Below are 72,089 nucleotides of genomic sequence, written 5' to 3' on the forward strand. Positions count from 1 at the left end.
ATTCTTCAAAGATGTCAGCTTATGAACACTTAATGACCTAAGATATCATGTGTTGTCCATTGAATATTGCCGCATCCTATCCCACATGCAAGTGTACATGGTCGGCCAAGTAGTAAAGTATCCTTTAAAAACCAAGTATCGATCCCATAGGTACTTGTTCTCAGCAATAATCTAATTCTAGCATTAGTACAAAAATTAAACAAATTCCAATTGATAAGCGTGAAATTACGAAAGCGGAAAAAAACACAAGTGAGGGGGAAACAAGGGGAAAATATTACAAACACACAAACAAAGAAAACACTATAGAAGGATAGATAGAAGGATAGATAGAAGGATGGATAGATGGATAGATGGATTGATGGATAGATGGATGGATGGATGGATGGATGGATGGATGGATAGATGGATGGATATATGGATGGATAGATGGATGGATAGATAGATAGAAGGATGGATAAAAGGATGGATGGAAGGATGGATGGATGGATGATGGATGGATGGATGGATGGATGGACGAAAGGAAGGAAAGAAGTATGGAAGGATGGAAGGATGGAAGTATAGAAGGATAGATGGATAGATGGATAGATGGATAGATAGATAGATGGATAGATGGACAGATGGATAAATGGATAGATGGACAGATGGATAAATGGATAGATAGATGGATCGATAGATGGATGGATACATGGATGGATATATGGATGGATAGATGGATGGATATATGGAAGGATAGAATGATGGATAGAAGGATGGATGAAAGAAAGGATGGATGGAAGTATGGATAGATGGATGGATGGATGGAAGAATGGATGGATGAAAGGATGGAAGGATGGAAGGATGGAAGGATAAAAGGATAGAAGGATAGAAGGATATATAGGGACAACCAAAATATGTATCAAATCAATGACCTTCCTTAATCTTACCACAAGCACCTAACTCCTACGTAAACCTCAAGGGAATTGGATCCTCCAGCAACCCACATTTCAAAACAAAGTATCAATACAAGATAATCCAAGCTTTCCTCATACTTTCAAAGGAGCATTCAATCATAATTCATCAATAAACTATCTACTAAATGAAAGAGAATTCCTATTTATAATCTAGGCTAAGTTATTACATCATATGGGCCAAAACGTGACCCATTTAGGAAAGACAAACACATAGAATCCCATTAGGCACATGGTAGAGCATATGGGAAGCATCTCGAGGGTATAGTGGGTTGTTTTGACCCACTCTAGAGGATCTAGAGTGGGTTGGGAGCACCTCCAAAGTGGATGGGGCATATTTCCTCTTTTGGGGGCTTTCTAGCCCCATTTTGTATTCCATTGGCCTCTCTAACGTCCCTTAAGTCTCCTTGATCATCATAATCATCCAATAGATGCCTTTTGATAGCCATAAAGAAGTATTCATGTGTCATTTGACCCATAAGCATCCTCTCTAGAATCTTGGAAGCCATTTGTATTGTATCATCCTCTTCTTCTTGAAGAAGATTCGTCCTTGAATCTACAACCTTTGAACACAAGACAAGAAAACACAACCAATATTTCCTCGTGGAATGATGGTTAGCACAAGGATTAAAATCAAAACATCCATGACAATGAGACACCTATTTCACATATAGCCAAACATCCTTCAAGACAATGGAAGAGAAGTCAACATTCAAGGTGCCAAGGAGTTGGTTATGACAAGCATCAAGAAATTCTCCTAAATTCGCTCCATTAACTTTGTTACCAAAAAAAATCTTCACATATTGGAAAAACTAACGGTAGAATAAAGGAGTCATTAGGGTCTAGATCACCCTTCCTTTTATAAGAAACCTTGTTTACACACAAGACATACTTAGCACCAACATGGTTATGCTCACGAACAAAGAAAATAGAATAATAAGAGTTATGATTACTTAAGGTGCTAGAAACAACAAGATCACATGAAGGAAAGAACAAGTAACTTAAGCACCTCACATTCCTTTTACTTAGACAACTCTCCAAGAAATGTCCAATGTGTCTATCCACATAAATATGACAAGGAACAAGGAACAAGAATTGTTTATCAAGTGGAAACCATAGATTCTTCTTAGAACAATAAATAGATTTGCCATTCGAAATGGGAAGGCCACACATTTTATGCACTTTCAAATAATTCCAAAAGACATCAACACCATCGAGGAAGGGTTTTAAATCAAATGTCTTTAAAACATTGTCTACTCTAGGGTAAATGTCCTTATGATTCCAAGAAAAGCAAGAAATAAGAGGGGGTAGGTACATACCTTTGGAGCAAAGACTTGAGCTTGCTCTCTTACCTTCTAAACTTGCACTATGTAGATTTATTATCTTATGCATCAACTTGGAAGTTGGCACAATGCTAGTGCCAAATGTAGTGAATAACAAGGGCTTGGGTTTGTCACTAATCTCTCCTTCTTGGTCCAAAATCTCCTCATCTTCACCGTTAATATCCCTCCTCATCATGAGATTAAGGTTAATGACCTCTCCTTCTTGGGGCCAAACATCTTCAATGGGAACTGTCGTCATCAATCCACAAGGTACACTAAAATCCCCTTCTACTTATGCTAACTCCCCTTCACTTCTAAGGTCTTAAGGGTTTTCCTCACCACCATTATTTTTGGTTACCTTATCCCCAACAAAGTAAGGATTAACCTCCACCAATACTATGTTTCTTAGGGTGGGACATTCACCAGCCTTATGACCCTAACCTTGACATTTAAAGCAAGTAATACCTTCAGAATTGGGACTAGAAGATAGATTACCTTTATTCCTTGGTGCATACCTTTGGATTGCCTTCTCAACGGGTTTATTCTCTAAGTACTTATCGAAATCCTTGTTATTGTTCCATACAGAGAAAGTAGAAGAATTGTAACCTTTATTGAAGGACTTATTGGAATTGTTGTTCCTTTCAACTTCAATGGCCGTTTCAACAAGATCTTTATTCAGTCAAACTTGTGGATAACTAGTTAAGAATAAACTTCATAATCTAACCCACCTTTGAATCGATCCATACATTGATTCGAGGGTTCAACAATCTTAAAATTAAGGATCAAGTTTTGAAACTACTCATAATAGTCCTTCACATGTTTACATCCTTGTCTCAAATTGCAGAGCTTTGTCAATTGTTCTTGCTTGAACCTTTTTGTCACATACCACTCTCTCATGAGTGCCTTCAATTCAACCCAATTCGGAAGGTCGGTGTTGCCATTTCTTTCTCTTTTCACCCTTTTAGTCTCCCACCAAGTAAAAGTATACCCTTTAAGTTGAGCAATTGTATGGGTGACTTTCTTGTGTGCGGTTAACTCATTGAGTTAGAAGATCCTATTGCATTGTATTTCCCAATCAAGATAGATTAATGGATCATTAGTTCCTTTAAAGGTAAGAAGATTGATCTTGATTGAGTTAATACTCGTGTCTCGACCCATGTTACCTCCTTGATCCCACTGATGATCTTTTGAAACTTGGGGATAGTTTCCCAAGTTTCCTCCTCCATGTCGAACCAGACCAAATCTTCCTCCTCGTTCTCTATGTCCCCCCACATGAGCTCCTCTTCTAGTTCGTACAAATTTCGTAAAGAGAGCCACTTCATCTAACTCTTCACCTCTTTCATAAGGTTCCTCACTTCCCTCATACATAATTTGGATTATTGATTGTGGTTAACTGGGATTTGAGGTGGTTGGTTTTGGTCTTGGGGAGATTAGGAACACACACTTCAATGTAGATGCTTGAAGGTGGATAAATATAGTGACTCAAAGAATTCATTCTTGCAATACACAGTTCGGTGCAGATGCTTGAAGGTACTCAATGGATTCATTCTTTGGGTAACACTTTTAATATGACATTCCCGCGGGCTTTCATGATGGCTTGCACTATGCGGGGGATTTAGCTGAATGTGGGGGAGTAGATTGTGCCGGAGTGGAAGGACTTTCACTAGGGTAGAAAAAAGGCTTCATACCTTCCTAGTCTGATTTTTGAGTTGTCCAGGCATGTACGGAAGCCTAGGGAGAATGTTGGCAGAGACCTAGAGTGTTATACACCTTTCCATCCCCTTAAGGTGAAGGGTCCACCCTAGAACAAGAAGAAAATAAAGATGGGAACCGAGAGGGAGAGCAGCAGAGGAGGAAAAAGATAACGATGTCCTTACCACATAGCCCCTAATATCTTATGAACATTTGGATATGACATGTCTTCCATAAGGATCTTCCTAGAGCATGCTCACTTGCCATCTCCGAATTTAGCCCCTTCCATCTCCATAGCCTCACTTAACACTACTTAGACTATCCTAAGCTTCAGAGAGAGTTAGAGATAAGAATAAAAAGTGCTCCCAGGATCACATGTTGTCCCGAATATGAAAGATTGTTAAGGTCATGTTTAAGTGTGTCATCCCTGATAAGCCACTTCACAAGTTAGAGAATGCGTCAGAGTTCTCCTTATTGAGTGACATGAATGGCGAGGGCTTTAGATCCTTGAACTATGGAGATAATGGGGCCTCCAGCTAGATCCTCAAGTTCATGTTATCTTACCTCCTCTACTATTATTTATTATTGATTCTGGATTTTGGTTGCTCCCTTTTTGGGGCATATAACAAATAATCTCTTTTATTTCCTCAAGTTGGATGCTATTTTTTATTAATCTAGTAATGAATGAACTACTATTATCTTATATCATTCATGTTACGCTAATCATCTAATAGATAGAAGCTTATAATTATGTTTGTATAAGTTGGGAATGAAATGCAAAAATAGTGGAAAACATGGCATGGATTCTTCCCAGGCCCATCCCGGTATAGCAGGTTGGTTGCCATTAAGAAGTGTGAAGAGCATGAAACCACAAATCTCTCGGCATTTGAAGAGTGTCACTAATCATATTTTTATATTTTTCATTTGAAGAAGAGTATGAAACCACAAATCTGAAAGAAGAGTGAAGAAAAAACTTTTTTTGAATTTTTTTAAATAAGATCACTGAACCCAAGAAGAGTTGCCTACATATCTTACCTGAGAGAGAAGAATCAAGTGTGTGTAGTTCATCCAGATTGGATAGTTAAGAACTATATGAATAAGTAGACTCCGACTTGAGAAAAACACACACATTTCTTGCAAAAATTAAAAAAAATGAAAATAAAATCTTCTTGTATTTTTTATTTAAAAATAAAATATTTTTTTGAATGTTCAATTAAAGAAAAAACATAAGGACACTAAAATAAAAATCTTTTTTGCATTTTCTCTATATAAAGATGTACAAAAGTTTCTACCGAATAAGAAAAACTTTTCTTTTTTTCTACTATAAATATGTACTCGTGGAAATAACGAAAAACTCTTTTGATTTTTTATTTTTTTATTTTTAAGAAATAAGTGCAAAAGGTTTTTAAAAAACCTTCTTTTTGATTTTTTTATTTGTGAAAACAAATTCCATTAAGAACTCCTAAAAAGTAAGAAAATCTTTTTGTTTTTTCAACTTTTTTTCACTCCTCTAGCATTTACACCTACTCTTTTTCCTCACTTGTACACATGCCTCAAATCAGTCCTCCAAATGATTCTTTTTCCCTCAAAGATGCAACAAGTAGCACATAAGGATTCTTTAGGATGAGTCTCCTACAAAGGACCAATCGAGTATCGCTAAGTCTGAACATGATGCAAATAAATATGACCTAAAGACCGACCTAGGTTTGGGGATCCGCTAACAAGATAAGGACATTTAGGGTGGTACGTGTCGATACTTCATGCTCCCACGCCACCCCTCCTAAATTTGAAAGACTCAACAAAGGGTTGTGCATGGTTGCAACTAGGGGTGTGCATCGATCAGTTCGATTCGATTTTACATATTATCAATTCGGTTTATCAGTTTTCAATTTTATAATATGCTAAAATAAAAACCAAACCAATAAGATATTTTTTATTGATTTTCGGTTTATCAATTTTTAGTTCTTAACGGTTCGATTTTTTGTTTAACCGATAAGAAAATACTCATAATATAGAAATAGTAGTAACTAACATGAAAAAAATTGAATCTCAGTTGCAAACAAAAATCCTACATAATTTGTTTTAATTTACAAAAATCTTCAAGTTTGAACTAAATGTTTTTAGGAGAAATTAAGAGTTTGTATAATTGAAATAATAGATTTGTTCATTAGTAGAGATTAAAGAGAAATTAAAAGAAATATATATATATATATATATATATATTCTTATTGGGTTATCGGTTTATCCAATAACCCAATAAGAAAAAAACAAACAGAACCAATACCCCAATAATTTTTTTTATAAAACCGTTAAAAAATCGTTAACCCAATAACAATAAACCAATAACATTTTTATCGATTCGGTTTATCAGTCGGTTCGATTTTTGCACACCCCTAATTGCAACATACTCTGTACTTATTTCAAAAGAATGATTCTAGATATTCATATGATAATAGGTATAAATCTATAATAGACAAGGAAAAATAGTAAGGAATTAGAATGTAGGAATCCCACAACATGAAAAAGAAATAAAACTATTATATTAACCTATACTGTTAACTAAGTTGATACAACTTAACATACAAATATTGAACTCTAGAATTCTCCAACAAAGTTGCCAGAGCTGTCACGCTATTTTTTTTCAACCAAAAAAGATAACGTAAAAATTTTAAGTTCAAAAGGATTTTCAAGTATTGAAAGCGACTAAACTGGTGTTTTAAAAAGGATTTGATTTAAATTAAGAGGTACCCCTTGACATTGGTTCAATATGCCCTATTAAAATATCCTTTTCAAAATAATTGACTCATCAAAACTTATCAATGAATAGAAATTTCAATTAATGAATTTATTGATCGGGGGGGTGTGAGGCACCCTTGATCCTGCAATTTTAGCATAGTTGTTTCATTGAATCATATCAGGTTAATAACATTATAAATGAATAAATTTCACATAAACACACAAGCAAAAAAACAAACAAAGGGGTCGAAACAAAATAATATGTAGTCTGATTATACAAGTCAAAATAAAAAGGTAAATACACAAAAATTAACCTATGCTACCTAAACTATCATATTTATGCCTCGCCTGACGTCTTGGGTATTGGGTCTTGTATCGAACGACCTCTATACATAGTACCTCGGGCCTTTCCCCAATGAATAAATACATCTGATTAAAAGCAAAAAATACGAGCACACAAGCAATCAACTTAAGTGCATCAACAATTATCAAATTAAAATTTTCTTACCCAATTCCCCTGTTATTATAAATTGTTGTGAATTACTCAATTTTGATCCCTTCCTGAATCACCAATTTTGCCTAAATAATGTTCAATGTTGACTAATCAATCCCATAATCAACTATCAAATTCAAGAACATCCCATAAGAACAAGCCCGTGAATTGTGAGAAGAATAGTCTAAGTACTACATGTATTTCATGATTTAAGTCCAAGCATAAAAGGAAGAAGATTGGGCTCATGTGGATTTTGATTAAATTTGAAAACTTTTTTTTATTTTCTTAGGGAAGAATTTTGGTATTATTTTTACATATTTTCCTAGTTTAAACTTTTCTAGTAAGATTTTATTTACTATTTTTATAAAAGTAGATCACAATCTCATGTTGTTTAGGATAGTTATTTCCGATAAATTGGGCCAAATTTGTTATTTTAAAGACGGCATTATGATTAATATTATTTGAGAGATTTTTTTTCTTAACACCTTTGTGTGTGGTGACTATAGATTTATCTTGCAATAAGAAACATCCTTTAGGAGGTAAGATTAGTACTTAACTTGATAGTTTTGGTATCTATTAAAGTAAATTAAAGAAAGTGAATAGTCTTATACTTATTGGTATCTCTAATTTCTTCGAAATAGGGATTTCAATAATTTTTTATCTGTGTTCTTGAATTGACTCTATTAGTGTCATAATTAATTTTTAAATATCTAATTTATGAATAATAAGATCAATTAGGGCTCTTGGCACTAATCTTGAAATTTGGAGATTCTATTGTTAAATTTCACAGATGTTTCAATTTCTTGTCTTTAAATCCTCATAGTTTTGCTTTCGCATTATTTTCATATTTAGTCAAGAAACCTGACTCATATCAAGTGGTGCCAGAATAGTTTTTATCAAGGTTTCTTTTTTGATAATTTAGAGAGTTTAGAAAAAAAAAAAGCAAAGAAAACAAAAAAGATTGTCATTGTGTAGTAGCTTAAACGTTATGCTATACAAAAAGAAAATCAAAAAAACACAAAACAATATTTTTAAAAGACGGAAAAAAGTTCAATTCTGGAGAATTAAAAATTTTTCAAGAAACTCCACATTTGTTTTTTATTCTTGGTTTCCTACGTCAAAGAAAAAAATGAAGAATAGGAGAAAATTAGAGTTTTTCTTGTTATACAAATCGGTCCTTTTCTTGTTTTCATCAATCTCAACTCATTTGGATGTTGGTAAATTCTTTTTTTCCAAACATCTTACTTCTAAAATATTGTTACTAGTAAGATTAATATATAAATTCTAAATGATTCAGCAAAAGGTAGTAATTTGAGTAGAAAAAAGACACGAGAAAGTGAGAACAATAGAGGAAAAAAATACAAAATTGAGAGATTTTTTTTCTTAGATATTTTCTTAAGATGTTTTAAACAGGTAAGAAGACTGAAGTTGGAACTCCAAACGACAATAACTTAGCCGAAGTGCTAAGAATGATTACTACCTGACTTGATGCTTTAGATGTCACCCTTTTTCAGCAAAGGTGGACAAATTGAATGAAGGTACAACTTGAGGAGGAAGAAGAGGGACTAGGTAGAGTTATTTTTCTATCATGGCCCAATTTACAAGTCATAATGGCACCTACTAAATCTCGATAGTAGGTAAGTTTAACCGTAACCCGGAGCAAAAAAAAATGGTTTAACTTGGTGAAAAATGCCCAACAAGGCGGAAATCAACAACTTATCTTGTATTTTAACAAGGCAATATAAATAGATAAGGGTAAATCAATAGTACAAAATCCATCCTACAACCTGGTAGAGTTAGAACAAGAGCATATATCAAGGTTTCGTTCTTGATAATTTAGAGAGTCTAGAAAAAAACAAAAAAAAAAGATTGTATAGTAGCATAAACATTACGCTATATAGAAAATAAATCCAAAACAAAATATTTAAAAAAAAAAGACAAGAAAAAATTCAATTCTTGAGAATTAAGGTGTTTTGCAGAAACTCTACATTTATTTTGATTCTTGTTTCCTACATCAAAGAGGAAAATAAAGAATAAGAGAAAGTTGGAGTTTTCTCGTTATACAAATCGGTCCTTTTCTTGTCTTCATCAATCCCAACTCGTTTGGACGTTGGTAAATTCTTTTTTTCCAAACACCTTACTTCTAAAATATTGTTACTAGTAGGATTTATATATAAATTCTAAATGATTCAACAAAAGGTAGTAATTAGAGTAGAAAATGACAAGAGAATGTGAGAACAATAAAAGACAAAAATACAAAATTGGGAGATTTTTTTTCTTTGATATTTTCTTAATATGTTTTGAACAAGAAAACTGAAGTTGGAACTCAAAACGTCAATAACTTAGCCAAAGTGCTTATAATGATTACGACCTGACTTAATGGTTTAGATGTCACCTTTGTTGAGCGAAGGAGGACAAATTAAATGAAGGTACAACTTAAGGAGGATGGAGAGGGCCTGGTAGAGTTATTTTTCTATCATGACCCGATTTACAATTCATGATGGCACCTACTAAATCCTGCCAGTAAGTAAGCCAAACCGTAACCTGGAGCAAAATGAAATGGGTTAACTTGGTGGGAAAATTTCCAACAAGGCGAAAATCAACAACATATCTCATATTTTAACAAGTAATATAAATAGATAAGGGCAAATCAACAGTACAGAAATCCATCCCACAACATGGTAGAGTTAGTACAAGAGTATCTAGTAATAATACAAACCGTCTTAAATGGGTGATGAGCAAGCCTTTTAAATGGGTGATGAGAAAGTCAATGCATTTGAAGCTTTGAAGGTTATGCTTAGCTCCGCCCCCTTGTTGTAATTACCCAATTTAGATAAAATATTTGAGATTGAATGTGATGCAAGTAAGGTAGGCATAAGTATCGTCTTAATGCAAGATCATAAACTTATTGCCTACTTTAGTGAAAATCTCAAGGGTGCAACTCTAAATTATTTCACTTATGATCTAGAGTTATACATCTTGATTAGAGCATCGCGTAATTGGCAACATTATATGTGGCACAAGGAGTTTGTGATCCGAACCAACCATGAATCATTAAAGCACCTTCGATTCCAAGATAAATTGAAGAAAATTCATGTCAAATGGATTGAGTTCCTAGAGACTTCCCCTTATGTAATTCAATAAAATAAGGCAAAGAAAAATATGGTAGCCGATGCTTTGTCTAGGAAGCATGTGTTAATCTCTACATTATCTTCTAAGTTGATGGGTTTTGAGTATCTAAAGGCAATGTATCCCAAGGACCCCACATTTGCTCCAATCTTTCAAGATTGTGAGGAATAGAGTATGGAAAGGTGAATAAGGGATAAGGCTTTTATACCCTTAGTCCAAGTTTGGTGGTTTCTTGTTCAAAGGAAAAAAGTTGTGTGTGCTCCCTAACTCTTAGAGAGAGTTAATTGTGGGATAGGCACACGATGGTGGTATGATGGGTCACTTTGGAATTGAAAATACCCTTCAAATCCTAGAGGAACAATTCTATTGGCCGAAGATGCATAATGATGTTGCTAGAATTTGTGGCCAATGCATGGATTGTGCAAGTGTCAAATCACGCATTCTCCCTCATGGATTGTATACCCCCACTACCTACTCTCCTACGCCCATGGCTTAACGTTTTTATGGATTTTTTTTTGGAATTACTTAGGATAAGGAGAGGTAGGGATAGCATCTTTGTTGTGATTGACCAGTTCTCAAAATGGCCTACTTCATCCCATGTCATAAGAGTGAGGATGCACCTAATGTAGAATCTTTGTTTGTTAAGCATGTTTTCAAATTTCATGGGATTCCTAGGACCATTGTTAGTGATAGAGACTCCAAGTTCCTTAGTCACTTTTGAAGGACATTGCGAGGTAGGCTTGGCACCAAATTTATTTTCTCAACATTGTGCCACCCACAAATCAATGGTCAAATGAAAGTGATAAATAGAATCTTGGGTTCTATGCTATGTTCTGTGGTTAAGGGTAAATGGCCTCTTGGGAAGATCATCTACCCTTAGTCGAATTTGCTTATAATCGTGTTATTCATTCGACTATTGGTATGATTCCCTTTGAATGTGTTTATGTTTTCAACCCTCTTTCCTCCTTAGATCTCACTCTTTTATCTAGTGATAATGTGATAAGCTTAGAACCAAAGGGCGGAAGCAATGAAGAAGCTACATGAGAAGGTGAGGCTTCACCTTGAAAAGAAGAATTAAGAAGTGGCAAGAAGAGTAAACAAAGGGCGAATAAAGCTTGTTCTTGAATCGGGTGATTGGGTGTGTGTACATCTTCGGAAGGATCGATTCCCAACCTAAAGAAAAGATAAGTTGATGCCTCGAGAAGCTGGCCCCTTCCAAGTGCTTAAAAGGATAAATGATAATGCTTACAAGATTGATCTTCCTCCAAAATATCAAGTGCACAACACCTTCAACATATGTGATCTTTCACCCCTTGATGTGCTAAAAGATTATGAACACGTGAATTTGAGGTTAAATTCTTCTCAAGATGGAGAGGATAATACAAGCCAAAGGCCCTCGAAACCATTCACTACGAGTCAAGGTAAAGAGCTATAAGGTTTGCAAGATATGTTCACCAAAAGGAGATGTTGGAGCTTGTTTTGATGCCTACCAAGGGATGCCATGTGTCAACGATTGAATTGGGAAGCCAAAATAATAAAAAATACATTAGGCTTCACTGTTTTGGAGCAACTAGAGGTGCAACGGCCCACCAACTTGGTGACTGGTCGTCCCTAGAGTCGTCCCAAGAAGCCCAAGACATAGCTCACTGGTTAAGGGTGACTGATGGTGGGACTGACTATCCCACCTTGACTAGCTGTCCCAGCTGGACAGAATAGCGATCTCGTGGGTTCTAATTTCTTTATTGTCAAGGTCACTTTTGGGGCTTTGTAGGAACTATAAACAAAAACTCCTAGGGTTATTTTCATTAGCTTTTCTTGAATATTGAATGAACTTTGTACTTGAGAGTGTAATTGGCGAACTTGTATTGAATGTTTGTTTAAAAATAAGGGTTTTGAGGGCGTTGAATCCCTCTGGGTCCACGTGAGAGACTTGGTGCTTGAATCTATTAGATTAAGGAGGTTTTTAGTTTGAAACACTCATTAGTTCTTAATTTCTTCTATTTTCATGTGTCAATCTATTTATCTTCTATCACTTGTTGATTATCCTTAGATTCCGTGGCTAGATTATTATTTCCGTAGCTAGATTCTTATCAATATCGGGGGGAAACTATCTCAAACAACATAGGATTAGGATCTACTTTTATGAAAATAACAAATAAAATCTAACTAGGAAACATTAAACTAGGAAAGCACGTAAAAATAATACCAAAATTCTCCCCTAAGGAAATAAGAAAGAATTTTCAAATTTAATCAAAATCCCCGTGAGCCCAATCTTCTTCCTTTTAGGCTTAGACTTAAACATGAAATACATGTAGTACTTACCCCATTCTTCTCACAATTCATGGACTCGTTCTTAGGCTCATTCTTGGATTCTTATTCCTCGATAAGAATCTTCTTGATTTTCTATTGAAACTCATCAATTTAATGGAGGTTTGTCACTATAGATTCTATCAGTGAGTATTGAAATTTTGTGTCAAATTGCCAACGTCCATGCTATGCTTATTGTCGAGAATCTCACCATCACTTTCATAATAGAATAAGCATTCATAATAGTGGGAAGTACCAGTCCCTTTTTAAGACAACTCATCAAACACCTTGTGTGCATCAACGTCGGTTTTGTATTTTGATTGCCCATTACATAGCTGCAAATGTAAGGTGGTTTTATTGCTCCCATGTGGATGAATATACGCAGGGCATGGTGAAAGTACAGCTGACTCACCGAAGCCGAACATAAAGCCTCCTAAAGACTTTGGTATTCAGACTTGTGTCTCCTTGAGAGCATTGAGAGCACGGTAAAGCTTTCGTTGAATCTTTATTTTGGAAATGTGGATTGCAAGGAGATTCAATCATCCTCGAAGTCTTCGTAAAAATAGAGTGCATATTGTAGGATTTATGGTTTGAGTATCATTGGTTTAATATACCTTTGATTTGCTTACTATTTCCTGTTTCGTGTCTTATTATCAATCTTTATTTTCTTTCCTTTATCTTTCACACTTCGACTCTATCGATTTCCTTTAGTTTCATACTTTATTTCTCTTTCCGGGTTTTGGCTTGTATCAAACTGTATTAGCAAAGCAGCCCAATATTCCATTAAATATTCCACAAGTGGTCGTGAAAGGGATCCACATTGGTGAAGCAATAAGATTTAGACAAATTGTGACTATGCTTTGGCAAACTCTGCACCGCTCATCTCCATTCTGAGTTCTGCTTCTCATCCTTCTTCTATGCTACATGTCCATTTTGACTTGAGGTATCAGTCGTCGGATTATTTGAGCATTTTGGTATAGGTAAGAAAAGTTCACTTATTTTTAAGTGATAAGAACAGTTTTGTGACAAGTTCAGCAGACTAATGACCGTTGGTGAAATCAACTCAGCAAGCACTCATTTTTTATTAGCTAGCCAGCGAGCGTATAGAATAGATAAATATTGGACAATCTTACCAAGGGGCATTTGGTTGAAACCTCTCCATTTCCCGATCCTAAAACTTTACATTCCATTTGCTTTCTTGATCCGTGGACCGGTGTGACACTGATCATAAGCAAACCAGGTCATTTGCACTTTTGCCCAGTCACTTTGCCCCCATAACAAACAATTTTGTCACATGATATAAAGTTCATATTTTCATATCATAATATCCCACAAGTTATATCCCGACGTGACTTCAATTTTTATAGAACTTATGCCCCAGTAAGCATATATTCAACCAGCAAATTTGAAGGCTAAAAAAACATGCAATTTTATACAAACATCGTTAAGTTGCAAATTGATCCTTACGTGATGTATAATCAAGTCACCAGTAGAAGACGACCAAAGATCCTGACTCGTGTTGAGTGCACGACTTCTTCCAAACAAGAAGCATTAAAAACCAAAGTTCTGTCGAAACATGAGAAAAAAGAACAAAAGAGGCAGAAGTACAAAGTGGGCCAACCTTGGCTTCAAGGCCGACCAAAATCTACATCACAGATTGCACTTTAGCCAGATTACCGCATAATTCCCAGTTCACATCAGCTGAGTAGAGCTTCTACAAGTAGAGAGTTGATCGATTATGCTAGCGGAGGACCTACATATATTTTGGACCAACTTGTTTGACTTGACTAATCAAATTGTTGGCGGAGATGCATTTCTGTCTCACTTTTCCATGTTGCATGGGATGATTGCCCCTTCATCCTCTTACTCTTCTCCTTGTCTTTGACGGTAGACCCCTTCTTCTTGACTGGTTCTTCGTCAGGGTTTACAGGGAGAACACCACATGCTGGGCACACCATCCCTCTCGTGTGAGTATATGTTTTGGGAATTCCACACCTCAAGCACATCCTAATACAAGATGCATTTAATCAAAAAGATTTGTAAATAAATTGCAATCCGTATCCTCTGTAAAAAGAACTAGCATACATAATGGCATTGTCACAAAAAGATGTTTAGACCTCACCACATCCTAATGGGAATGAAAAATAAAAGTTCATTCATCAGTCTCTAAAAAAGAACTAATATATACTAGGTGAGATTATCATAAAAAGAGGTATGGTTCTAACATGTGTGTGTGTATAATGAAATTCAAAACGTTGTCATGGCAAAAATCAAGCTAATGCATGATGGTCTACGCCCAAATTCATCACTACCAACCCCAAAAGGGTGAACCAGGTTATACACATTATGAGTTCACTTCTTGACATATATTGTACGTCATCTTTTGGTTTGGGAAGTGTTAGAATATGAGTAGGAATAGAAATAGCATATAGAATTCTACTTGGAAAGGAATTGTAATGTAGTGTCCTATTAGGAAAAGAATTGGAATGTAGTGTCTATAAATAGGAACTGAATGTAATAATGTAGTTACAATAATTCAATAATATTTTTCTCTTATTTAAGAAAAGATGGCAGTCGTATTTTCATAGGCTCTTAAATGATGAAGGGGATAGAGTAATTGTGTTAGGGGAGCTGGAGCAATCAGAGGAGTGTCGTGATTTTAGGTATTGTAGACGTTTTAAGGTGGAGGAGGTCAGAGAGGCCATTCGCAGGATGCGAAGGAGTAGCGCGATGGGGCCTGATGAGATTCCCGTGGATTTTTGGAAGTTCGCTGGTGAGGCTGATTTGAGGTGGTTGACTGATTTATTTAACGGCATTTTCAAGTCGGCGAAAATGCTCGATATGATACCTCTGTATAAGAATAAGGGTGACATTCAGAGTTGCAACAACTATAAGGGTATTAAGTTATTGAGTCACACTATGAAGATTTGGGAGAGACTGGTCGAGTTGAGGTTGAGGAGGATAGTGTCTATTTCGGAGAACCAATTTGAATTTATGCCCGGGCGCTCGACGACGGAGACAATTCACCTGGTGCGGAGACTGGTGGAACAGTACAGAGAAAGGAAGGACCTGCACATGGTGTTTATCGACTTGGAGAAAGCATACGACAAAGTCCCTAGGGAAGTCCTTTGGAGATGCTTGGAGGTGAGTGGGGTCCCGGTGACATATATCAGAGCAATCAAGGACATGTATGATGAAGCTAAGACCCAGGTGAGGATGACGGAAGGCGATTCAGAACATATCCCCGTCTTGACAGGGTTGCATCAGGGATCTACTCTTAGCCCGTTTTTGTTTGCTTTGGTGATGAATGTGTTGACGCGACGTATACAAGGAGAGGTGCCCTGGTGTATGCTTTTTGCAGATGATGTGGTTTTGATTGATGAGACTCGGGGGGGTGAATGATAAATTAGAGGTGTGGAGACAGACCCTTGAGTCTAAAGGGTTCAAGTTGAGTAAGAGCAAGACCGAATATTTGGAATGTAAGTTTAATGGCTCGAAGGAGGAAGACGAGGTGGTAGTAAGGTTGGATTCTCAGGCGGTTTGTAAGAGGGATAGTTTTAAGTATCTTGGATCTATGATTCACGGGAATGGCGAGATTGATGAGGATGTCTCTCACCGTATTGGGGCAGGATGGATAAAGTGGAAACTTGCCCCGGGAGTGTTGTGTAATAAGAAGGTGCCCCTAAAGTTTAAAGGCAAATTCTACAGGCTGGCAGTCCATCCGGCCATGCTGTATGGTACGGAGTGTTGGCCAGTAAAGAACTCTCACATCCAAAAAATGAAGGTGGCGGAAATGAGAATGTTGCGTTGGATGTGTGGACTTACTAGGGGTGATAGAGTTCAGAATGAGATTATTCGGGAGAAGGCGGGAGTGGCTTTGGTGGAGGATAAGATGCAGGAAGGAAGATTGAGATAGTTTGGGCATGTGATGAGGAGGGCCAATGCACCGATTCGTAGGTGTGAAAGGCTTGCTTTGGATGGCTTTAGGAAATGTAGAGGTAGGCCGAAGAAATACTGGAGAGAGGTGATTAGGCGGGACATGGAGCAGTTACAGCTTACTGAGGACAAGACCCTAGACAGGAAGATCTAAAGGACGCGTATTAGGTTAGAAGGCGCTCGCCAAGTTGGGTAGGTAGGGTAGGGCTTTACTTGGTGGGTATATTAAGCCTGTTTTGCTACCTTGTTGCATGCTGTATTACGATTGCTTACTCTTCTTTGTTTACTATTCCTCTGTTCACTGTTCTTTTGTAATTAGCGTATTTATGTATTGTCATCTTTTTGTTTGGAGTTGATTACTATTCCCTGTCTTGAGCCGGGGATCTATCGGAAACAGCCTTGCTACTTCTCTGGAGGTAGTGGTATGGACTGAGTACATCTTACCCTCCCCAAACCTCACTATGTGGGAATAAGTTAGGTTTGTTGTTGTATTTCTCACATGGCATCAGAGCCAAACCCATCCAATTCATTTGTTTCCGATGTTGGGCCCCCCATCTTATATTGTCCACGCTTTAAATGTCCAATCCTGGGCGTGCAGGGGGAGTTGGAGTCCCACATCAGTGGGTTAAAAGGTCTTTGGTCTCCTTATATGGTCTTGGGCAATCTCCCCTCATAAGCTAAGCTTTTGAGGTTGAGTTAGACCCAAGGTCTCTTTATATGGTGTTGGGCAATCTCCCCTCATAAGCTAAGCTTTTAAGGTTGAATAAGGCCCAAGGTCCATTTCTTTATCATGGTATCATGGTATCAGAGCCAAGTTTTGCCAATATGATCATTGGTCGGACGGACGGCATATATGGGTTATAGCCGCCCGCCGGCAGCAGAAGCTCTTTGATTCTCTACCAAGATTGTAGAGGCTCTGATACCATGATAAAGAAATGAACCTTGGGCCTAACTCAACCTCAAAAGCTTAGCTCATGAGGGGAGGATTGCCCAAGACCATATAAGGAAATCAAGGACCCTTTAACCCACCGATGTAGGACTCCAACATGAAGCATAAGCACCATAGTTAATATGGGACGCTTAAGCTCATGATGTTTTTGAGCGGCAGGTACCACATAAGAATAGACACTTAAATCACTAAAATATATTACCTATCTGTAAGTAAAGGATAGATAAGTGACAAAAAGGAAAAACAAATCTTCCAGTTATATTTTTTTTTCTTTATTTTAATCAAAGAAGGCGTTTTAAGCCTTTCTATTAAGATAATAAGCCTTTTTTTTCATGATAGGATATCTTAAGATATTATGAATCAAATGGTTTTGTATATATGTTTTCCTGAGCTCTATCTGTGTGCCAGCCATAGATAATCTTTATATACACCACAGGGGAAAACAAACAAAAACACTTCTTCCAAAATCAGTAGCTTCTGCTCTATGAGTTGTTCAACCAAAAATTTGGTTCCAATTTTATCTACTACAGAACTACATAAAGGAACTAAGCCTTGGTTTACTAGAGATTCAGCCCAACCATCAAGCTTGAACTTTGTTTTCCGTTTTCCTTGACTAATATCTTTTGGTGCTAAGAGTCCAAAGTGTAAACAGGAGCAGGACATTTCTAGCTTAAGAACAGAAAAATAAAATCTTATATCATCACCACTTCATAAGCTTTAAAAAATGTGGTGGTGGTGGTGGGGGGGGGGGTGAAGGGCACTAAAGCTCCCGCTTTGTGCGAGGTCCGGAGAAGGGCCGAACCACAAGGGTTTATTGTACGCAGTCTTGCCTTGCATTTCTGCAAGAGGTTGTTTCCATGGTTGAACCCGTGACTCCCAGGTCACATGGCAGCAACTTTACCTGTTACTCCAAGGTTCCCCTTCAATAAAAGCTGAACCGCTTAATAAGATAGAGATACATTAAAAGCTGAACTATGGAAAAACATTTAAAGTTGAGTGAGATTCACTTAAATTGATAACATAAACTGCATCATAAATGATACGAGTACGACCACGAGGATGGACGAGAACTAGTGCATATTGAATCCGTCCAAGAAAGTGCACAAGTGAAGTGTAAAAGAGGGCCTAAATGCACTAAAAACAGCCCCTATGTTACACTTGATGGGCACCTCACCCTTGAGGGGTATTTTGGTCATTTTGTATTTTATTTTTAATACACTATATATAGAACCTCTTAGGGTTTTTAGTCTGAGATGATTATTGATATTGAAAGTTGTAACACTTGAACAACATTTCTCTCTTGTGAGAAAGGCCTCTTGGCCAAAAAACATTGTAACTAGGATTTCCAACTTGAGTGTGGAATCATTCGTGTTGGATTCATGCTAGGAACGTTGGATGTTAGAGGAGGTTGAGGTCTCTCTTGTGCTGACCGAAGAGATAGGTATTTGTAGTGTGTAGTGTTAAGGGTCCAAGAGTGGAATAGGCTCTTGGGTTCTTAAGATTATACCTTCACTTTGTCTATCTATCTATCTTTACATTTCTTGTACTCTTTGTTGTTGTTCTAGTCAAAACCGTGTTGTTGTTTCCATTATGTTATTGTTCATCTTGTTCTTCATCTTGTTATCTTGATACTCTCTTTGTTAGTTTGTGCTGGCTGTTTTAGTGTCAAATACACCATTGTTATCTCATATTGTTGTTGTCGTAGTGAATCCGAGACTGGTCTCTAAAAAGGTCCACGGGTCCTTAAGATTAGTGGACTGATTTGGAGTGTGTTTCGTGTATTCCAAGTTTTTATCGTATCATTTGGTATCAAAGCATGGCTTGATCTTGTTCCTACAAGATCAAATCTTGGGCTAGCTCACTTGAAAAAAAAAAAAAAGTTGAAATCTGAAAATTCCAGAAAAAGAACAATCTGTCCATTTTGTGTTCTTTGCCAAAAATTGTGTTTTTGTTGTGTCTTGGCCCAGATTTTTACTTATCCTTGTTGTCTCTAAGTGTTAGTTTTGTTCCTCACTAACACATTGAGTCAATATCTAGATTTGAGCTTTAAAAATTGATGTTTTTGTTGTGAACAAGAAGTGACCGTGAGTTGAAGTTGTTGTTCTAACTTGACCATGTTGTGACCTTGTTGTTGGGCGTTGGTTGGTGTCGTTGCTGATCTTGGTGGTTGTTGTTGTGTACTTGTTGTTCATCACAACCTTCATCTAGTGTTAAAATCGAAAATCCAACACCAAAGAAACTTTGTCGTTTGTTGGTGGTTTTATTGTTGGTCTTGTTGTTGTGGAATTGGGCGTTGGAACATGTTGTTGTTCTTGGGAGAATGTTGTTGGTTGTTCTTGCTGTGGTTATTGTGTTCTTGAAGTTCTTCACCATATTCATCACCTTGTTAACATAAAGTGAATGATAGATCCTAAAAGGTAAAGGAAAGAGGTGTAAGTAATTGTTAGTCTTGAAAGACCCCCAACCACCAAAGACTTTACATCACTTGTCAACCACTTTCTCATGAAACAAGGGTCCATGTTTTAAGGAAAAGTACTACAAAAGTCAAGTCTTGAAATTTGAAACTTGAAAAAAGGCTCCAAGACTTATTCTTCCCTCCTTAAAACAAATTCCACCAATCCAAAGTAAAAATTGGTCAAGAGACTTTGAAAAATAAAAATTGTAGAAACCGCAACCAATACGTGGCTGCTACGTCATCAAAGTTACTGTTCACACATCCAATTTTCGAGCTTAAATTTCAGATTTTCTTAGTTTCTTTTTATTATTCCGTAGTTTCGTTTGTTGGTTCCACTACTAATTTGCAAACTAGTACCCATCTACTAGATTGTTAGTTAGTCTTTGTGTTCGTTCATTCGTGTTTAGCGTTTGTTGTGTGCTTTTTTTTCTCTTTTGTGAATTCGTTGTGTCTTGTTGGTTCAAGTCCGTAAACAAATTTTCTTTTGAGTCAACTCAAACGAAAACCTATTCCGGGCAAAGATAGACTCATCCCTCAATCACTCACGAAGTAATAGCCGGCGTTCAACACTTGTGAAACCAAGTGTGAGGTAAAACCAAGAGTGAGAGTGTGGTGAGGCATTTTGAGCTAACAAGTTTGTTTTGTTGTTTGTTGTTGTCCTTTGCTTTAGGTACCATGGCTGCCACTAATCTTGATGCCACGTTTGATTGCATCAACGATGATATTGAAGAAATGAAATGGCACGTGGAAAGGCTATGCCAATTGCTACCTATACTTATCCCACAAAATCCAACTTCCCTTGTCCAAACACCTTGTGCCGAGAGCTTCCCGAAGGAAGAGGTGGGCTGCCCCGACCCACACCAAGGTAAAGAGGAGATTGAAACATTTTTGGTACTTGATAGTGAACTTATAGAGAGTGAAGCACTTGCTAGTTCCAAATCTGTCTGTGAGATAGATCATGCTCTCTTTAGGTTTAATGCTTTGTTTGAAGATGATATAAACACTCCTAATGAACCTAGTGGTGAAAATGATGGTATTGCTTGCCTTGAAGGCTATCTATAGCCGATATGCTAACCCACTATGGTGTGACAAATTCCTCCTAAAGATGGAAATCTCTTCTTGGAAGATGATAGTACTCTTATGGGCAAGGAATGTGTAGTCTCAGAAATGAATACTCTTGGTAGTACTCTTGGTGTTCATGATGATCAATTTACTCTTAAATGTAGTTCACTACTTGAGCATGTGAATGAAGTGCTTAAAAATTCGCAAGTTAGTGATGGTGACTATAGAATTGATCTTGATAATGCGCATGACTCTTTGAACATCTTGTGTGGTAAAAGCATTACAATTAGTATTGTTCATAGAGATCATGTGTATGAAAATGGTTTTTGTGTGTGAATGTGGGAGTGACATTCTAAGGGAAGGAAGGGCTAGCTTCGGCTTAGGCCCTTGGCTAATTCTTCCATTTGATCCCGGTACCATCTTAGGGTAAGAAAGGATGACTCTCGGCCTATTTTCCTTTTGTCTTGATGCTTGTCCGAGTCACTTCCTTTGTAGCAATTGTACTAATCTTTTCATGATTAAAAAAAGGACCTGTGGCTATACTTCAAACTTTTCCCGCCTCAGCATGGCATGTTAATGTGTTATTTTTGCTAACCAACCCCTTATGTCATGAGGATGTGTACTCGTTTGTCTTCTCTCGATTTGCAAGGTACGGATTCGAGGTCGAATCCTTTTCAAGAAGGGGAGGATGATACGAGTACGACCACAAGGATGGACGAGAACGAGTGCATATTGAATCCGTCCAAGGAAGTGCACAAGTGAAGTGTAAAAGAAGGCCTAAATGCACTAAAAACAGCTCCTTAGTTACACTTGATGGGCACCTCGCCCTTGAGGGGTATTTTGGTCATTTTGTATTCTATTTTGTAATACACTATATATAGAACCTCTTAGGGTTTTAGTCTGAGATGATTATTGATATTGAAAGTTGTAACACTTGAACAACATTTCTCTGTTATGAGAAAGGCCTCTTGGCCGAAAAACATTGTAACTAGGATTTCCAACTTGAGTGTGGAATTATTCGTGTTGGATTCATGCTTGGAGCGTTGGGTGCTAGAGGAGGTTGAGGTTTCTTTTGTGCTCTCCGAAGAGATAGGTATTAGTAGTGAGTAGTGTTAAGGGTCCAAGAGTGGAATAGGCTCTTGGGTTCTTAAGATTATACCTTCACTCTGTCTATCTATCTATCTTTACATTTCTTGTACTCTTTGTTGTTGTTCTAGTCAAAACCGTGTGTTGTTGTTTCCATTGTGTTATTGTTCATCTTGTTCTTCATCTTGTTATCTTGATACTCTCTTTGGTAGTTTGTGGTGGTTGTTTTGGTGTCAAATACACCATTGTTATCTCGTATTGTTGTTGTCGTAGTGAATCCGAGAGTGGCCTCCAAAAAGGTCCTCGGATCCTTAAGATTAGTGGACTGATTTGGAGTGTGTTTCGTGTATTCCAAGTTTTTATCATATCAATATATCAGTCTTATAACACAGGTAAAGCATTAAAACGGAAAGTGCACTTGGTACAACTGACGGGGGAAATGAAAAACTTGAGTGAAGTAATTATTCAAGATAGCAAGAAATTATATAGACTTAACAGCTTGAATCAATCCATCTCTCTCCCCTCCATGCCCCTTTTTCTGGGCAGGTGGGTTGCCCGCAGAAAAAATACAGGTGAGAGTTCTTAATAGCTAGATAGACACAACTGAGATTCTTCTTTGTGTTCGTTTTTTTTTTTTTGGTTTTCTGCAATGGGTTGGCAAAAATATAAAAGAGAACAATACTCAACAGTTCTGCTACAACAAGCTATACATGCAAATGCTTCAGGCAGTTTACATGGATGCTATAGATTTTGGTGGTTAGTGATTTTTTATGTTCATCCTTCTCAAACTGTTGACTAATAAAAGGTGAAGTTCTCTAAATCTTCACCTTTCTGTCATGTTCAACATCTTATGTCTCATCTCAAAATCTTACAGCAACCAACCAACCAAACCAAATTATGCTCCTCGCTGGATCCAACAGCTGCGCCCTAGTAAATGGCACCTTCAACTTGCTCGCTGATCCAGATGGATAAAGCAGCTGTAGTTCTGGTTCTATGCGGCAGGGTTGCTCATCTTATTAGTAAACCCCCTTTAGGTCTTTTCAATTATGATCAGCACAAGCTTAATAATTTTGTTTCAAAACACACCGTCAATAATCGCATATAGAAGTATCAGATTACAGAGTGGACCTTGTTATAAAGTTAAAAAAGGAAACAGATGACATGGTAGTTCAACTAAGAGCATTAAATGGCTTAGATCTCGAAAAGGTGAAAGGTGTAAGAATTATCTAAACCTCTATTTGTATGCACACTTCAAGTATATATCACTAATATATAGAATAGCGCTGAAGCTGGTGAAGGTTGTCTTGCCAGCTTGCCGACCAAAGGGTATATTGTGTGGACTTCACCAGTAATTTACTGCTGCAGAAAATCTAAAATTGGATTGGAAATGTTCTTTGAGAAAGCTCTGCCGCCTTCTTTTGACCGTCTTGAATTTGAGGAAACAGTTACCAGTTTTACATTCTGCGATTACTGTTTCATTAGGTTCTACTCTTCTTTGCCAGCAGCATGGCCGGAACGAACCGGGTAGATAAGAATATGCTATTCTACAATGCAGGATTCAAGTCTCATGATACAATCAAATGTCAGGAGGGTAGTGATACTTGGTATGAATGGGTAGAGAACGTACTAGACATTTAATGAGAAGAGTTAAGGTCTTGGACTTTCTCCCTCTTTTCACATTACTCCGACTACCGGCCTTCGCTGGACTGCCTTCTCTCTCTCCTGCTGGTGACCTAACTCACCGGCGACCTTTAAAATTTCCATCTAACAGGTAAGCATCACCCTCGCTCTTACTCTCCCGTCTTCCCCCTTTCTTTTTGCCTTCTCTTTCATCACAGATCCAACCACCGCCAGCACGGATTTTGCCAAAAAGTGTGGCTGGTCCAGCCTGAAACAGAACTGGTAAAGACCAGATAGGTTCAGAGCAGACCCGGCGAGTTCGACCCGTGGATCGCCAGCATACCACCAGCGGTGGCTGTACCATTGCAGACCCGGCAGTGTCACACCTCGCCGGCAGCAACACCATCAGACTTCAGGCGTACTCTTTCAGATTCTTGGAGAAAAACAAGACTCCAGCAACCAATTTCTACACCAATTTTCCAGAATAAAACAAAGCTAGCAAGAAAAATAGCTCAAGCCCAAATCCCGGTGATTTCTACCCCTATATCTTTATTTTCTCCTAGTATATGCATTGAATTTACTTCACTGTTTCTTGCCCATTTCTGTCTTTTATCCTTGATTACTCATTTTCTATAGCCTGCCAGATTTCTTGTTGGTAGTATAGTTCTTGCCAGTGTTTGTTGTTTATCAAGACATACGTTATAGTATCTTTGTTTTATTGCTTTTAGCATAGGCTGTCGATTCTTGATTCTTTCCTGTAGATTTGTGTTTGTTTTCTTAGAATTTAGTTGCACAGCATAACTGATTTCCTTCGTTATTACCATTGTTTCTTTTAGGGAAAATTACCTGGATTAGCCACTATTGGGCTTTTATTACCACTTAAAACCTAATTTTCAATTAATTACAATCCATAGCCCCCTCTTGCCTATTAATTATTCCTAATTACAATTCATAGCCTTTCTCATGTATTTTCTCTCTTTTTCTATTTTCTATTATTCTCTTCTTTTTTTTCCTTTTTCAGTTTTTTCTTTCTTCAGTTTTTCTTTTCCTTTTTTTTGTTGCTTTCTCTTTATTTTTTATTTTTTCACTTTTTTATTTTTTATTTTTATTTTTTATTCTTTTTTTTTCCTTTTCATTTTTCTCCTTTTCTTCATTTTTTTTTTGTATTTTTCCTCCATTTTTTTCTCCTTTTTCTCTCATTTTTCTCCTTTTTTTTTTCTTTTCAATTTCTCTCCTTCTTTTCATTTGTGCGAACTAGCAAACACAAATACAAGTGCGAACTATAAAATACAAATACAAATGCAAACTATAACATACAAATACAAGTGCGAACTATAAAATACAAATTCAAATACGAACTATAACATATAAATACAAGTGTGAACTATAAAATACAAATACAAATGCGAACTATAACATATAAATACAAGTGTGAGACTATCATTTGTATTTTTTAATTATTGAAAAGGAACGATTGATTTTCTTTCTACGAATACTTGTTTGTATTTATTGATACTAGTTGTATTTATTTATACAAATAAATACAACTCAAATTTTTATACAAATACAATATATACAAACACATATTGTATTTGTATTTGTAAAATCATTTGTTTGTCCTTGTATTTGTATCAAGTGATATTTGTTTATTTACAAATATGAATGATAATTTTGATATACAAATACAAAACGGTATATTTGTATCAAATGATACATTACATATTTATATATTTTAGAATCACGAAAATACAATTAATGCACTTACTTGTTTGTATACAAATACAAATGATAAATTGTACATAATCACGACTAAATACAATATGCAATCAACTTACAAATACAAATACAAAATAATTTCTTAAAAATAAAAAGGTAATGAAGAAAATAGAATACAAATACAAGTATAATCCAAATATAATCTAAATATACAAACACAATAAAATCATAATATAAATATAATCCAATATAAAAATACAAATACAAAATAGTTCTTTAAAATACAAATGTGAATTATATAAAATATAAATGATGGCGCAAACTAACAAATTCAAATACAAGTACGAATTATTAAATACAAATACAAATGCGAACTATAAAATATAAATACATGTGCGAACTTTAAAATACAAATACAAATATAGTTGTATCAATAAATACAAAAATATAAATGGCAGTGTGACTACAAATACGATTAACAATTGTGGTATTTACGCTATCATCCGTGACTTGTACTCGACTAGTCATATTTTTCGAAAATACAAAAAATATAAAATAGAATAAAAAAAATAATAAAGAAAATAAGTACAAAAAAAAATCAAAGAAAAAAAGAAAAGAAGAAAGAGAAATAGCAATTAGAGATTAAAGAGAGAAAAAAAGAAAAAAAACAAAAAGAAAGAAACAAAAAAAATAAAAGTAGGAAAAAATAGTAAAAAGAAGAAAAAAAGGGGAAAAACACAAAGAATAAAAAAATATAAAAAAACATAATGGTAGTGTTAGGCAAGAAAATATTCAGTTCAACAAGATAAGCATGATTGAGATTTTTTTCTTTTTAAAAATACTGAATTCCATTTTTGGCGCGACTAAATAAGGACTGTATTCATATTTTATATGAATACATACTATCTGTAAAACCGAATACAGCAGGCATAAATCGAATACAGCAGCTATAAATGGTAATTATATAAAATGTGGCTATGAAAGGTGGGTTTTATTGCAAAATGTTGTTATTTTTTGAAGATCCCCTTTCTTTTTAGTCTTACATATTTGTTTGTAGCCTTACCTATTTGCACGCCTTCTTATTTTCTCCCCTTTCTGAGTAGTGGCTTCGGTTGTCGATGGTAGACTAGGGTCATGTGTAAGATCCCGTAAGATCCTAGCTCAAATCAGCTCACCATTGTATGTAAAAAAGGGTCCAAGAGTTGGAAAATTTCACTAAGTGTTAGGACTTAGTCATTTCTAAAGCCCCTAACACTTCGATAATTTTATTTTCGACCTTCCCGGCCTTAGAATGTCAATTTTAAAGTTGATTCATGATCGGGGATGTCATAGGTGCATCTCGGGCGAGTTTCGGAATTTTCGGACAAGCGTAAGGGCATGTTTGGAAATCCAAAACATTAGTAACGCCGGGATAAGCTCGTGGCGCTCCCTCCAGTGCACTGCTAGGGGAGCCTGCGGTCCGCTGGTCCAGAGCTCGCGGCGCCCGACTCATTGCCCGCCCCTTATTTTTCCAGCTTCTGTTTCCGTTTTTGCAAAGGCAATTGGGTCTTTTCCCTTCACCCATTTGGTCCATAACACGAGATTTATGGTCCCAAAAGCATAATTTTCTATCCAACTTCACAAAATCCTCTCAAAAGAAGGCATTTCTCTCAAGAACAAACCCTAAACCCCTCAAAAAAATCAAGGAAATTCAAGCTTAGTTTTCAAGAAAACCATCAGGAATCTTCACGAATTCTTCAATTAAGGTATGTGTGATGTTCATTCATCGGTTCTTTTCACCCATGGAGTCCAAGAATCCGTTTTCAAGTTTAAAGCCATGATTTTACATGTTATTATGAGTTATCTTCAAGAAGCTATTATGAACTTTGATTTCAATTATGTTTACCATGTGTTTTCATTGGAATTTGCCCTTGGCACGTTTGAATGGTGATTTTCGCATGTTACATCCTCAACCCATGATTTTAGTATTGGGATTATGTTATTATCACATGATTTAACTATTCTCATGCTTTAACTTATGACCCTCATGTATTTGATGAAATGCCTAAGTGTTGAATGTTGAACAAGGATTCCCCTCTATGGTTTCAAAGTTTTCATGTGGTCCTATTGTTATTGCTATTTATGAATACCCGAAATTTAGCTTTTTTACTTAGTCTCTGAATTTTCAGAATGGTTTCAGACACGTATGAGCATTGTCAGTTCAGTTAGTTATCATGTCAGTCAAACTTAAGATCGGTTCAGTAATCAGTGTCAGTTCAGAACCTAGGGATGGGGGCGCACGCGCCAGTGAGGACTGAGTCCTTAGCAGCAGTCCCTAAGTTCCAGAACTACGTAGCCAACGTAGGATTAAGAGATGTCACCCGCCAATTTAAGACTAACATTCTCTCAGGAATCACCCGCCAACTTAGGACTGGTCTCAAAGGTCACCCGCCAGTTTAGGACTGACTCAACAGCCATTGTTAGTACCCGTGGCACGGTACTAGCACCCTTCTAACTGGGGTCACAGGTTGGACCCCTATCAGCTCAGATTTGGGGCATGTCAGTTAGATAATAGCTCCCACAGTTTCAGACTCAGTTCAGTATTCAGTATAGAATTCAGTTTCAAGTTTGCATTGACCATAGCGTACAGCTTATCAGCTATTCGATTTTAGCATTTCAGCTCACACTATTTCAGAATCATGTTATATGCTTGGCCATGCATTCTCAGATTTTACAGCTTCCACATATTTTATGCATCAGTTATCTCATGTTATTCATTTAGTCATTATTTCATGCACATAAACCAATGTATTTCAGCCTAACCTCATCTCGCATACCAGTACATTCAAAGTACTGATTGCATACGTTTTCTTTGCGCTATGATGTCTTATATCATAGGTTCGGAAGCTCAGTTTCCTAACCACACTTAAACGAATCAGCCTATGATACAAGTATGATCATGATCATGACACTTTTTGAGTATTTTTGCATACTAGTCACTAAAGGGCCCTTATGTCATTTTGTCTATTATTGTAATGTAGTATAAATAGAACATTGTAGGGTTTATTTCTTTAGTTGCTTAATGATATTAAGATAACACTCCTCCTAGAGAGAGAGCCCCAAAACCATAACTAGGTCCATATACAAGTGTGGAATCACTTGTGTGTTGCATTGCTTGATACATTGGTGCTTGGGTTGTGGACGCCTCTCTTGTGTCAACTGTAAGAGAAAGGTGATTGTAGTGTGTAGTGTTAAGGGTCTAAGAGTGTCATATGTTCTTGGGTGCTTAAGATTATACCTTCATTTGCCTATCTTTCTATCTTTATTTTGTTGTAACCGTTGATAGTGTTCTTGTTGTGTAACCTTGTAATCGTTCTATTGTTGAAATCTTATTGTGTTGTTCATCTTCTTCTTATCGTTACATTAGTTTGGGTTGGCTATTTTGGTGTCAAATACACCATTATATCTTGTATTCTTGTTGTTGGTAGTGAATCCGAGAGTGGTCACCAAAGGGGTCCTCGATTTTTCAAACTTGTGGACTGTTTTGGTGTATGTTTTGTGCCTTTTCTTGTCTCTCTTGTATCATTTGGTATTAGAGTTTTTGGTTGATTTTGTTCCAACAAAATCAATCTTGGGCTCGGTAGTTGAAAAATCAAAAAAAAAAATCTTTCTTGTGTTTGTTCTTGGCCGAGAAGTTGAGCTTCTTGTTGTTATATTCTTGGCCGAAATTTGTGGGGTCTAGGTCTAGGGTTTCTTTTGTTGTTATTGTTGTTTCTTGTGTTAGTTTCTTGACTCACTAACACTAAAGGTATCTAGATCTATATTTGGGCTTAAACTTGTTAAAGTTGTGTTGTGAACAAAGACCTAGGCCGAAATTTGGTGGTTTGTTGTGGCGGGTTGGGTCTTGGATGTGTGGATCTTGTTGTTTTTCTTGAAGGTGGTTGTGAGTTCTTCTTGTTATTCACTTTTCATCTTTTGTTAAAACAAGAAAAGTGAACTTTAGATCTAAAAAGGAGAAGTATAAAGTTGTAAGACTTGTTGGTGAGAGGACCTGAACCCATCAATTCATAGACTTTTCCAACCACTTTCCCTATTTCAAGGGCCTTGTTTTGTGGGAATTCTACAAGTCAAAGTCACACCTTTTTGAAGATTGAAATTGAAAAAGGTTTTGGACTCTAGGCGATTTCTTTGCAAATTCTTTTTTACATTTTTTTTATTCTCTCCTTACCTTTTCTCTCTACTAACGTTCACAGACAAACAACGCGCCTTCTCTACGTAACTTTTGACGTGACTAGGTCGGCTCCGGCGAAGCAGACGCCGGCTGCGTAACATCGCCGGCAACAGGTAAGGTTGCTACTCTTTCTCTCTCTCTCCTCTTCCCTTTTCTTGGTCTTCCTATCCCCCCTCCGACCTCTTTCCACACGGCCAACCGTTGTGCTCTCGCTGGAGGTGTAGGGTTCCGTTCCCGACTCCTGCGGCGGTAATAGAGGAAGCAACACCGACGAAGGGAGCAGATTTTGGTGGTGACGGCGGCTTATCAAATCCCACACCAGATTTAATCCGGCGATCCTCCAGCGAAGTTTCAGGCGACGTGATTCCGGCGACACACCTCTATATATCCTGGTGAATTCTATCCTTGATCTGAATTCTAACCTTGCTCTTTATTTCTTGATTTCTTTATTTCTGTATATTTCCTTTTTAGTTCTCTGTATTTCTTTATTTCTCTAGCATCTGTTATGCTGGAATTTTGGTTGCATTTTGTACTTTGCATGAGTTGTTTATTGGTATTGCTGTTTTTAGCCTTCGTTGTACTTTGTGTTGAGTAGTGGCTTGGGTGGCACATGGTGGATTAGGGTCATGTCCTATGGCTCCTGGGGGGCTGGGGGTGGGTGCGGGGGCTGATGTTGGGTTAGGTCCGAGATGTGGAGTGCGAGGTATTAATGGAGGGGATAAGAGAGTTGATAGTTTGAGGGTTGGGCCATGGAACATTGGGACCTGCAGGGTAAGTCGATAGAGCTGGTTAAGATTCTTAAGAATAGAAAGATTAATATTGCATATTGCGTGTGTCCAGGAGACCAAGTGGGTAGGTTCCAAGGCTAGGGATGTGGATGGGTTCAAGTTGTGTTATTTAGGTAGTGATAGGCGTAGGAATGGCATAGGTATCTTAGTGGACGAGGAGCTTAGGGGGCAGGTAGCGGAGGTTAAAAGGGTTAGTGATAGGGTTATGACTATCAAGTTGGTCTTGGGGAGGGGGGGTTTACTTTGAACATCTGCAGTGCGCATGCGCCTCAAGTGGGCCTAGGCGAGGGAGAAGAAGAATTTTTGGAAGGTTTTGGACGAGGTGGTTAGAGGCATGTCTAGTTCGAAGAAGATTTTTATAGGAGGGGATTTCAATGGGCACATCGGATCTTTATCGTTAGGGTACGATGATGTGCATGGAGGCTTTGGGTTCGGGGTTAGGAATGATGAGGGAGCTGCTCTTTTGGATTTTGCGAGGGCCGTTGGGTTAGTGGTTGGGAATTCCAACTGTCCGACAAAGGAAGAGCACTTGGTTACTTTTTAAGGTAGGGTAGCCAAGACTCAGATTGACTTTTTGTTGCTTAGGAAGGGGGATAGAGCTTTGTGTAAGGATAAGCTAATTCCAAGCGAGAATCTTGCGACCCAGCACAGACTTCTGGTGATGGACCTGGTTATCAGGAAGGGCAGGATGAGGCGGGCTGGAAAGGTTCGACCTAGAGTAAGGTGGGGCAGTTTGTCTCCAGTTAGTGCTACGGAGATAGGGGCGAAATTGGAGGGGATGGGGTGAGGGAGCGCAGGGGGGACATGGATAGTATGTGGGATAAGGCTGTTGGCTGTATCAGGGAGGCTGCTAAAGAGGTGTTGGGTGTCTCGAGAGGCTAGTCCGGTCGGTATCAAGGGGATTGGTGGTGGAATGAAGAGGTTAAGACGAAGGTGGAGAAGAAAAAGGCGGCTTACGCTAAGTTGGTTGAGTAAGGAGAAAGATGAGAAGCAGGTGAGCAGGGAGGAGTACAAGTTGGCTAAGAAAGAGGCTAAGTTAGCAGTTACGGCTGCTAAGACAGCAGCTTTTGAGAGAGTGTATAAGGGGTTAGAGAAGAAAGGTAGGGAGAAAAGGTTGTTCAGGCTTGCAAAGGTTAGGGAGCGAAAGGGTCGTGATCTGCACCAGGTGAAGTGCATTAAGGGAGAGGATGGCAAAGTTTTGGTGGATGACGCCCTCATTAAGAAAAGATGGTAGTCGTATTTTCATAGGCTCTTGAACGATGAGGGGGACAGAGGTGTTGTGTTATGGGAGATAGAGCACTCCGAGGAGTATCGCGACTTTGGTTTTTGTCGGCGTTTTAAGGTAGGAGAGGTCAATGAGGCTATTCGCAAGATGCGAAGGGGCAGGCGATGGGGCCCGACAAGATTCCGGTGGATTTTTGAAAGTTCTCTGGTGGGATAGGGTTAAGATGGCTGACCAAATTGTTTAACAATATTTTTAAGTCAGTAAAGATGCCCGAGGCATGAAGATAGAGCACAATGATTCCTTTATATAAGAACAAGGGTGACATTCAAAGTTGCAACAACTACCGGGATATTAAGTTGTTGAGTCACACGATGAAGATTTGGGAAAGGGTGGTGGAGCGGAGGTTGAGGAAGATTGTGTCTATTTCGGAGAATCAATTTGGTTATGCCTGGTCGCTCCATGACTGAGGCAATTCACCTAGTACGGAGACTGGTAGAGCAGTATAGAGAGAGGAAGAGGGATCTTCACATGGTGTTTATTGACTTGGAAAAGGCGTATGATAAAGTCCCTAGGGAGGTTCTTCGGAGATGCTTGGAGGCGAGAGAGGTCCCGATGGTGTACATCAGAGCGATTAAGGACATGTATGAGGGGGCGAAGACTTGGGTAAGGATAGTGGGAGGAGATTCTGAGCATTTTTCGGTCTTGACAGGGTTGCATCAGGGATCAACTCTTAGTCCTTTTTTGTTCACTTTGGTGATGGATGTGTTGACGCGGAATATATAAGGCGAGGTGCCTTGGTGTATGCTTTTCGCGAATGATATAGTTTTGATTGATGAGTCGCGACAAGGGGTTAATGATAAGCTAGAGGTTTGCAGACAAATCCTGGAGTCTAAAGGTTTCCGGTTGAGTAGGACCAAGACGGAGTGCTTGGAGTGCAAGTTTAGTGACTCGAGGCAAGAGAAGGAGGTGGTAATGAAGTTGGATTCTCAGGCGGTTTGCAAGAGAGATAGTTTTAAGTACTTCGAGTCTACCATTCAGGGGAATGGAGAGATAGATGAGGATATCTCTCACCGTATTGGGGCAAGTTGGATGAAATGGAGGCTCGCTTCGAAAATTTTATGCGATAATAAGGTGCCCCCAAGCTGAAAGGCAAATTCTATAGAGTTGCAGTCCAACCAACTATGTTGTATGGAGCGGAGTGTTGGCCGGTTAAGAATTCTCATATTCAAAGGTTGAAGGTGGCGAAAATAAGAATGTTACGTTGGATGTGTGGATTCACAAGGGCTGACAGGGTTAGGAATGAAATAATACGGGAGAAGGTGGGAGTGGTATCGGTGGAGGATAAAATGCGGGAAGTGCAGTTGAGATGGTTTGGACATGAGATGAGGAGGGGCACGGATACCCCAGTTCGTAGGTGTGAGAGGTTGGCCTTGGAAGGTTTCAAGCAGGGTAGGGGTAGACCGAAGAAATACCGGAGAGAAGTGATTAAACATAACATGGAGAAGTTACAGTTGACTGAGGACATGACCCTGGATAGGAAGATATGGAGGAAAAACATTCGGATAGAGGGCTAAGGGTGTGGTTGAGTCGTAGTCAGTAATTAGGTGGATCTTGGTGTCCTTCGTTTGGCAATGTACATTATTTTTGTGGATGTCATTTCTTTGTTATTTTATCGTGTTCTATGCTTTTGATGCATTTGCATACTGCATTTTATCTTGAACCGGGGGTCTATCAGAAACAGCCTCTCTACCTCTTGAGAGGTAGTGGCACGGACTGCGTACACACTACCCTCCCCAGACCCCACTATGTGGGAATATACTGGGTTTGTTGTTGCTGTTGTGAAATTGAAAAAGGTTCTAAGACTTAACACTTCCCCTCCAAAACCAATTTCATCCATTCCAAATTGAGAAGCGACCAAATCGTCAAATTGATAATTGAAATTTATTGAACCCGCGGCCAATTGGAGAGTGACACGTCATCAAATTACTGTTCACACGAAAATTTTAAGCTCAAAATTTTGATCTTCTAGTTTCATTTTGTTCTCTCTTTAGTCTCGTTTGTTGATTCCATTACTAACTTACAAGCTAATCCTAGATTGTAAGTTAGTCTTGAAACCGTCTTTCATGTTAACGTTCCTTTGTGTGCTTTATTCTTTTGAGTCGTCATAAGCAATTAGTTCACCTCTTAACATCTCAAGCACGGGATACAATCAAGCTTGCAAACATTTGTGAAATCAAGTGTGAAAGCACAAAGTGCATGAGAGTGAAGTGAGGTTGTTTTGAACTAACGTGTTTTGTGTTGTAGGTTTTTATTGTATTGTCGTGTGTGCGTTGCGGACTGATTTGGTGTCTTGATGACTGTAACTTGAAGGGCTATTTTCGGTACAACCAAAATGGAACCCGAGGCTTCAAATGCTCAAACAATGGATAATAATGCCATCAATCTCATTTTGGCTCACCTTGAAACTATGTCCCAAGATGTGTCTAGGTTGAATGTGGGTCTTGAGAAATTAGATACAGATGTGGCATCAATGAGTGGGACTTTAGAACATGTGGAAAGCCAAAGGAGTCGACCTTTCACCCCTCAAAACATTTCCCCAACTAATACTCCCGAGACCTTGCACCAAATGCTATATCCACCAATTGCCACAAATCAAACCAATCTTTACTCCCGAAGCCGAGAATAGATAGACCAAGTCATCCTCCACTCCACCAAGTTCAACAAGAAGGGCTTGGAACCCAAATACCACCACCAAACCCAAACCCTCCCATCCAAACTCCACTTGACCAAAGACCTCACTATCCAAATCCAATCTCGCCACTACAAGCTCCACTTAACCCAAATAGACCCATCCATGTTGAGGGCTATAGTAGAGGAGGACAACATGATGGCTATGGGTCGTATGATAATGTTTGCTTGAGGGAAGAAAGAATGAGGGGTAGACGTAGGGAGTTAGGCCGAGAAGTGAGAAATGGCCACCCAAATCGAGATGTAGGTCTCAATTCCATCAAAGTGAGCCTTCCTGTTTTCAAAGGTGAGAGTGATCCTGAAGCCTACCTTGCATACCTTGCATGGGAGTCGTCTTGTGACAAGATCTTCCAACTTAATGATCTCACCAAAGAAAAGAAAAGTTGTTATGCTATAGCTCACTTTGAAGGGTATGTTAATACATGGTTGGAGTAAGTTAAAACGGTTTGGGAATGAGATGATTGGGGGACGACCTCCTCCTTGGTTTCGGTTGAAGAACCTTATGCGGCAAAGGTACTTGCCCGAGACTTATAGGCATGAGCTCCTTGCCAAATTATACAATTTGAGGCAAGGGAGCAAGAGTGTCATGGCTTACTACGATGAATTTCAACAATTGATGTTGAAACTTGGACCACCGAGGCGAGCAAGTAAGTCATGACATCGTGCACTTCAAGGTTGGGCTAAACAAGGACATCTCCACTCGCATGACACATCACAAATTCGGCACCATAGATGGCATCTTCCACACGGCTTTAGAGGTTGAGAGGGAGCTCAAAGAGAACTCATTCATGGCTGCCCAGCTCGAGGCCACCAGGGTTGTCCAAAAACATCCTCCAAGGTATGAAGGAAAATTGAATTCTGTTTCCAATCCTAAGGGGTTTCAATGCTTCAAGTGTCAAGGGTGGGGGCACAAGGCTAGTGAGTGCCCAAACCGGAGGAATATAATCCTAAGAGAGAGTAGATTGTACTATCTTAAAGAAGAGGTTGCCATTAAATCGGTTAAGAATGATGGCAAACCGCAAGATGGAGAGCAAGAAGAAGTCGAAGTGCAAAATAAAGAGTATGGAGAAGATGTATAGCCGCAAGAAGGAGATTGTGAAGTGCCTTTGTAAAAGAGGTGAGCCGGTTAAATGTTGACTTCTCTTCCATTGACTTGAAGAATGTTTGGTTATATCTGAAATGGGTGTCTCCTTGGCATGGATATTTTGATCTTAACCCTTGTGCTAACCCTTGTGCTTCGAGGAAATCTTGGTTGTGTATTCTTCTCTTGTGCTTTAAGGTTGTAGATTCAAGGACGAATCTTTTTCAAGAAGGAGAGGATAATACAATCCGAATTGCCTCCGAATCTTGGGAGAGGATGCTTAAGGTTCAAGAGGCGCTTGGTGACTCCTTGGTACTGCCAAAAGGTGACAATTGAATGATTATGATGATCAAGGAGGGTCAAGGACATTAAGAGAGATCAAGGGAAGGCAAACGGGGGCTAGAAAGACCCCGGAAGATGACATGCGCCCCACATGTTTTGAAGGTGCGCCCAACCCGCTCTAAATCTGCTAGAGCAGGTCAAAACAGCCCACATGCCTTGGGATGTGCCCCATGTGCGCCCCATATGCTCTAGAAGTGCTCAAGCGGATGCTTAATGGGCTATTATGCTTTTGTCTTTCCAAATGGGCAACTTTTGAGCCCATAAGATGTAATAACTTAGCATAGACTATAAATAGAACCTTATTTCATTTTAGTAAGTAGACTTTGATGAATTATGAATGTAAACACTTGTGAGAGTGTGAGGCAAGCGTGGAATCGCTTGTGTTGAAACTTCATTTAGAAACGTGGGTTGCTTGGGAATCCGATTCCCTTGAGGTCTACGTAAGATTTAGGTGTTTTGTTTGGTCTAATTGATTGAGGGTTTAGAGTTTGATATACCCTTTATTTGCTTTCAATTCCTTACGTTGTGTCTATCTTATTACCTTCCTATCTATCTTTATCTTTGTTGTCTTCGTGTCGCAGTTTAGTTTTCGTTTTCGTACTTTTATTTTGTATCAAAAGCTCAGGAATTATTCTTTACGATTAACAGCACGCAGCTAAATAAGGGATACAAATCACTGTCAAAAAGGAGGGGGTTAACGAGCTGAAAGGTCTAACTTGATGCAAAATTCTAGAGCTATGGCTCTAGAAACAGAGGGGGTTACCTAGCAATAAAAGATCAATGAAGATACAGATAGTGTCTTGGAATGTTAGAGGGTTGAACAGTAGCAGGAAAAGGGGACTGATTAAAAATATGTTGCACATCATGAAAGCTGATGTAGTATGTTTCCAGGAAACAAAACTTACAAGGGATATTATAGACATGGTGAAAGAAGTACGGGGAACAATTAAGTAAATTATATCCAATTGGAAGCTAGCGGGACTAGAAGGGGCATTGTGATCATGTGGGATACAAGGGAATGGGATAGAATAATTAGTAATGTAGGGATGTACTCCGTTTCTTGTAGTTTCAGGGAAAGAACCAAGTTTTCAACTGGCACATGACGTGGTTTATGCTCTAAATAGTAGAAAAGAAAGGGAGGAAACTTTGGGGGAAGTGGGGTGCTGCAAGGGGTTTGCGTGAAGAGTTGCGTGAAGAGCCATGGGTCCTATGTGGAGATTTCAATACTCCCAGACATCCTTCTGAAAAGAAGAACTGTAACAGGATAAGCAAGGCAATGAATGATCTTTCTGACTTTATTAAAGACATGGAGCTGGTTGATCTAGAGCTCATAGGGAAAGTATACCTGAAAAAAAGAGTCAGACACAATATTGGAAAAAAGGAGACAGCCACAATATTGCTGCTGGGCTTGATAGATTCCTAGCATCAGAAGAATGGAATGCTGGTTTCAGGAACATCAGGCAGTCTATGCTACAGAGGGTAATCTTTTATCATTCTCCAATAATGCTTCAATGTGGAGACTGCGAAAAGACCAACTCTTCCTTTTGAAAATTGGTGGTTGCATACAGAAGGTTTCAATGAGAAAGTGAAGGGGTGGTGGGATTCCTTTACAAGCAGGGGAAATCCCGACTTTATTCTAGTCACCAAATTAAGAGCAGTGAATGCTAAATTGAAAGAGTGATGCAAGACAGCTCAAGGAAACTTAGGAATTCAGAAACAAAATATCTTGCCTCAGCTTTCTGATTTAGAGGAAATACAGGAACGCAGAGCCTTGCAGGAAGGTGAGATGGCTTCTGTTAGAATATAAGTGGGAATAGGAATAGCATATAGAATCCTACTTGAAAAAGGATTGTAACGTAGTATCCTATTAGGAAAATGATTGTAACGTAGAATCCTATTAGAAAAAGGATTGGAATGTAGTGTCTATAAATAGGGCTTCAATGTAATAATGTAGTTACAACAATTCAATAATATTTTTCTCTTATATTTTCTCACATAGTATCAGAGCTTCCACGATCTTGGTAAAGAATCAAAGAGTTTCCGCTGCCGGCGGGCGGCTATAACCCATATATGTCGCCCGTCTGGCGAATGATTATGTTACCAAAAGTTGGGTCACTGACTCACTGTGTATCTTTCTAGTGACTATTTTCTCATATCTTTGCGTAGCACCATGCATGTGTCCGGTGACTACTTTTTCATATCTATTTTTCTTAGCACTGTGCTTCTTTTTTATGACTATTTTCTCATATCTGATGATTTACATAGCACCGTGCATATTTCCGAACTACTTTCTCATATCTAAGTTGCATAGCCCCGTGCATCTTTCTGGTGACTCCTCAGATTTAATTTACATAGTTTCGATGACTCATCAGATCTAATTTGTGGGGTCGTGCCATCATTCCAACCCTACCCATATAATTTTTCTTTTTCAGTAGGGTCGTGCAGTCATTCTGACCCTGCCTATATAATTTCTCTTTTTCAGTAGGTCGTGCCATCATTTCGATCCTGCCCATATAATTTCTCTTTCCAAGTAGGATCGTGCCGTCATTCCGACCCTACCCATATAATTCCTATTTCTCAATAGGGTCGTGCCATCATTCCGACCCTACCCATATTTCTCTTAGTAGGGTTGTATCATCATTCCGACCCTGCCCATATAATTTTTTTCTCCAGATTGTAGTCACTTTTCAGCCTTCAAATCTAATAATCTGGCTTGTCAGCATGTTTCGGCTAAGTTTTCGGTGACTTTCTTGTTCAAGATCTACTCGTCTCTAGATTTCGAGATGATCCATATATTTTATACCAATTTCCGATAAATTTCTAGTGACAAATCGCCTTTCTAGCGATGTTTACTACTTTTCGGATCACTTTTTTAGTTTGTTCTTTTTCAATTGAGGTTTTCCAGACGTCCAGAGCAGTCCTTATCAGTTTTCTTGTAGATATCTTCACCAAGTCCCTCACTCATCCTCGTGTTACTTACATCCATAACAAGCTCGGTACATGTCTTCTATGCACCAGCTTGAGAGGGAGTGTTAGAATATGAGTGGAAATAGGAATGGCATATAGAATCCTACTTGGAAAAGGATTGTAACATAGTATCCTATTAGGAAAAGGATTGTAACGTAGTATCCTATTAGGAAAATGATTGGAATGTAGTGTCTATAAATAAGGCCTCAATGGAATAATGTAGTTACAACAATTCAATAATATTTTTCTCTTATATTTTCTCACAGCTTCCAAATTGACCCTGACAATAGGTTGGAAGACATAGCAAACAAGGAGGAGATTGCTTGGAGACAGAGATCTAGGGCGATCTAGCTCAAGCAAGGGGATAGAAACACCAAGTTTTTTCACAAAACCGCAAACGCACACAGAAGAATTAACACGATTGATGAGTTGAAGGTGCGAAGGGTAGATAAATGACCCAACGGTGGTGAAGAAAGAAACAGTCTCTTATTATGAAAACCTATACATGGAGTCGGAAATATGAGGACCACATCTTGATATGAGAAATTGCCCTAAGATTGGGGAAGTGGATAACATCTTATTGGAGGCTCCTTTTGGTGAACTGGAACTCCGGGAGAGCATAAGATTTTAAGTAGAAGACAAAGTTCCAAATCCAAACGAATAGTCAATGGCTTTTTTTTCCACCGTTGGGAGACCATTAGAGAAAACTTGGTTGCAGCAATCAAGTATTTTCATAAAACTGGGTATGTTGAAAAGAGTCAATGCAACTTCTGTGGCCTTGACCAAAGAAGGTGGGAGCAGTGGAGATAAATGATTATAGACCCATCAGTTTAATTGGAGGAGTTTAATTGGAGGGGTCTATAAGACCATAGCAAAAATATTAGAAAGACTTAAAAAGGTCATAAGCAAGTTGGTTGATAGAGAACACATGATCTAAGTTGCTCGGACTCCAAAAATATTGCCGCATCCATGTGGGATCCTACATAAAAACACTATATTTAGAGGATCCGACATGCACCCGTCGACATTTTTGAAGAGTCCGAGCAACATAGCTTTTGATTGCCAATGAATGTGAGGAAAACAGACAGAGAAGTTGATACGAGACAAGATACGAAAGACGAAAACACAAGAAAACAAAGGAAACGAGACATTAAAGTAAAGGATATATAGATTGACACAAAATGACAAAGAGAGGACAACCTAAAGTTATATTAAATCCAAAGACCTTCCTATCGAAATATCACAAGCACCAACTCCCTACGAGGACCTTACGGAGATGGAACCGAGCAACTCACGTTTCACACAATCAATGAAACTCCCAACAAGTTCCCAAAAAAACACTCTCAAGTATGTTCAAAACACCACCATTCATTAACTACCTAGCAATTTATAGCCATGGGCTACTTATTACAAGATGGGCCCAAAAGGGACCCTAAATGTTATTGGGCCCAAAAGTGACCCAAAAGCAAAAATAATGCAAATGGGCACTCATATTCTCTCAAGGCCCAAGTTATCATCCAAATGCGGTGTCGCTCATTCCTTCCTGGGAAGATATCATCAAATATAGCTTCTTTCCAAGCTATCCTCCATTCACGTATTTGATCCCCTAAAACGACCTAGTCTTGGATTCGTAGATGTGATCGTTGAAGCATCGATCCCAAAGGAGTGGAGCCCATTGAGCTTGTATCATCCTCCCTTTCTTGAAGAGGATTCGTCCTCGAATCCAACTCCTTTATCAACTTGTTGTTGCACTTTTCAAGTTTGAAATCCTTTGGTAAGAATTCCGTTAGGCCTTTAAGCTCATTTTCATAAATCATTCTCCTTGCATTGCATCCTCCTCTGAGACTGTTTGTTCATGAAACCTGCACAAATGAAGGAGCGATGCTAGGTAAAATGCTAGCATCATAGTTAGCATGCAACAAAAGTTCCATGTTGGACTTAGTCTTTTCAATTTGGATTTGGAGTGGTTGTAGAATAATTTGTAGAACTTGTGTCGTATTTAGTAGGTTCGAGGGAGTTTGGACATGGGTTGAGGACTAGGATACGAAGCCTTTAAATTCCTCCCAATGTTAGCCAACCTACCCTCTATCATTTCCAATCCACAATCGATGTTCAACAATTTCTCATTCATGCCCTTCATATCTTGTCGCATCCCTAGGACCACCTCTAAGAGGGCATCAATGTTTACTCCACCCATAGCTTCTTGACACAATTGAGAAAGAAATGATGCAGCCTTTGATGATGCGTTTGAAGGTCAAACGACTTGACTCGATGAAGAAAGACACAATAAAACACACAAAGAAAGAACAAAAGAAAATAGACTCAAAAACCAATTAATCAACTAATACAACAATTATTAGTTGTTAATTAGTGTTTAAAAATCAAAGCAAAAAAGTTTAAGTATCAAGAAAAGAAACTAGAAATCAAACCTTGAGCAATGGAGTTTTTAAAGTGATGAGATATGTTTAGGACTTGAATTTGATGTTGAAAAGAGGTTGATAAACTTGGATTGGTGTTGTTGGGGCTGTTATGGACAAAAATTTCAATAGTTTGGGACTCCTCAATTGATTTTTCAAGCTCAAGAAGCCTTGAATTTCTTGTGGTCCCCTCCTTTGTACTCTCCCTTGTCTTCTTCCTTTGGAATATTCCTTTTTGATGCCTTTTGATTCTTTTCTCTTTTTGATAGATTGGATTATTCCCAAGAATAAACAAGTACAACACCTTTTCCTTGGCTCTTTTTGGATCAAACACTCCCTTTTGATAAGAATTCAAAATGAAGATTTGAATCTCCCTCAAGAACTCTCAGGAACACCAAAACGTGAAATCCCCTAACTCTACCGATGATCGTAATGCGATGAAATTTTGTACCAAGGCTATTTTCAACCTTCTAAACACATTCCAAGCATCAATTTGTTCAAATTCTCAACCAAAAATTCCAGATTTTCGAACCCACTTCACTTTCTTCAAGTTCAAGCCCCCAACAATGGTAGAACACTCAAAATGACTTGAATTATGCTCAAATTCAAACCCTAGACTCCTATAGTGTTAGAGAACACAAATCTAACACAAATCTAACACTAGAAACACAAGAAAAACACAAAATCAAAAACTCAAATTTTGACCTAGGGTCAAAAAGGGGAATAGTGATTTATTTGGGATTTTTGTTTTTTTGACACTTCTTTTTTTTGTGATTTTCAAGATAAAATACCCAAGATTAACTTCGTAGGAACAAAATCAAGATCGGCTCTGATACCAAATTATACAAGACAAGATACGAAAGACGAAAACACGAGAAAACAAAGGAAACGAGACAATAAAGTAAAGGATATACATATTGACACAAAATGATAAAGAGAGGACAACCTAAGGGTATATTAAACCCGAAGACCTTTCTATCGAAATATCACAAGCATCAAACCCCTACGAGGACCTCACGGGGATGGACTCGAGCAACCCATGTTTCACACAATCAATGAACTCCCAACAAGTTTCCATAAAAACACTCTCAAGTGTGTTCAAAACATTATCACTCATTAACCAAGTAAAATAAAGGGAAACCCAGTTGTTTATAGCCATGGGCTACTTAATACAAGATAGGCCCAAAAGTGACCCAAGAGCCAAAATAATGCAAATGGGCGCCCATACTCTCTCGAAGCCCAAGCTATCATCCAAATGCGGTGTCGCACATTCCTTCCTTGGAGGATATCATCAAATATAGCTTCTTTTCAAGCTATCCTCCATTCACGTATTTGATCCCCTAAAACGACCAAGTCTTGGATCTGTAGATGTAATCTTTGAAGCATCGATCCCAAAGGAGTGGAGCCGATTGAGCTTGTATTAGAAGTTCTAGGCCAGGTATACTATGCGACTTAGATATCCAAAAAGCATATGATTACTTGAATTGGGACTTCCTCATACATATGTTGCAGAGAATGGGTTTTCGCACAAGGTGGATCAAATGGATAAAACATTGTATCAGCATATTTAGTTAACAGGAACCCAAATGGTATTTTCCCATCTCAGAAAGGTTCCAAGGCAAGAGGACCCGTTTTGCTTATACTAGCAATGGAAGGAATGAGTAATATGTGATACGAGCCAAACGCCATCTTAGCTTTGGATGACATCATGCGGGGCCAACACATGAAGAATCCGGTTGTGGGCACATTGAGGGCATAGGAACACGCATGGGGGACCCATTTTGGGAACTCAATGGACCAATGCCGCGTGTGAAAGGTTACTTGGGAGCTTGTCTTGATGAGGCACCCGAGAGAGTCCGAGTGATGAAGAACAACCGTGAAGGCCAAAATGACACAAGGGATTGCATATGTTGAAGTGTGAATAAGAGCTTTTAACACTCCATGATCGCCCCTTCTTCACACTTCAAGGCATCTCACTCATAAAGGGTGTCTTGGTCATTTTATGTCCCTCCTTTGCACTCCATAGGCTCCCCACTCATTAAGGGCACCTTGACCATTTTGTCTTCATCTTGTAATAGATTATAAGTAGAACATTTTAGGGTTATTTCACTTAGTTGTTGAATGATATTGAAAGAACTTATCTCTTGAGAAAGAGCAGTGAAAACCGAAACTAGGGTAGCACTTAGTGTGGAATCACTAGTGTTACATTTTGGCTAGAAAAACTTGGGTTCTTGAGTGGTGGATTCCTCTTGGGTTGGAGTAAAAATGTGGTGTTGCTATTATTGGTCTTAGGGGTCCTAGGATTTGATACATCCTTTGGTTCCTACTTCTTGTAATAGTGTATGTCTCACTACCTATCCTTTCTTTTATTGCAAAATCGTTAAGAGTTGTTCTTGTTATCCTGTGCTCGTCTTGTGTTGCTTGTTTCTTAGTGTTGTTATCATCTTATTATCTTGTGTTTGTGGGTTGTTCTGTATCATTTGCTATCAGAGCAAGGATTGATTTCATTCCTACGGAATCAATCTTGGGCTTGTTAACTTGAAAATCAAAAAAAAAGTGTTGAAAATCGAAAACCTCAAAAAAAAAAAAAAAAGTAATTTGTCCCATTTTTTGTCTTTGGCCGAAATTTGTAACTTAGATCTAGGTGTCTTTTATGTGTTTTGATAGTTTCTAGTGTTAGTTCCTTCTTCACTAACACTAAAAGAGCCTAGATCCAAGTTTGAGTTTGTCTATATGTTGTAGCGGATTCTTTCTTGAACGTGTGATTGTTGGTGTTGTTGTGGATCCGAAGCTTAAAGGTGTGTTGTTGGTATTGTTGTTGTGGATTTGAGTTTGAAAAGGGTGTTGTTATTTGGGGGTTCAACTTGAACCATGGTCTTCAAATCTCTATTAAAGATTCTTGGTGTTCTTGACCAATCTTCATGTCTTGTTACAAGAAGTCCAAAAACCAAGTAGACAAGAGTGAAGTCTTTGTTTGTCTTGTTTACAACCCCCCCCCCCCCCCCCCCCCCAAAAAAAAAAAATACACCAAAGAAGGGGACAAAAAAAACTTCCAAAAGACTTGTTACCAAAAGAGTGAAAGGGGACATTCCAAGACTAACGACAACCCTTTAAAAAGGTGTTTTGCCAAAAGGGTGCAAAGAAGGTCAACCCTTTTTTAATGTGAAAAAGGCTCCAAAACTTGTTGTCTTCCCCTTCAAAACCGATTATACTCTTCCAAAATTGAAAGTTGAACAAAATTTCAAAGATGGAAAATAAGAACTTTTCAAAAAAAAAAACCAATCCAAGGCTGCCACGTCACCCATTTTCGTACAACTCACCAATTTTAGGCTCAAAATTTTGGATTCTTAGTTTCATTTCTTTGTTTCATTAGTTTCATTTATTGATTCTAATACTAATTGACAAACTAGTAATTATCTACTAGGTTGTGATTTAGTTTTTGAGTCCGTTTATTTCGTGTTTGCGTCCTTGTGTCCTTTTATCTTTTTTTAATTAATCGTTGTAATTCCTTGATTCAAGTCCGAACAAGATTTCTTTGAGTCTTTCAAACGAAAATCCATTCCGTACAAAAGTAGATATCATCCCTCAACGTCTCACAGATTATAAGCCAACTTTCAACACTTGTAAAGCCAAGCGTGAGGCAACCGAAGGTGTGAGAGTGCGGTGAGGATACTTTTGAGCTAACTAGTTTGTGGTTTTTCTTTGTTGTTGTCTTTCTTTAGGTACCATGGGTGACGATACTTTCAATGCCGCTTGTGAAGATTTTAAACGAAACCTTGAAAAGCTACGCCAATTGATATCCACACTTAGACCACCAAATCCAATTCCTCTTGTCCAAGCGCCACTTAATCAAAAACTCCCTTGTGATGAGAGCTTCCCAAAGGAGAAAATGGGCTGCTATGACACACACCAAGGTGAAGGTCATACCTCATGTGGGATAGAAGGTAAAAATGCTATCTCCTACACACATACAAACTTAGAATGTTGTAATGTGGCTAGTAGTAGCCAAGTGGATGTAGTTGGTGGTTTGCCTAGAGGAGAATGGCATGAGTCTTCCCTTTGTGATACTCTTGATATTGCTAGGTTGCAAGAAGATCCAATTCTTGTTGTAAGTAAGGAAGCACTAGTTATTCCTATAGATGACAAAATTGATTCTTCTTGTAAGAATGATTTGTGTCCTCCTAGTGCTAGCACTTGTAACTTGAATAAGGTCTTATTGCCATGTGATGAGAGTATTCACACACTAGTTGACCCTTGTGAAAACCAAGGTGAGTCTATGTTGGTATGTGAGTTGCCAACAACTAGTGAGGATGTGAATAATGATCATCTTACTCATGAATGTAGTCCACTACTTAAGCATGTGTATGGTGTGCTTGATGAGTCTCAAGTTAGTGATGATGTTGATAGAGTTGATCATGAGATTGGAGATGATTCTTTGAGCATGTTGTGTGATGAAAGCCTTATTGTTAGCTTTGCTCATAGAAATCGTGAAAATGAACAATCGGATGAAAGTGACCTTGATTTGCTTGAATGTTTAGGAAACTTGAATTGCGATGTTCTTGTGAAAATGTTTTTTATTGTGATCCCTTTGCTGCTCATGGTGATTTGTATCTATGTGCGGATTACTCTCTTAAAAGAAAAGGTGGTGCATGTTCAAAAATTCCATCTACTTCTTCTTTATGTGATTCTTTTGTTAGGCATACTCCTAGTGGATATCTTGAAACTAGTAGTAAGTGCATGCATGAGAACCCAATATTTGAAGTTGACTCGTGGAACGCCTTTCTCAACCCTTTTTTTGCTCATGATATTTCCAATGGTGATAAAAAGGGTAGCCTAATTTTAGGGATGGCGCCATAGGGGAAAATGGGAATAGCCGAAACTTATGTCCTTGGCTACTTCACCCATTTGACCCCAGTAACCTCTTGGGATATGGATATTGTTATACATCTAACTTGTTGCTCGGTCTACACGACAAGGCTTGAATGAGGATGTTGGTATCCTTCCCTATAATGGAACATCTCTCTTGGGGGTTCATACTTGAGGGACCCACATTGTGCAAGGGAAAGAACTCCAACGAAGATGAAGGGTTAAAAGAAAAGGAGTCATGAAAGGCTCCAAGAGGGTTCACCATTGTGTGTTTCCATTCTTGACCAAGGTTTTATCATTTGTAGGTCAAGAAGAGAGTCTTCTCTTGAAACTACTTTGGATCAACCCCATTTGTGTGATACCCTTCTAATATATGTGTGTAGAGATGGTGGCTTCCATAGCCAACTCCTTCGTGCATTTTTCAATAGATTTCTCATGTTTAACACGAAGGATCCTTGGCTATATTTCAAGTGTGTACCACCTTGGCATGATGATGTTTTTTGTTGCACTAACCCTAACCCTCATGTCATAAGGATGTTGTGTTTTTTTGTCCTTTCTTTGATGTTGCAAGGTATGGATTCAAGGTCGAATCCTTTCAAGAAGGGGAGGATGATACGAGCCAAGCAGCCATCTTATCTTTTGATGACATCATGCGAGGCCAACACATGAAGAATCCGGTTGTAGGCACATTGAGGGCACAAGAACACGCATGGGGGACCCATTTTGGGAACTCAATGGAGCAATGTCGCATGTGGAAGGTTGCTTGGGAGTTTGTCTTGATGAGGCACCCGAAGAGTCCAAGTGATAAAGAAGAATTGTGAAGGCCAAAATGACACAAGGGATTGCATATGTTGAAGTGTGAAGAAGAGCTTTTAACACTCCATGACTGCCCCTTCTTCACACTCCAAGGCAGCCCACTCATTAAGGGTGTCTTGGTCATTTTATGTCCCTCTTTTGCACTCCATAGGCGCCCCACTCATTAAGGGCACCTTGGTCATTTTGTCTTCATCTATACAAGATGATAAGTAGAACATTTTAGGGTTATTTCACTTAGTTGTTAAATGATATTGAAAGAACTCATCTCTTGAGAAAGAGTGTAGTGAAAACCGAAAATAGGGTAGCACTTAGTGTGGAATCACTAGTGTTGCATTTTGGCTAGAAACTTGGGTTCTTGAGTGGTGGATTCCCTCTTAGGTTCAAGTAAGAGTGTGGTGTTGCTATTATTGGTCTTAAGGGTCCAAGGATTTGATACATCCTTTGGTTCTTACTTCTTGTAATAGTGTATATCTCACTACCTATCCTTTCTTTTATTGCAAAATCGTTAGTGTTGTTTTTGTTATCTTGTGTTCGTCTGGTGTTGCTTGTTTCTTAGTGTTGTTATCATCTTGTTATCTTGTATTTGTGGGTTGTTCCGCATCATGTTAACTAAAATAATGGAGAGGGGACGGATACATAGTTTTCAGATTGGTGGAGAAAACAGCATGGAGATAACTCAACTCCAATATGCAGATGACAATTTACTGTTTTTTGAAGCTAAGGTTGAACAAGTATTGGTGCTAAGAGCAATCTTTATTATATTTGAAGTTGTTTCTGGTCTACACATTAATTGGGGCAAAAGTTTCATCGATCCCATTAATGATGTGATTCAGTTAGAGCACTTAGCAGAGACCTTAGGTGGCAAAATAGGGGAACTTCCTACCATATATCTTGAGATGCCTTAGGGTGCAAAAAATAAGTCCAAGGGAATATGGAATGTAGTGGAAAAGTGTGAAAAGAAGTTGGTGAACTGAAAAAGTCAGTATCTCTCTAGAGGACTAGAGGAGGAAGACTGACCTTAGCTAGCAGTGTCCTCGGTGCTCTCATCTCTTATATGATGTCAATGTTTCCTATCCCTGCTAGTGTGATTAGTAGACTAGATGCAGTGAGAAGAAATTTCCTATGGAAGGGTTGTGAAGAGAAGAAAAAGTTCAACCTTGTTAAATGGGGGAATTGATAGTGTCCAAAAAAGAAAGCGGCATGGGCATTAGAAACTTAAAGAAGCAAAACCAGAGTTTGATGATGAAATGGCTATGGAAATTTATAAATGAGGATAACATGTCATGGAAGGATGTCACTAGTGTCAAATATGGAATGAAAGATGCATGGATGACGCACATGGTAATAATTCCATATGGCTGCATTGTGTGGAGAGCAATCAGGAACTTATGGCCACTTATGCAGTCCAGAATCAGAATTAAGGTCGGCAATGGAATAAAGGCTCCTTTCTGGAATGACAAATGGATAGGTAACACCCCCTGAAGCTAGCATATCTTGTACTGCACTCTCTATTCCAACAACAACAAGCTACTGCATCTGAAATGTGGGGTGAACAAGCTTGGAATTTACATCTCAGGAGACATTTAAATGATTGGGAACGGGAGATAATGCCTCCTTCCTCAATACAATGGCTGAGTTCAACAACTTAACAATGGAAAGGGACAAACTGATATGGCAAAAGGATAGCACAGGCACATTTCCATTGAGTTCAACATATAAGGAGCTAAATATTTCTGACGCAAAGGAAAAGGACTACCATGGAAGATGATCTGAAGAACACAAATTCCTTCTAAAGTGAACCATTTTACATGGCTTCTAGCTAAAGAAGCAGTGCTGACCCATGAGAATTTGAACAAGAAGGGGATTTCACCTGTGTTCTAGGTGTTTCCCTTGTGAAAATTCCAACAAAGAGACCAAATCCAAAGGGCATGAAGAGCAAAGTGAGAGGTGAACCGCATAATATACTAAAGCGAACAACACAAGTTACGGAAATTTAAAATACCAAACATATCTGAATAATCAAACTGTCAATTAAAATAACTAACTATAGCATCAATTTACGACAATGTTGATATTAACCAAACTTTCAAAGTTGAAATTCTAATGATAAACCGCTACATTGAAATGATAAACCATATGTTGTGGATACGTGGAAGTCAATTAATTAAGTATTTAATATATTTTAAGTAGTTTCTTTATTATTCTAGAATAGAACTTATGTTTTATAGTTTCATAAGGATTAGGGTTAGCAATGGTTATCAGTTTAGAATGGGGTTTATGTTTCCTACTTTCATAAGGATTAGACTTTCTAAAATAGGGCTTTATGTTTCCTACTTTCATAAGAATTAGCCTATTGATGTAATATGACTCCTATTTATAAAGGGCTTTTGAAGAATAAATCAACAAGCCATATTTCAGCAAAAATTAAGAGATTGGAGCTCTCTCTTACACTGAATTCTAAGGTTTCATCCTCTCTTTAACGAGATGATTTATATATCGTCTCGTGAATCGATCCTTCCCTAAAGAACCTAACAATGTATCAGATCCTAACACAATGGCAACAAGATCAATTCCAAACCCCAGGAAGAACGTGCAATTATAGAAACCCTAATGGACTCTAAAATTGCAGCAATGGAACAACGCCTTGGCGAAAGAATTGTCCAAGTTGCCCAAGAACAATTGTCCAGCTTGAAAATTGGCTCCACAAAACCAGCAACCCACAAACTTGAGTCGATTAGCGCCCCTACGACTGATAGATCAACAATGCCTCCTAGTAAAGACAATCCACCGCCTATTCAGTTAGCCGATCAAAATCATCCCATTCAACAGTACCAAGGTATGCAAAGATGAATTTTCCTACTTATGATGACACCGACGACCCATTAATTCAGGCACATTGTTACGAGCAATTTTTGAAAATCAACATACAACTGAAGCAGAAAAAGTAGGAGTGATTGGGTTTCACATACAACTTGCTTGTTTAGTCTCTTGGCTAGAGCTGGAACTGGTTGATACAGTTGACACTATTCCAGATGTTCTGGATGACTGCCCTGAAATTCAAGCTTGAAGACAAGCTCTTTCAAAGTGAGGGAAGTAAAGTTGTGGACGCATGGAAGTCATTTAATTAAGTATTTAATTACATTTTACGTAGTTTTCTTTATTATTCTAGAATAAGACTTCTTTATAGTTTCTTAAGGATTAGAGTTAGCTATATTTATTAGTTTAGAATGGAGTTTATGTTTTCTATTTTCATAAGGATTAGACTTTCTAAAATAGAATTTTATGTTTCCTACTTTCATAAGGATTAGACTATTGATGTAATATGACTCCTATCTACGGGGGTATAAATCAATAAGTCGTATTTCAACAAAAGTCAAGAGATCAGAGTTCTCTCTTCCATTGAACTCTAAGGTTTCAGCCCCTCTTTAAACAAGTTGAATTTATATATCGCCCTGTGAATCGAGCCTTCCCTAAAGATCTTAACACCATACCTCAGAAGCTCTATTGCATCTTCTGCACCATGATAGCTCGCAGTTGCCATAGGTTTTCCTCTTTGTACAGTGCCAACAAAAGCATTTGCTTGACCAGTGACTGTCTTTGGGATGCCCCCACCAACATCACTTCGCACCCTCTCATGGATCCCTACTAACTGAGCCTTTGACTCTACAATGGCACCTATAAAAGTGAAAGATTCTTTTTAAAATATGGAAAATGTACAAAGCGTGACCTATAAAGATTCTCCTCTATTGCCAAAAAGATGACTAGACAAAGAAGAGGAACAAATATCTTGATGGTAGCTGATAAAATTATACACCTAATGATGCTTCCTAGTGCAAAAAATTGGCATTGCCCAATTTGAAGAAAAGACTTGTCAGCATAAAACCATTGGAGAAATATCATTCTTTCTTGGATTTACTTCTCTACCTTAAAGGATTAAATGTTGGGAGTCTGCAGAGTAAAAACATTGGATTGAAAACAGGCTTCAACAAGACCTATGAACGTTATACTTATAAGCTATTTAAGTTGCATTCACTTTGGCTTCCTATGCTATGGCTACAAGGTTAAACAAACACATCTAAGCCCCTACACAAGTCTAGTTTTTGCTGATTAAGTATCTGACTTTGGTTCGCCACTCTCTTTACTAGGTATTAATTCTATAATATTAGATTTTTCCTTCTCAATTAATGCTTAAATGTACCTTGTTAATGCTCTAGACCGCAAACTGAAATATGTGAAGATAGTCGGATATACAAATTTTCTGAACTTAAGAGATAATGGATGTACTTACATTTTAAGCTCTGCCAGAAGACTTGGCCTAAGAACTTTCAGACTTTTGGTTTTTCTTGAGTTAGTAGAGCTTTGGGTGTAACTACAAGAATCTTCCTGAGCACTACTGAACCACATCATTAATTTTGTAATCAAAATTTCAGTATTATTAATCTGAAAAATGATGAATTGTTCAAGCCCCAATTAAAGGAAAGTACGCCAAATGATTCATATAACAAGTATGTGCCAAATTTATAATTGCAACACAATCATGCAGAAATAGGTGTAGTAGTTAGAAAAGTACCAGCTGGTAAATCATTCTTGTTTCTGCTGTACTTACGGTGACCGTGTCGCTGTACATCCACATCCTTTCCAGCTTCTTCAACACTGTTCAAAAACTCCGGTGGCCCTGAAATCTCCAATAATTTTCAAAAATAAATGTTTCAAACAGCACGCACAAAAGGATTATTCTTTCTTTTTGCCTTAGATTCATCATTTTGTTGCTCCTATTGAAACATCATAAATAAATTTAGTAGGGAAATTTAAATTACTTCGGAAAAGGCGTCAAGAGCAGACGGAAGCAAGGAAGAGGAAGAAGGGTTAGGGTCAAAAAAGGGTTTGTAACGATTCTGCGTAACGTCGTCGTTTTCCTCGTCAGAGGATTTGTGGTCCTGAGATTCGTGTTCGCGTTCGTGTTCTTGCTCTTCTTCATCCGCCGAGGAGTAGCCTTGTATGAGTGCCAAACTCATAGTCACCAGCCGGCAGTATCCGAATAAGATTCCCAACTCGACCTTCGACTTTAGACTTCTGACTTCACACACCGGTGTCTTCCCAATTATCCTTGTGCCCCCTCAGTCGGACTAAAATTGCAAAATTGTCTGAAACCATAAGCAAAGTTGTTTTCGTACCAAGTTTGATTGGAAAATTTGAGGTAATTTGAGGTTAATTGAAATTGGTGTAATTAATAATAAGATAGTAATTATGGATTTTAGTAATTATAATGATATGTTTAGTTATTATATTGTAATTATAGTGTAATTATAAGTATATTGTTTGTTTACTTGCACAAATTTAATTATATGGTTATATAAATTTTTAAAAATAAAGAAATTTACATTAAATAAATAAAGGCATATTAAATTAAATATTTTAAGATATATATTGTATACTTAGATTAGATATCCATGGTGGTGCTAGCAGGGGCATAATATAGTGACGTAAATAGAATCTAGATAATTAATGGGAAAAGTAATCGATTTCATCCTAAATTATACTCGAAAAGTTGAAGACACACCTAAACTATTAAAGTGAACTATCACACACCTATATTATATAAAAGTGAATTTTTTACACCATGTAAAGCATTATACCACTTGCATGTGGTGCGGTGCGTCACACATGTCTGTCCCGTCAGCATAATACAAAAAAAATAAATTTATTATTTTCATAAATTTTTCTTTTTATTTTTTCTTTAATGTCCAAAAACTCCATTGTTATGAGGTCAGTGTCCAAAACCTCCATTATTATGAGGTTAATGTTCAAAACTTCCGTTGTTATGAGGTCATAAACACCATATTCAACACTATAAACTTTATCCCACCAACAAAATTATCATAGCAATCAATTTCTTCTAACTATGTTTTTCATCATCCGTAACCTATGGTCTTTCCTTAAAAAAAAATTCTCTTTTTCTTTATTGATTTTTCAGTGAGAAAAAGACAAGAAATCTTTTCTTTTAGAATGAAAGAAAAGATGCGTGGAACAAATCTATCAAAAATATTAAAAATTTAAAATTTATTAGTTAGAATATTAATAGTGATAGCTTAGATGATTAATCAATGATATTGTGAGAAAAATTGGTGGTGAAAGGTGAAATTATCGTTGATTCAATGGGGGTGGAGGATAGGATGGGTAGAAATTGCATTATTTGGAGGTGCGGTTGAGTTTGGGGGTATGGGTGATGAAGAAGAAGATAGTTTGAGGGTGGGGGAAGGGAGATGGATATTTGGGGCTAGGGAGGGCAATATTTTAATTTTTAATTTTTTTCGTTAATTTTTTATTCAGACACATCTTTTTTTATTTAAATATTTTTTTTCACGTCAGATTTAAGGAATAAAAAAAATCACTTTTATATAGTATAAGTGTGTATTAGGTCATTTTAATATTTTAGGCGTGTTTTTGACTTTTTTGGGTATAGTTTAGGATGAAAATGATGACTTTTCCCATAATTAATCATTAAAATAATTTAGATTTTTAATTATTGTAATTTATAATACTTTTTCTTCTATTTCAATTTAAGTGGCAATGATATAATTTTGAGAAATATTTTATATTTTAAAATTTTCTAAATTGTTAATTATGTGATTTATAATATTTTTTACATAATTTTTCAATAAGATATGAATACTCTCTTCGTCACAATTTATGCGGCACGGATAAAATTTTGGCAATCAGTCAATTTTTTAAATATTTTTGTTAATTATTGTTATTTACAATACTTTTTTTATCTCATTTTCAAATAATATATGTTACTTTATATTTTCCTCTGTCTTATCCCAATTCATATGACACTAATATAATTTTGATAGTCAATCAATTTTTTTATGTTGACATATCATTTTGTTTATTTTACTCTTTTTTATGAAATTTTACTAAGCTTTTAATGCTTAAATGATCATAATAATAAATTAGTGGCGATAGAGTAAAATCACAATTGAATCAACGAAGCAGACATGTCTTAAATGATGTTGTGGGCAACGAAATTTTATTAAATTAAAATTCGTAAAATATTCGAATTATATTAAATTCAAAATATATTAATCCCAAATAAATATTACGGGTTAATATAATTGGATTAATTATTTAAGTCCAAATATTTATGAATTTAATTAAAGTCTAATTTTTATTGAGTTAGCCCATTAATTTGGGCTACAAATAATGAACCCATTTTGCTAAGCATACGGAAGCTATTTACATTTCAGTCGACGAAGGCTATTTACATTTCATTACTTTTCAGCTGACGGAAGCTTTTATTTTCAAGCAGTTGCTCAGTTGACGAGGCTATTTACATTTTGACCGAAGGAGGCTATTTACATTTCAGTCGACGAGGGCTATTACATTTTAGCCGACGGAGGCAATTTACATTTCAATTACTGCTCAGCCGACGGAGGCTTTTACTTTCAAGCAGCTACTTATCCGACAGAGGCTATTTACATTACAGTTATTATCCCTCCAATCGAAGGCCTCCACAAATGGAGACAATACTAGTTTGTATATCTGAACTCTACTCTTTACATTACAATTTCAATTTACAAGTTTTGAACAACAAATACTTTTCATCCTTTTGCCTATTTTGCAAGAACATGCAGTACAACGTGGAACTACCCTCTTAGCAGGAAACTGGGGCAAGCTAGCAGAATATTAAGTATCCCTAGCTACGTCAAGGATTCCGGCGAAGAAACTCAACCCAGCTCGACTCGAATTTTTCATATTTTTAATTTTTAGTGTCATTACCCAGTGTCGTCATAATCTGACACTGGCAATTTTTGAAATCCCACAATCTCCTTCTCTCTCAAAATCCTCAACAAATATTTTATCCAATGTCTCCTCATCCCCAGCTATTCTGAATAGCCAATTTCAGAACTTGCACCCTATCCTTTTCCATTCATGTTGAAATCATTGTTATCATCCTCGAAAAAACTCAGTGTCACCATAATTCTACACTGGGCAAATTTTGATGTTTACCAAATTTTGTTATGATTCAAACTACAAATGACCTAATTTCTCGTAAAACCTAAGATATGTTGGCAACTCAAAAACCGGAGTCTGGTCATAATCTTTCAAACATTTTGTTTTGCCCGAGACAAAATTGGTTAGTCAACGTGATTTCCCAAAGATTTTCACACAAATCTTCGGGCACTCAGGGGCAACTGTTGACACCCAATTTTGGCTCGCCCATTTTCCTTTAATTACTTTTCCGATGCTTCTTGGACCTAAATAGTTTTTAAAAATTAAATAAGAAATAAGACTCTTATTTTTATCTCTATTTCTACAATTTTTTTTAATAATAAAAGAGAATCTATTTTAATTAAATATAATTAAATATTTTAACATCAAAATCACAAAATATCTTTTGATACTCGCAGTCGCATTTTTCTAATTTTATTTTAGGCGATATTGTGACCATATATATATATATATATTATGTTTTGTTATATAAAACAAATATTTTATATTTTATTTTTATATATATTTTATTATATTCTTATTTTTACACATATAATTATATATTGTTAATATTAAATTGTAAAAAGGTGTTAAATTGGATGCTTATACAGATTATGTTTGTAATTTATACACGTCCATACCAAAATAACTTTAGGATAGCAGAAGGCATCGATAAAATTAATTTCAGTAGAAAAAGAGTATTCGGGTTGACCACAATTCAATTTCATTTTTGTTTTTTAGTCGAGCCAGACTTTATCTATAAGTTTTAGCCAAGAGTACGAAAACTAGCCCGAAATTCAGTATACTTCCTATGTTCGCTCTGTCATTCCACCTCAGTAGATACAATTTAACCTGATCCATCGATTTGTGTTAATTCCAAAGGATCCCAAAATTTTTTGGTATAAATAATTTTTTTTTATTTATTTAATCATCTATTATTTATATATTTATTTATTTTCTTTTCCCCTTTCCTCTTCTCTTTAAATTAAATTCGAACCATCCGATCAAATATCGAACGGATCAAAAATATTCATTTTAAAATTGACTTTTTCATGTATTTATCCGTATATACATTCATGTTCCTTTTTTTCTTTTTTTTTTACTATTATTTTTAAGGGTAATCTCTTAAGGATCGTCCGGTCATGAATCAAAATCAGTCCAAAATTATCCGACTAGAACAAATTGATCTAGCCCTCTAATTTATTTCTAGTCCTAGAGTTTCGAAACTTTTAATTATTTAATTATTTTTATATTTATGTATATAATTTATTTTTATTATATTCTTATATTAAATTTGGACCGTATGATCAAACGATCGAACGACCCATATCATTAGTCAACAATTAGTACAATAACTTTTTTTCAACTCTTTTCACTGAGAAGAGATCAGTCACGTGCATTGCCTCTTCCCAAAAAGGCAGCGTGTAGTCAATATCGTATTTCTCATATCAACACCAACCACCGATCTCCTTTCTTCCTCCCATCTCTACTCCTACTCCTAAATCGGAAAACCCCTAAACCTCTACCGCGTCACCATGGCTATAGCCATAGCTGCCCCCTATGAGAATCTTACCAAAATCGACCCTCCAGCCCATGAATCCTTCAAGAACAGAAAAAGCAATCCCCTAATCCGTATAACAACGAAAAAAGGGAGTCAAAGTCGCCATTAATAGCTTGGAAAAACAAGAGATTTATTTCAGAATTTCGAATCAATTTCAAACCAAGTTTTTTTCATTATATTTTGTTTAAATTGAGTTTCGAATCCAAACTTTCAAGTCCGAATTCGCCTATAAATATAGGTCTTTCATTGCTATAGAGAGGAGAAGGAAAATTTAGATAGACATCAATAAAAGAGAAGTGAAAAAACGAGAAAAAAATTGAGAAAAATAGAGCAAATTCATAAGAAAGGGATTCTAATTGTGAAGAAAAACACAAAAAAAGGGGGTAAGGTTAAAAATAGATTTGAAATCGGAGATAAAAATCTAAATAAAAAAGGTCGAGAAAATAAAAGGGAGAAAAAATAAAGGTCCGAGAATATTGATTCTTGCTTCAGTTCTAGAGTGAATTTTTGATTCGATAACTTCTCCGTCACTTCTTGCTTTGTCTCTAGAGTAAGTTTTCTTGGGTTTGAGTTAAATCGCTAGAAACTACTTGACATAAAATCTCACATTTGCTGCACCAGAAAAGGTGTGGATTCGTCCCTTTCGTCTCTCTTTAAGTTTTGGAATTTCTTTGTGCGAATAAGTTTAAAATCGTGATGTTTTGAGTTTAGATTTACAATCTAAAACTCCCCAAATTCGCTGCCCTATAACTCTAATATTTCTCCAAACTTTTTTCCTTATTTTTCTTAGATTTAATGAATATGTGGTTTGCTTTTGTCTCTTATTTTGTTAAAATTGTTAGTGATATGCTTGGTTGATAAAGAAAAAAAGAAACTAAATAATCTCATTTATCTTGATATATATTTTAAAATGTTCTCTGGATTGTAATTTGTTTAGAAACATGTCGTAAATGTTGTTTCATCTTAATCACTAGGAATATACCTCAGATTCCAAATCATATTTTTTTATGAGTTTTCCGTCATCTCATGTTTTTTAGATCGGATGTATATAACATTATTATTTTCTTGGCCTTTCTAGTCCTTTAAACTTGTTTGTGGTGTAGTAATCATCTTAAAATGAGGATTGCATCTTATTTCTTTTATCTGCCAACCTTCTATGATGTATGGATAGTATTTCTTTTATCTACCAACCTTCCATGATATATGTAACACCCCGAGTCTGTACCCCGGACGCTACACGGTGCTCATAATCCCGAAGGATCGAAAGCTAACCCATGACTGGTACTTGCTGCAATAACCGTGTAAGAAATACTGTAATGATTACGGAAATAGGCGAAAACATATGCCATAAGGTTCATATGTGTAAATAAATCTGAATATAAGTACTGAAAAACTGAACAATTGTCTGAAAAAACTCTAGTCTTAAACGCCTCTAATTGTCTGAACTGTGGAGTTGATGGGACAAGCCACCAACTAACTCCATCTACTAAAATAAAATTGCAATACTGTAAATAATAAGCATGATATAAGGGTGCTCTGGAGCCCGTGCGTCTGAACCTATGATATAAGACATCATAGGCAAAGAAAAGCATGCATCAGTACTTTGAATGTACTGGTATGCTCGGTGAGGTAGGCTAAAATGCATGGGTTCATATGCATGCACAATAAAACTGAATAACATGAGTATGACTGAGTAAGAGTACATACATGAATACATATACTGTAACTGAGATCGTGCTAATACTGAGTACTGAATCTGAATACTGATAATCGATATTTGAGTTTACGAATACTATATTACTGATTATTGGAATGACTATATCTGATAGTTTTGAATATTGTGGAACCATACTGAGTTCCGTACTAAGCTGAGTGACTATGTCTAATAGTCCTGAATCTGTAGAACTGAGCTGAGTTCTATTCTGAGACTAAGAATGAAACTGAGACTATGGAAGGTAATCATCTAACCGACATGCCCCTCTCTAAATTGATTGGGGTCCAACTTATAACCCCAGTTAGAAGGGTGTCAATACCGTGCCACGGGTAAGGATAAGCTGTGAGTTAACCCTCTCTGACAGGAAGCTCTTCCATCAACCCTCGCTGGGAGGATAACTCGAATGAGATATATCATCCCTCAATATATCTGGTAGGAAGATATCTCAACCTGCGCTGGCTACGTAGTTTTGTATCGCACGGATTTCTACTAAGAGTCAAACCCTCTACTGGCAAGAATGCCCCCATCTCTGTGTTAACTAGGTGTTGAATCCTACTCTAAACTGAATAAACGCTGAACTAATTTTAAGTCTGTACTAGGCCAGACTAAGTTATTATTAATATTGCTGTTTAACTGAACTGAACTAGGTATATTAAGTTTCGTAGACTATCGGGAACTACTGAATTCTATTAACTGACTGAGTTTACTGAGGTCTGGACTGAGTACAGAACTAGACTGGAAGAATACTAAGTCTAATGAGTTTTTCCTGAGTTCTGTAATTGACTAAGGGTATTACTGATAGTGACGTAATTGTTACTGTACTATGACTGACCATGGCTCTAAATAATCAGCTAAATTGTCGGGTACAAGTACCCCTAGGACTCGATAAAACAAAATAAGAGACATGTCATAAACTTGAAACATGTAAACTAAGCTTTTGATCATTTTTCATTCATTGGGGCATTTTAACAAACACTTGCATGTCATGAACTTAAACACATGCTAACATGATATAACTGCACTATTCAACTCACACGTTAAATTCATCAATCATTTGAAAGGCATAAATTATGCACATAGTACTAATCAACATGTGAGCACAGAATTTCAATATTAAATTCACTATTTGAAGGCTTAAGCATGATTTCACATGGTAACACATACAAATCAATTAACCCCATATGAAATTGATCATGAAACATGGATTTGGAACCCAATTAATTATTTTTAAACATGGATATTATCAAACACAACATAGAATTCATATACTCGAAGTCTAAAAATAGTTTCTTGGACTACAAGGGTGGAAGGGGCCCATGGATAAACACTTCACATACCTTAGTTAAGAAATTTCTGAAAGTTGATGGTGGAATCTTGAGTTCTTGATTTGAAATTGAATTTTCTAGGGTTTTGTTCTTGAGCAATTTTGAGAAAATATGAGCTTAATTGCTCTCTAAGGTGATAAATTTCGTGTTTTGGGGGATTCAAGGTTGAGGTAAAAAGACCTAAATACCCCCGAGGATGCAGTTTTTTAATGATTGAAAAACTATACCATCAACGCGCAAACTGACTCGTTCGTCGTTGGCATCGACTCGATAGCCAACACATCGCATCGACTCACTGGAAATTGACGCTGAGAGCTGAGGAAAATATTTATCAACGCGATAGTCGATGCGGCGTGCCAAGATCTCGTTGATCCACTATTTTAAGATTCCAAAAGAGCTTCAAACAAAGTTTGAAAAATCCAAAACTTGTTCGAAAATACCTACGGAAATTCCTGATCATGAATCAACCTAAATATCCACCTATAATAGACGTAAAGGCCATAAAATAAGTTCACCAACTTTTGAAGGTAGAATGACACTAAGTCTGAATACTTAGCTTGAATATTCTAATTCTGGGACCCCTTAACAAGCTTAGAGGACTGAATTAAGCTAAGGATTTTGCGGGGTCTTATATTATCTCCCCCTTGGGAATATTCGTCCTCGAATGAGTCTGCGGAGTCTGAGAATACTGAGAGACTGAACTTAAGACACTGGGCATGTATAACTGAAACATGGTTTCATGACTGAGATCACTGGTACACTAAATTATCGTGCTGAACATGCATATCTGATGCATGAGCACATAGTTGAACATGATTCATGAATGCATGACTGGAATTACTGATAAGCTAAGTTTCTCATGCTGGACATGCATATCTGAATACATGACTGAACATGCAATGGTAACTGATACCAAGTTTGTAACTGAAATCTGAACATGAAACTGAATAAGCTTAAGGAAAACTATTACCTTGGACTGGTCCGAGTCTGCAGAGAAAAGGTGAGGATACTTGGTCCGCATGTCTTCTTCTGCTTCCCAAGTATCTCCCTCAACAGACTGATTCCACCAAAGAACTTTGACTAGAGGGACTTATTTGTTCCTCTGTCTACGAATCTGGTAGTCAAGGATTTCGACTAGAATTTCTTCATAAGAGAGGTTATTCTGAACATCTATTTCCTCTATGGGGACTACAACTGATGGGTCACCTATGCATTTATTTAGCAAGGAGACATGAAACATTGGGTGCACTGAAGATAGATATGAAGGCAACTCAAGCTCATAAGCTACCTTTACGAATTGGCTGAGAGTTCGGTAAGGACCGACATATCAGGGACTGAGTTTCCCCTTCTTGTCAAATCTCTTCACCCTTTTCATAAAAGATATTTTCAAGTACACATAGTCACCAATATTGAACTCGAGATCCTTTATGTGCACATCTGCGTACGATTTCTTCTAACTCTGAGCTGTCTTAAGTCTTTTCCTGATCAACTAGACTTTCTCTAAGGTATCAAATACCAAGTCAGGCCCTATCACTGCAGCCTCACCCATTTCAAACCAACTAATAGGAGATCTACACCTCCTCTCATAAAGCATCTCAAACAGATCCATCTGAATACTAGAATGATAGTTGTTGTTATATGAGAACTCAATCAAAGAAAAATGATCATCCCAACTACCATTAAAATCTATCGTGCACGCTCACAGCATATCTTCTAAGGTCTGAATGGTCTTTTCTGCTTACCATTTGTCTGAGGATGGAAGGTTGTACTGAGATAAACTCGGGTACCAAGACCCTTTTGGAATGCCTTCCAGAAATGAGAGGTAAATTGGGTACCTCTGTCTAAGATGATAAACAATGGAACACTGTACAATTTGACCAACTCCCTGATATAGAGTTTGGCGTAATCCTCGGCTGAATATGAGGTATGGACTGGAAGGAAATGAGTGGATTTGGTCATCCTGTCTACAATGACCCAAACTTAATCATGCTAACGACGAGTATGAGGTAATCCTATCACAAAGTCCATGTTCACTTCTTCCCATTTTCAGGTGGGAATGCTAAACTTCTATATGGACCCACTAGGCTTCTGAGTTTTGATGCTCAATCTTAACCTGCTGACACATCGAGCACTTAGCCCCAAACTATATAATATCTCTCTTCATCCTACTCCACCAATAGATCTCCCATAAATTAGGGTACATCTTAGTGGCCCCGGGATGAATCGAGTAGCGCACACTATGTGTTTCTACAAAAATTCACTGCCTCAAGTCATCTACACCTGAAACACATAGCCGACCCTGACAATGCAGCACACCATCTCCCCATCAGGAGAAAACCTCAACTTTCTGATCTCTGACTGATTCTTTCAACTTAACTAGACTGGGATCCCCATCCTTCTTTTCCTTCACTTTAGAAACTAGGGATGATTCTGAACTACTTTACACCCATACACTACCTTTTGCTGAATCGACTAAGCGGACACCTAGTAGGGCTAACTGATGAACTTTCTGAGCTAACTTCTTTTTACTGTCCTCCATATGAGTAACACTACCCATAGACATTCTACTGAGGGCGTCGAACATTACGTTGGCCTTTCCCGGATGATACAAAATACTCATGTCGTAATCTTTTAATAACTCCAACTACTTTCTCTGACAGATGTTTAGGTCTTTCTGAGAGAACACATATTGTAGGCTCTTATGATCAGTGAACACATTAACGTGCACACCATATAAATAGTGCCTCTAAATCTTTAAGGCAAATACTACTACTGATAACTCAAGATCATGAGTAAGATAGTTTTTCTCATGGGGCTTAAGATGTCTAGAGGCGTAGGTTATGGCCTTACCTCTCTATATTAAAACATAACCCAATCCAACTCTAGAAGCATCATAATACACAATAAAACCATCGAAACCATCTGGTAGGGTCAAAACTAGAGCTGTAGTTAGTCGAGTCTTCAACTCTTGATAACTCTTCTCATAAGAATCTGACCACTAGAACTTAACTTACTTCTAAGTCAATTTGGACATAGGGGATGCAATAGAAGAAAATCCCTTAACAAACCATCGATAATAGCCAGCCAAACCCAAGAAACTCCTGATATCTGATGGAGAGATGGGTCAGGTCCAGTTTCTTACTGCCTCAGTCTTTTCAGGATCAACTCTAATGCCATCACCAGAAATGATATGGCCAAGAAATGCTACTGAACTTAGCCAAAATTCACACTTACTAAATTTGGCGAATAGCTGATGGTTTCTAAGAGTCTGCAATACTATTCTGAGATGGTCTGTATGATCGTGTTCACTACGAAGTAAACAAAAATGTCATCTATGAAGACTATGATGAACATGTCCAAGTAATGATTGGACACACAATTCATCAAGTCCATGAAGGCTGCTGGGACATTGGTAAGACCATAGGACATGGCTAAAAATTCGAAGTGACCATGCCGAGTTCTAAAAGCTGTTTTTAGGATGTTACATTCCCTGACTCTGAGCTGATGATAGCCTAATATGAGGTCTATCTTAGAGAAATAGTTGGCACCTTGAAGTTTTTCAAACGAGTTATCGATTCTGGGAAGTGGATACTTTTTCTTGATCATAACTTTGTTTAACTAACGGTAATCTATACACATTTTGAGGGAACCGTCTTTCTTATGCACAAATAAAATTGGTGCGCCTTACGAGGACATACTAGGTCTGATGAATCCATTATCTAAGAGATCCTTTAATTGTTTCTTTAATTTTCTGAGTTCTGCAAGTGCTATTCTGTATGGCGGAATAGATATGGGGTGAGTATCTAGAATGAGATCGATTCCAAAATCAATTTCCCTTTCAGGAGGAACTCCTGGAAGATCTTTCTGATTCAAAAGTAGGGGTTTCTGAACTAGAGTCCTGGACTCAAATGAGATAGTAGACATATCCCTTAGGGATCATTATTCTAGCCTGAAGGTAAGAAACAAGCTGACCCCTAAGTGCTGAAGTACTACCCCTCCACTCTAGGATGGGTTCATTTGGAAACTAAAACTGAACAATTCTATTTCTGCAGTCGACTGAGGCATAGCAGGAATGAAGCCAATCCATGCAGAGAATGACATCAAAATCAGTCATCTCTAATTCGACTAAGTCTGCTGAAGTGACTTTCTTAGATACCATAATCGGACAGTTCCTGTATACCCGTCGAACTATGATAGATTTACCCACTGGGGTAGAGACTAAGAAAGGTTCTGCTAGAATTTTGAGACTGACTCCGAAATCAACTTCTATATAAGGAGTAACAAAGAACAAAGAGGCTTCTAAATCTAGCAAAGCGTAAACATGCAAATGATAAACTTGTAACGTACTAGTGACCACATTAGGAGAACTTTCCTGATTCTGTCGGGACTGAAAAACATAGAGTCTATTTGGGCGCTACCCACTGGTAGTACTGGATGAGGCATCTTGCTGATTCGGGCGACTAGATTGAGCTGGGGGATGGGTGTGCTGACTCTGCAAACCCATCTGAAGACACTATTTAACTCTGTAGCCTGGCTTGCCATATTCAAAACACACATCGTTGCCAGCTTTGTAGATACTTTGGTGGTTTCTACCGCACTTTTGGCAAAGAGGATTGATTCAGGCACTACTAACACTGCCCTGGGGTTTAGGGCCTGGTGACCTATCCCTATTTCTATCTTTAAATTTCAGCACAGGAGCACTGGCTGAGGATGGAGCTGGAACTGAAGGTTTCGAGCAGAACTGAGAATGATTCTTACCCTCTAACTTAGGCTGAGTGAAGTTGAATCTACCTGTTCTCACTCTCTTATTCTCTTCCTCCTTCTCTCTATTCTTAGCCTCCTCTATTTGCTGAGTATGGACTATGAGCCTAGATATGTCCATATTCTTAATCAATATTGCGGTCCTACACTTCTTGACCACGCTGCTAGACACCCCTGACACAAACTTACTCATTCGAGATCTGTTGTCTGCTACCACTTGCGGAGCATATCTAGCTAATTGAGTAAACTTGAGAAAACACTCTTTCACTATCATATTGCCCTACTTCAGATTGATAAATTCTAGAACCTTCGCTTCCCTCAACTCCAGTGGGAAGAACCTATCCAGAATAATAGTGGCAAACTCTTCCCACTCTATGGGCCTTGCATCTACGACCCTCTCTGCCTTTCACTATTTAAACCATGAGTGAGCCACATCTTGAAACTGATATACCGCCAACTCAGTGCTCTCAACAACAGTTACTCCCATAATATCAGTAACCTGTTGCACCTAATTAAGAAATTCCTGAGGGTCATTATCTAACTTAGACCCGGTAAATAATAGAGGGTTCATTCGGTGCAGTCCTGAATCCTGATAGTAGCAGTATTGGCCACTGAGTTAGCCGAAATAGCAACTGGGCATTCATTCTGGGCTGCTACAGAATGAGCTAGGGTGGTGAAGGCTGCTCTGAACTCAGCGTGGGAGACATGCTCGCCCAAAGAATCTGGATGGACGGGTTGAGAGGCTGACTGGTCTCCTGTTCCTCTTCCCTGAGTCCTTTTTGAAGGCATATTCTGTAAATGAAAGATAAGCTAGGATTAGAAAGAGAGTGTAAATGAAGCTCATTCTTACTCACATGATATGAATAATGAAAGAAGGGAAATTTTTCCTAAAATATCTCGTAGCCTCCTGTCTATAATTGTGGTGCATAACACACCCATGCACAAGACTCTACTAGATGTAGCTTTCAGACTTCCTAGGACTCTATTGAACCTTAGGCTCTTATACCAAGTTTGTAACGTCCCGAGTCTGTACCCCGGATGCTACATGGTGCTCACAATCCCAAAGGACCACAAGCTAACCCATGACTGGTACCTGCTACAATAACTGTGTAATAAATACTATAATGATTGCGAAAATAGGCAGAAACATATGCCATAAGGTTCACATCTATAAATAAATCTAAATATAAGTACTGAAAAATTGAACAACTATTTGAAAATACTCTTGTCTGAAAAGCCTCTAACTGTCTGAATTGTGGAGTTGATGGGACAAACCCCCAAGTAACTCCATCTACTAAAATAAAATTGAAATACTATAAATAATAAGCATGTCCTCAAACTATAATGACTCACCACTACTCTGAAAGTTGAGAATCAGAACTGCTAAGGGTGCTCTGGAGCCCGTTCGTCTGAACCTATGATATAAGACATCATAATGTAAAGAAAAATATACGTCAGTACTTTGAATGTACTGGTATGCTCAGTGAGGTAGGCTGAAATGCATGGGTTCATATGCATGGATAATAATAACTGAATAACATGAGTATAACTGAGTAAGAGTATATGCATAAATACATAAATTATAACTGAGATCATGCTAATACTGAGTACTGAATTTGAATACTGATAACCGATATCTGAGTTTATGAATACTGTATTACTGATTATCTGAATGGCTGTATCTGAAAGTTCTGAATACTGTGGAACCATACTGAGTTCTGTACTGAGCTGAGTGACTATGTCTAATAGTCCTAAATCTGTGGAACTGAACTGAGTTCTATTCTGACATTGAGATTGGAACTGAGACTGTGAGAGGTAATCATCTAACCAACATGCCTCTCTCTAAATAATTGGGGTTGAACTTGTAGCCCCAGTTGGAAGGGTGTCAATACCGTGCCATGGGTAAGGACAAGATATGAGTTAACACTCTCTAACTGGAAGCTCTTCCATCAACCCTCGCTGGTAGGATAACTCGAATGAGATATATCAACCCTCAATATATTTGGCAGGAATATATCTCAACCTACATTAGCTACGTAGTTCTGTAACGCAGGGATTACTACTAAGGGTCAAACCCTCTTCTGTCAGGAATGCCTCCATCCCGGGGTTAACTCGGTGCTGAATCCTACTCCCAACTGAATAGACACTGAACTAATTTCAAGTCTGTACTAGGCTAGATTGAGTTATTACTGATATTGTTGTTTAACTAAGCCGAATTGGGTATAGTGAGTTCCATGGATCATCGGGAACTACTAAATTCTATTAACTGACTGAGTTTACTGAGGTCTGGACTGAGTACAGAACTAGACTGGAAGAATACTAAGTCTAATGAGTTTTTCCTGAGTTCTGTAATTGACTAAGGGTATTACTGATAGTGACGTAATTGTTACTGTACTATGACTGACCATGGCTCTAAATAATCAGCTAAATTGTTGGGTACAAGTACCCCCAGGACTCGATAGAACAAAATAAGAGACATGTCATAAACTTGAAATATGTAAACTAAGCTTTTGATCATTTTTCATTCATTGGGGCATTTTAACAAACACTTGCATGTCATGAACTTAAACACATGCTAACATGATATAACTTCACTATTCAACTCACATGTTAAATTCATCAATCATTTGAAAGGCATAAATTATGCACATAGTACTAATCAACATGTGAGCACAGAATTTCAATATTAAATTCACCATTTGAAGGCTTTAGCATGATTTCACATGGTAACACATATAAATCAATTAACTCCACATGAAATTGATCATGAAACATAGATTTGAAACCCAATTAATCATTTTTAAACATGAATATTATCAAACCCAACATGGAATTCATACACTTGAAGTCTAAAAATAGATTCTTGGTCTCCAAGGGTGGAAGGGACCCTTATATAAACATTTCACATACCTTAGTTAAGAAATTTCTGAAAGTTGATGGGAATCTTGAGTTCTTGATTTGAAATTGAATCTTCTAGGGTTTTGTTCTTGAGCAATTTTGAGAAAAGATGAGTTTAATTGATCTCTAAGGTGATAAATTTCATGTTTTGGGGATGAAGGTTAAGGGAAAAAGACCCAAATACCCCCAAGGATACGGTATATTAATGACTGCAAAACTGTACCATCGACACGTAGATCAACGCGCTGCCTCCATTGGCATCTATGCGATAGGCAATGTGTTGCGTTGAGTCCACATCGACTCACTGGAAATTAACGGTGGGAGTTGGGGAAAATATTTATTAACGCAATAGTCAATGTTGCATGCTAAGATCGCGTTGATCCACTATTTTAAGGTTCCAAAGGAGCTTCAAACGAAGTTCGAAAAATCCAAAACTTGTCCAGAAATACCTACGGACATTCCTGATCATGAATCAACCTAAATATCCACCTATAATAGATGTAAAGACTATGAAATAAGATCGCCAACTTTCGAAGGCTAGAATGACACTAAGTCTGAATACTTTGCTAGAATATTCTAAGTCTGGGTCCCTTAACAAACTTAGAGGACTGAATTAAGCTAAGAATTCTGCGGGATCTTTCAACGTATGAATAAAATCATGATCTGTAGGTATAAAAAAAGTTTGTATAGGACTTAAATTGGTATTTAAGTCATCAATCCTGTAGTGGATACATGTTTGCTAGGATTTGATACTACATGAAATATGTTCAGAGTACATTGTGTTGATTCCCTTAATATGACGAAGGGACTATACCTAACAATTTTTATTTCCTTTCAATTGAATTTACTTGAAGTCTTGCGATAATGTTTCGTCAAGGTATAGTCTAGTCCAACTTGATTCAATCTTATTACTTCTTAAGTTTAAAAGAAATTGAGGAATATCTAGTTGCCGAATAGTAATATTCTATTTGAGAATAGTCTCTTGTGTAGAGTATGATCTTCATCTGTACATGAATAAAGGCTAAGTGTAATTTATTTATTCGATTTGATGTGTTATCTTCATGTTGAGTTTATCGTATCTAGTGTATCTCTTTCTTTCTAATTGTGAAGTTATATGCCCTCTCTAACTCTTTTTCTTCCTTATTTTACATATACTCATAAATTGGAGTTTCGCAACGAAATTTGTTTTGAGCCCACATCGGGTCAATGCTACAGGATCATAAGAGCTTTGGAATCGCGCAAATTAGAAGCCCAAACTCCTAAACGAAGTCTAGTATTCCTTAGTCTTTTTTGATTTTATCATATAGTTGGTTATGTTTTTTTTTTTAGAATGATGGATTAATTCTTATTCCTGCTATTAAACTTGTTCAAGGTAAATTTGATTTGTTTATTATTTGTTGATTCTTTGTAGTTGTTTAAGGTCCCAATTTTTGCAAATTAATGCATGATTAATTAGCTCGTAAAAGATAATATAGATTTTGTCATTTAGTTAACCCTTCTAAAAGTTAAGTTTGCCTCAAACAACGTCGTTTTCTTAACGTAGCAATCTCCTTAACTTTCTATAATAACAAATGAATTTCAGAACTAAATTAATAGGAAGGCAAGTCGCCAAATTCGAATTTCGGTAAAATTCATTCGCTACTTTATTTCAACAAGTTAGTAACTCTAACATTTTAGCATTTGCTTGAGTTTTTCCTTTTCCAGCTTTCAAAAGACTAAACCGCGAGGTATATTTATATATGCGCTACAATATACAAGGTATCTGACATCATCATCATTTATCGTAAATTTTTACTATTACTTACATCTTATTTCAATCGCAAATTCATATTCCGCTATTAAGTTTATTTTTTTACTCACTATTTTTAAATCTCACAAATAAATAAATAAATATGTGAATAAACAAATAAATGCATAAATTAATGAACATTGTCATATATTAGTCTATTTTAATCAAATTTAGTGTACCTTGATGCGAGATATATATATATATATATATATATATATATATATATATATATATATATATAATTTCACAATAAATGCACCTATGTATATTTAGTCCTGAACACAAATTACATTTCATACATAATTATATTTATAAGAAAATAAATTCTCACATGATATTAAATTATACTTATTTTACTCAGTTATTAATTCCCTAATATATTTACCCTTAGGTGTTACTAAATTTTTTGCAAAAATTATAAGTTATTGAAATCTCTAAAATGCGAACATCTGATTTTTTCAGTCTCTCATTTCATATCTTTAAAATGCACATATATTTTACAATAAATTATATCCTTGTATATTGTATACTTGAAATTTTCTTTTTAATAAAATTTTGCTTATAATCGTTTTAAGCAAATAGCGAATTAAAAGTTTTTCCTAATAATTTCCTAAACTAAGTGCAAGACTATCTTCGGATAGACTCTGAGGGGTGCCTAACACCTTCCCCTCGAGTAACTAAAACCCTTACCCAAAATCTCAAAAAAGTTTTGAAATACCAAAACAGAGTTTTATAATAACAATGGTTTTTCCTCATTTTCCTAAAAAGTTAGGTAGCGACTCTAAAAAGTGATTTTCAAAACCCAAGAGTCTTAAACGCCACCTTACGTTGTGTGCTGTTTTGACCAGTTTGAAATAGGGCGTGATAGAATAACGACTTTGCTGGGGAGTAATTGAAATTAGGTTTTAACCTTAATACGCTTAGTTTAGGATTTTTATACTTTTACTGTGTTGTTTGGTTTGCATGTATTATGTCATGCTCTGTGTGAAAGAACACAAGCCAAATCTAAACTTGCATTCCTTATTTGTTTGAACAACACTACTTGTTACTGTTTGACACTTGCATTTTTCTATTGAGTCCTTAGTCGTACATAATTCACACACCGTGGTTCACGCGGGGGGTGTCTTACACTTCCCCAAACCTTCTTTGGATTCCTTACTTTCAGAGTCGGTACAATTAGGTTAGTGTACCTTCTCGCAGCTATTCAGTCCCACTCTCCAACATTTAGGAAAAAATCTTACTCTAGTAATAGGTCATATTGCATACACCTGAGCCGAGATGATTCAAGGAATCATCGTTGCTATTAGGAAACCACTCTTTTGTCAAAGGTTACAAACCTGTCGACATATTTTTGTGTGACGATTGATGTTAACGGTTTGAACTAAAACACATAATGGATTTGAGATAAATGTCTTACTATACCCTCTTTTTTTTTTCCTTCCAGATGAATATCAACCCAAATTTACCAAACATCCAAATGGTCATCTCTGCCCCTGATATCCTATAGAACTGGTGAGGAAACATTCGTGTGGTGCATATTGCTGAGGTTCGAGAACATTTGGGGGCTCTATTATCGCTAATGAGGGTTCGAGCCAATAAGGCCCTCATTACACTATTGATGGAGTTCTGGGACCCAAACACAATGACCTTTCAGATTCTTGGATTTCGAGATCATCCCTACTCTGGAGGAAACTAGTTGCTTTGCTGAGTTGCCACTTCATGGGAGGCTGCCGGTACTCCCGTCACCTGTAAGGAATGAGGATTTCTTGAGGCTTTTGGCATTGGATATATTTTCTTCACTATGGAACGTGAAGGATGTTAAGGTAATGCTGGAGTACCTTTTGCTGAAGAAACGGTCATTTGTAGAGTTACGACGAGCAGAAGAATGAGTTTGTTTGTACTCACAGATAATGGGTGCATATGTGATCGAGGGTCTTCGTATTGGCTTTTTTGGGAACCATGATATTCCCAATAAGACGACATTGTGTTGACATTAATATTCTACCAGTGGTAATGAATGTCTTTCCAAAGCCACAAAGGCTTATTTAGTACACATGATACTTGCAAAGGTATTCCAATCATTATTCGCCTACTCTAGAGGACATGACTTCTTTGGGGGTTGCAACTTGCTGCTACAGATTTAGGCGATAGAACACTTCTATCGTCACCTTCCATAGATGGATTATACGATTGATGCACGCAACCAAATTCAGAGTCATGAGGATCGCTTATGGTTTTGGATTACGCCAACTGGGGAGAAAGAGTGGTGCGAGTTTTTAACCAATCTTATAGGGACTCCATCCAATGGAAATATTCTTGGATGGGGGGATTTGCCTTCGTTAGAACTAGACATCAATACTTTATTGAGCTGATCGGGCTATATGGCATCCAGCCATATGGGCCTCTGCGGGTCCTTAGACAATTTAGCGTCATCCAGAATATCCCGCTTTGGTCTACCATGGTACTTCACGAGGACAGTTTTGCTGCTTTAATTTTGACGGCACGAGTGACGAACCTGCAGATAGAGTGGGATTACATGGTTATACTAAAGATAGAAGGAGAGAAATGGTGCACGCTAGAATATTATATATGGCGCACCACCTTGAGTCATATAGCTAGATCGAGTGAAGATAGTTTTCGAGGACTCACCGACCCTCAGTGGGTCGAATAGGTCAGAAGAGAGGTGCTTTCCTGCATGGATCTGACTACACCCATGTTCAATCAAATAATCTTAGGCTCTATTGATAACCTGCTTTCGGTGATCGAGAAAGACCCCGAAGAGGACCCTGAAGAGGACCTCGAAGAGCACCCCAAAGAAGACCCAAAATAGAGGGAAGAAAACCCTTAAAAAGGCTCAGAAACTGGTTCCAACATTTATGATCCCAAGGATAGAGGGGAAATAGATGTAGATATAACACCTTATCATGGCCCAAATGGATCCCCAGAGTACCACCCAAGGTCATACTTTGATACGGGTAGTGATGCGGAGATGATGCCACCTGGCCCTAGACTTCTTTTCTTGTTGTATCTTTTTATTTCCCTAAAAGAATTGTATGGCCCACCCCATTGTAAGTCCTTGCTGCCATCCTTGTACTTTCTTTTAAGCTATCTTCGATGTATTTTTATGTAATCGTTTGAA

The 72,089-nt window shown here is 37.5% G+C and overlaps 1 protein-coding gene across 1 annotated transcript; it reads right to left on the reverse strand.

Annotated features, from left to right (window-relative positions):
* Positions 1 to 14,030: 14,030 nt before the first annotated feature.
* On the reverse strand, positions 14,031 to 52,130 carry LOC107845793. Its single transcript, XM_016690275.2, has 4 exons — positions 51,728 to 52,130; positions 51,481 to 51,592; positions 50,402 to 50,585; positions 14,031 to 14,633 (listed from the first exon to the last, which is right to left on the reverse strand). The coding sequence occupies exons 1-4, from the start codon at positions 51,923 to 51,925 to the stop codon at positions 14,414 to 14,416; spliced, it is 714 nt and encodes a 237-aa protein (XP_016545761.1). The 5' UTR covers positions 51,926 to 52,130; the 3' UTR covers positions 14,031 to 14,413.
* Between the last annotated feature and the right edge of the window lie 19,959 nt (positions 52,131 to 72,089).

Source organism: Capsicum annuum, chromosome 10 (genome assembly GCF_002878395.1).
Source record: "Capsicum annuum cultivar UCD-10X-F1 chromosome 10, UCD10Xv1.1, whole genome shotgun sequence".
NCBI classification, from domain to species: domain Eukaryota; kingdom Viridiplantae; phylum Streptophyta; class Magnoliopsida; order Solanales; family Solanaceae; genus Capsicum; species Capsicum annuum.

Coding starts and splice junctions, on each gene's coding strand:
- LOC107845793 (XM_016690275.2), bottom strand. CDS start 51,925: ATGAGTTTGGCACTCATACAAGGCTACTCCTCGGCGGATGAAGAAGAG. Junction 50,586..51,480: donor CAAGAATGATTTACCAGCTG/GTACTTTTCTAA, acceptor TCACTTTTATAG/GTGCCATTGTAGAGTCAAAG. Junction 14,634..50,401: donor GATGCAATAGAGCTTCTGAG/GTATGGTGTTAA, acceptor ATCTTGTATTAG/GATGTGCTTGAGGTGTGGAA.